Below are 72089 nucleotides of genomic sequence, written 5' to 3'. Positions count from 1 at the left end.
GGTCATAACCTTTATTATCTCACACATTATCGTATGCGTCAGCGCACAAGATCACCGAATTGGCGGCTGGGAAATATGTAATTTTTGAATATTGATTGTTTATTGCTAGTTTTTCCCAGCGCCTCAACCGCACGCAAAGTATGTACAAAGTATTTTGTACATTCTCCCGGGCGGCTTAAATATGTATGTTAATAGTGGACTGTATTTTATAAAATTTAAAAATGAATAGTAAGAGTAATCAATGTATAACTAACTAAATATGGAAATATTATAATATTAATTTAGGAAACGTCTTCCAGGATACAACTCCACTGCTTTGTCCAGTCTCTTTTTCCGATACCACCACCTTTATCTGCCGGCTTCATTTTCCATGCAGCCGAGTTAGTACTCCATCGCTGCAGACCGTCATCACCAGCGTAGCAAATGATTGCCATTGACCTTATGTTTAGCTCCGGCTTGTCGTCTTCCATTTTGACGGCCGTTGTTGGATTGCTCTTGATGCCTCTCTGGTAATACCCTTTCATAACCAAAGAAATTTTTTCGGCTTTTCTTACTTCTTCGATGAATTCATTTGCATGTCCAGTCACAAAACAGGTGTTTGATATGTATATCAGTTGTTTGTAAAATTGTGTTATGCATCAACGTCTTCGGAAATCGTTTTGAGGCTTCAGGAAAACCGCATACATCCGACCTCTGCTGTAAATCCTGCTGAAAAAGAAAAAAAAATAATTATTTGCTTTACTGATTTATTTATATTATAAGTTCCCATAGCTCCTTTATTGTCAATTATTGTTAAGTAGACCAAACACTGAATCTACTGGTTTTAGTGGTATGAGCTGTGAAACTCGTTCCAGGGCAAAAAGTCGCAAAAGGGATAGGCCTATAATATTTGATGCAAATCGATCAGTTGTTATAGTTAATAACAAGAAAAGGGATAATAGTGACGAAACCATGGCAGAAGGTAATCCCGGTGGGGATGGCCAAATTCGGGATCTTTCCCAAACCATAAATGTTAGCTCCCCAGTGTCCAATTCAATAGGACCCGTTTTTCTTCAAGGTGGAACCGGCGAAATAAGACAAAATCAGGAATCGGCAGGATTTTCATTTAGAACTAACGAGTTAGGGCAATGATTGATCGAGAATAAGATACAAACCCTACAGAATGAAATGCTTGAAATAAAGGAATCATTATTGGTGTTAACAAATACATTGAAAGAGAGTCATAATGGGGTTGAAAACCCAGAGGATACCTTAAGTTCAATAGGACTGCCGAGAGTCGCCCATCTATGGTCCCCCCAAATTCGGAGATACCTCAGGGTCCGAGTCAGGTAAACCAGGCAGTGCTCCCAATGGGAATTTCCGGAACAGAACAGACCAGGATGAGAGTTCCTCCTTTACGAAATAGTTTGGACTCCGTTAACAACGTGATTGTTTCAGGATTAGTAAATTAGGATTACATTTCGATAGCAGTTCTTCAGTATTGGGGGTGGTTCGGTTAGAATATTATCAATGGCAATACAACATACCATGGTCAGAGATTATCAGAGACTTTCCGCTGCTACTCGCAGGAAGGGCCGAATTGGTATTGGCTGTTTCTAAAAACTAACCGATTTCATGACTGGGAAGGCCTTAAGAGTAGTCTATTAAGCCAATATCAATCTTCAAAATCAAACTTCGAAATTATAACTGAGCTTGCACAAAGGAAGCAGCAACAAAATGAATCGATTGATAACTTTTTCCATGCCATGGGCCAGATTAGGTCAAAACTTGTACAACCCATATCTGAATATGACATGATAAAAATCATGAAGAAAAATGTCAGAGATAACATCGCGCGTATAGTATACCCAATACCAGTAAATTCTGTGGAGCAGTTCCGCATCAAAAGTAATGAGGGTGAAAGGAATTTCCTTAGACGTGAAACTTGACCAATCATGCAGCAATCGCGTCCGATTAGGCAAATTAGTGAAATAGAGGTGAAGGATGCTAACTTGGAATATGACCGAAGGCTAGGCAGGACAGAGTTGGAAGAGGTATCTGCCATCCGTTTTGAAAAACAACCCATATTGTAAAAGGGCGAGAAAAGAAAACCAACCGAATGGTTTGGCTGTAGATTCAATTCTGATTTTATTTAAAAACATATGTTTCTTAAGTGCTACTGAAACTAATCTAACTTAACCTAATCGCAGCCACATAATTATTCTTATCTATTCTAAAATTGAATGGAGAACATTGCAGGGATGCTTGTTATTTCATTCAAGTGGTCTTGTGCATCTACTGAGCGCATCGATATATGTGCGTGTGGGTCATAACCTTTATTATCTCACACATTATCGTATGCGTCAGCCACAAGATCACCGAATTCTTCACATGTGATATTTTATGGCGGGTGGGAAATATTTAATTTTAGAACATTTATTTTTTATTGCTACATTGTCCCAGCGCCTCAATCGCACTCAAAAGTATGTACAAAGTATTACATTCTCCCGGGCGGCTTAAATGTGTATGTTATTAGTGGACTGTATTTTTATAAAATTGAATAAATTTATACTATAAAATATTTAAATATAAAAATATGAAAAGGAAACTAACTATATATGTTCAAACAATATAAATATTCAATTAAGTAACTGCTTCCAGGAAACGACTCCATTTCTTTGTCCAGTCCTTCTTGCCAATGTCACCACCTTTATCTGCCGGCTTCCTTCTCCACACCGCATTAATATTCCATTGATGCAGACCGCCATCATTCACATCGGAAAGGATTACCATTGGCTCCGTGGTACGCTCTGCTTTGTCGTCTTCTGTTTTCACGGCCATTGATGATTTGCTATAGATTTCGCTAAGGCAATACCCTTCAGGAACTGGAAACAGAGAACTTTGTTTGTTTTCCCCACTTCTTCGATAAATACATTTCCATACTCGTTGGAACTGATGGGACCTTCTGTGCGTAACTCCTTTATTCCTTTTCCCTTTACTCCAATATAATTATTTTTTTTCGAGTTCTTCATTCGTCAGTGTGGAATTTTCTTCTTCTTTCCGTTCCTCAAAATGAGGACTTGCCGGCGGGAAACACTTCACAATATTTCCTTCTAAACATCAAATCTGTTTTAGATTAACAGCATTATGTCGCTTTCTTACACTTGCTAGTTGCTTGGACAGGTCATCTTTCTCAGCTTCCAAGACTTGCCGCGCTTTTTCCGAACCAGCCAATTTTTCATTGACTTTCTCTAACTTCGTTTTCAGATGTCGCACTTGATCTCTCTGAACTCGATGTTTTTCTTCGAACTGTTCTTCTTTGGCCCGCAGGTTTTCTTCAGATTTGGCGAGCAGATATTTTTCCTGGGTCTTCGCATTCCTCAATATCATTCCACTTTTTTCCACTTCGATTGTTAGTTGAGAACGGAGGTTTCATCGAATCTTCAATTTCTTCATCTATGTCCAAGTCTGTGTAATTGCTACTCTGGGTTGCTAAAAGCTTCATTGCCGATAACATACACATATCCACATCACAGGGTACTGTCTTCATATGGGTTGGAAGATATTTTTGGTGTACCCTCAAATACCGTCGTAACTGGTAATATGTATTTTCTACCAGTAACTTCCATGCCGCGACGTTTTCACCTTTTCAAAGGCTGACGTCGACGTTAATAACTGGAAATAGTCTGCCAAAGTGGTGACATCTTCTTCCATTTCTTTATTCATTTTTAATTTAAATGTTTTAGATGGGACTATTTGTCCTCTTTTCAAATTTTTATGTTTTTCTTTTATTTGGGACTTTGTTGTCCTCTTATCTATTTTTTTTTAAAGTTGTATTTTTTTTTTTTTTTGGTTTTGCCCCTATGGTGTGTTTTGTAATTTTTGCCCTTTGGTTTTTTTTTTTTTGAAATATGTATACATTTTTTTAAATTCTGCCATATGGCTTTTTTATTTTTGCTCTATGGCTTTTTATACCCTCCACCATACTATGGAGGGTATATTAACTTTGTCATTCCGTTTGTAACTCCTCGAAATACTCATATCAGACCCAACAAAGTATATATATTCTTGATCAGCGTAAAATTCTAAGTCGATTTATTTATTTTATATTTCGAATGAATTGAGATAGGTGGCTAAAATTTTGCACACATGTTTATTTTTCCAGTAGGCAGGTTAGGTTCGTAAATGGGCCATGTAGGTCCACGTTTTCATATAGCCCCCATATAACGGTACCTCCCTATATTCGGTATTTTGATGATTTTAGCGACATTATTCACGGGAATTGTTTCAAATTTGGTATTTGAAGTTCAAAATGGATACTACACCCTAAGACGGAAAATTATCCGTGCAGGTCCACGTCTTCGTATAGCCCCCATATAACGGTACCTCCCTATATTCGGTATTTTGATGATTTTAGCGACATTATTCAACGGAATTGTTTTAAAATTGGTATTTGAAGTTCGTTATGGGAACTACAGTCTGTGACAGAAAATTGTCTGTGCGGGTCCAGGTCTTCGGATAGCCCCCATATAACGGTACCTCCCTATATTCGGTATTTTGATGATTTTAGCTACATTATTCACAGTTTATTTCAAGTTTCGAATTTGAATATGGTAATGGCTTATGACAAACAATGCCTATGTATGTCCACGTCGTATAGACCCCAAAATAACGGCTATATTCGGTATTTTTAAAATTTTAACAGAATTTTTTAAGGATTTTATTTTTTGAAAATTTCCAAATTCGTTGCAAATGGTGGAGGGTATTAAAAGTTCGGCGCGGCCGAACTTACTGCTTTTTAACTTGTTTTTATTTATTTTGCCCCTGTGGTTTTTTTGTCCACTTTTCAAAATTTTATGTTTTTCTTTTATTTGGGACTTTGTTGTCCTCTTATCTATTTTTTTTTAAAGTTGTATTTTTTTTTTTGGTTTTGCCCCTATGGTGTGTTTTGTAATTTTTGCCCTTTGGGTTTTTTTTTTTTTTGAAATATGTATACATTTTTTTTAAATTCTGCCATATGGCTTTTTTATTTTTGCTCTATGGCTTTTTATGCCCTCCACCATACTATGGAGGGTATATTAACTTCGTCATTCCGTTTGTAACTCCTCGAAATACTCATATCAGACCCAACAAAGTATATATATTCTTGATCAGCGTAAAATTCTAAGTCGATTTAGCGATGTCCGTCTGTCTGTCTGTCTGTCTGTCCGTCTGTCTGTTGTAATCACGCTATATTTCGAATGAATTGAGATAGGTGGCTAAAATTTTGCACACATGTTTATTTTTCCAGTAGGCAGGTTAGGTTCGTAAATGGGCCATGTAGGTCCACGTTTTCATATAGCCCCCATATAACGGTACCTCCCTATATTCGGTATTTTGATGATTTTAGCGACATTATTCACGGGAATTGTTTCAAATTTGGTATTTGAAGTTCAAAATGGATATCCGTGCAGGTCCACGTCTTCGTATAGCCCCCATATAACGGTACCTCCCGATATTCGGTATTTTGATGATTTTAGCGACATTATTCACCGGAATTGTTTTAAAATTGGTATTTGAAGTTCGTTATGGGAACTACAGTCTGTGACAGAAAATTGTCTGTGCGGGTCCAGGTCTTCGGATAGCCCCCATATAACGGTACCTCCCTATATTCGGTATTTTGATGATTTTAGCTAAATTATTCACCGTTTATTTCAAGTTTCGAATTTGAATATGGTAATGGCTTATGACAAACAATGCCTATGTGTGTCCACGTCGTATAGACCCCAAAATAACGGCTATATTCGGTATTTTTAAAACTTTAACAGAATTTTTTAAGGATCTTATTTTTTGAAAATTTCCAAATTCGTTGCAAATGGTGGAGGGTATTAAAAGTTCGGCCCGGCCGAACTTACCGCTTTTTAACTTGTTTTTATTAATTTTGCCCCTGTGGTTTTTTTGCTTTGTTTTTGCCCCAATGGCTTTTTTATTTAGTTCATCCCTTCGGCTATTTTTAAAATGCCCCTATGGTCTTACATTTAAAATGCCTCAATGGACTTTCTTTTCTGTAGAAATTCTCCTCTTCTTCTGAAGAATAGCTACATTTACTTGTAGAGAGTCTCTTACCACTGGTGGTGGAAAACTCCTACAATTTTCTCTTTTGTGGTCGCTAGTTCTTTTCACTTTATAAAAAAGTGAAGGCTCGTTTGACCAAATGTAAAGTAGAATAGAGTCCAATTTCTCTCTCTTCGATTGTCAACTCTATTCTAGAAAAGAATACAACCGCTTCGCTTGGTTGTAGATTCAATTCTGTTCTTATTTAAAATATTTGTTCCTTACGTACTACTGAAACTAATCTAACTTAACTTAGTCGCAGCCACACAATTGTTTTTATCTATTCTAATATTGAATGGAGAACATTGCAGGGCTTCTTGTCATTTCATTCTAGTGGTCTTGTGCATCTACTAAGCGTATCGATATCTGTGCGTGTGGGTCATAACCTTTATTATCTGACACATTATCGTATGCGTCAGCGCACAAAATCACCGAATTGTTCACATGTGGTATTTTATGGCGGCTGGGAAATATGTAATTTTTGAATATTGATTGTTTATTGCTAGTTTTTCCCAGCGCCTCAACCGCACGCAAAGTATGTACAAAGTATTTTGTACATTCTCCCGGGCGGCTTAAATATGTATGTTAATAGTGAACTGTATTTTATAAAATTTAAAAATGAATAGTAAGAGTAATCAATGTATAACTAACTAAATATGGAAATATTATAATATTAATTTAGGAAACGGCTTCCAGGATACAACTCCACTGCTTTGTCCAGTCTCTTTTTCCGATACCACTACCTTTATCTGCCGGCTTCATTTTCCATGCAGCCGAGTTAGTACTCCATCGCTGCAGACCGTCATCACCAGCGTAGCAAATGATTGCCATTGACCTTATGTTTAGCTCCGGCTTGTCGTCTTCCATTCTGACGGCGATTGTTGGATTGCTCTTGATGCCTCTCTGGTAACACCCTTTCATAACCAAAGAAATTTTTTCGGCTTTTCTTACTTCTTCGATGAATTCATTTCCTCTAGAAACGTTGTCGTAATCAACATTCCCGTATCCGCCGAACATGTTGGGGCCTTCTGTACGCGAATCTATTCGTTTTTCATCGAGTGCTTCATTGGTCAGGACGGATTCAGAATCAGTTGATTGGGCAGGTCATCTTTCTCAGCTTCGACGACTGGCCTGTCCTCTTGTTCCTTGCTCAATTTTTTATTTTTGCTTCTGCTTTATTGTTTCCTCCAGTGATTTCAGCTCCTGCTGCCGCTGCAGCAACATCTCCTGGAGCACCCGAAACTGTTCCTGTGTTACTGCTGTGTTTTCAAACTAATATATATATATATATATATATATATATATATATATATATATATATATATATATATATATATATATATATATATATATATATATATATATATATATATATATATATATATATATATGTATATATATATATATATATATATATATATATTTTTTTTTTTTTTTTTTATTGGGACTTTTGTTGTCCTCTTTTCACTTTGTTTTGCCCCTGTTTAAATTTTGTCCCTGTGGCTTTTTTGCTTTGTTTTTGTCCAATGGCTTTTTTATTTAATTAATCCCTTCAACTATTTTTAAAATGCCCCTATGGTCTTACATCTTAAACGGACTTTTTTTCTGTAGAAATTCTCTTCTTCTGAAGAATATCTACATTTACTTGTAGAGAGTCTCTAACCACTGGTGGTAGAAAACTCCTACAATTTTCTCTTTTGTGGTCGCTAGTTCTTTTCACTTTATAAAAAAGTGAATGCTCGATTTACCAATGGAAAAGTAGAATAGAGTCCAATCTCCCTCTTCGATTGTCAACTCTATTCTTTATTCGGATCCTGCTCGGAGGATCAATGTAATAGCGCGAGAAAAGAAAACCAACCGAATGGTTTGGCTGTAGATTCAATTCTGATTTTATTTAACTACTGAAACTAATCTAACTTAACCTAATCACTGCCACACAATTATTTATATCTATTCTAAATTGAATGGAGAACATTGCAGGGCTGCTTGTTATCTCATTATATATATTTTCTTGGAGGACGGAGCCATCCAACAAGTGGTCACTTGATGAGGTTATTTAAAGCGGTTCGGAAGTTATAGTTAAATTATCGATTTTTAGACCCTTTCCAAAATGATAAAAATTGCGCTAATACCATTTCTGGGTCCAGATATATTCTCTTCTGGGTATGTTCAACTTGCTACGCGAACTAAAGTTTTCTAAATTTAGCAGTTGTTGTAAGTAGCCGGCCTTCGGTGTTGGATAAGTATAGGTAAGTTTTCAAACGATACCTATATTTCCTTTATTTGGTAAGTGGATCCGGGAAATCGGTTTCCCGGAATCAGGGTAAAAATAACTACCTCTGGAAACTACCTCTTGGCCACAGCATTGAGGTTTTTAGCGCTAGGATCTTAATATACCAGTGCCGAAATGACTTCAATATTCCCAAACAATTTGTTGTTGTTTCCAAACATGCTGTTGTTTTTTCATGGCAAAATGTCAAATACAAAATGCTTAAAATATCAACGTCGACTAAAAAATACAATCGGCCCAATTACGGTTGTCGTTTCTATAGTCGTCGTCGACTTTATGTGCAAGTCGCCCTCACCGTCGCTTCGATTTATAGATGGTATTACGGTATGGCATGGAAGCGACATCGAAAGTTTAAAATAAAAGTTGGCAACAATTAAAAAGCGTTGGCAACACTTCCTTGTTATTTACAAAATAAGATAAAAAAATTGTTTGTATTTTGAATTCTAATTTCGTCTCTTTCGGAAAAATAAAAAATATAGTGAAAAAATGGATATTATAAATGGGTTACATATCTTAAGTTCAAGTAAGGATGAAGTGGAGAATGTATTAGAAGTGCAGCGACGAGTGCCAAGACTGCAAACAAACATATTTGCATTGCCTGACTCTTGATTGTGTTGTTCCAAAAGTTTATACTGCTCTTTCAAGAGTTCAATAGTTTCTTCCTTCCTTGATGATTTTTTATCATTGTTTTTTCTGGGCGATCGAGAAGCTTGGATAGTAGTTACATCAGTCTCGTCATCAGCATTGCCCACTGGCTCATTTTCATGATCTATAACGTCTGTTACAATTATGTTTCCGTATTTTTTACTTCAAGTGCACGACCTGGTGGATTCAGTAACTTTTGAAACCGCATTACATTCGCGAAAGTCACCTCCAGTGCTTCTAGTTTTACCCTTATTGTGCACAATTGTTTTTTTAGTTTTAAATTTTAAATCTCTTCAAACCTAGAAGAACTTTAGAAAACTAACTAAAAAAACATACAAAAATATTTTCAATTTTAACATACTTTTTGCCAGTCTCGAATCGGTGACCCGTTTACATTTAATTTTGTGGCAATGTATTCCAATCTGATTAAAAATAAGCTGGAAAATGACCTTAGGTAAACCCTTTTGCCAAACATGTTTTTTTTTTTCGAATTCGACAACAACATTTCAAATTTTTTTGCTGTTGTTATTTTCATGGTCAAATATCAAATACGAAAAAGTTAAAATATCAACGTCGACTAAATAACACAATGTCGTCACATTTTTTTACGGCTACAGATTTTCTTTAAAATCGACTTAACGTTGACTGTTGTATCGAGTAGTCGTCGTCGACTTTATGTGCAAGTCGCCCTCACCGTCGCTTCGATTCATAAATGGTATTACGGTAAGGCATAGGTGCGACATAGAGAGTTCAAAATAAAAGTTAGCAACAATTAAAAAAACGTTGGTAACTTTCCCTTGTTATTGACAAAAAAGAAAAGATAATTTTTTTGTGTATTTTGAAATTTAATTTCGACTCTTTGGGAAAAAAATATAGTGAAAAAAATGAATGAAAAAATGAAATGCATTAAATATCTTAAGTTCAAGTGCACTCTTATTACCCTTATTCTGTGCATTTTTTTTTTTTTTTTTGGTTTTAAATTTTAAGTCTTTCCAAACCTAGAAGAATTTTAAAAAACTAACTAATGAAAACATACAAAAGTAATTTTATATTTAAATTATTTAAATTTTAGCAAACTATTTTCCAGCCAACGGTGTCTCTAATCGGAGGCCCGTTTACATTTAATTTTGTAGCAATGGATTCCTAATCTGGTACCTTTACCCTTGGTAAACCCTTTTGCCAAACATTGTTTTGTTTTAATTCGGAAACAAGTATTTCAAATTGTTTTGCTATTGTTTTTTTTTTTTTTCAAATATCAAATACAAAATGGTTACAATATCAACGTCGACCCAAAAATACAATGTCGTCACAATTTTTTACGGCGATAGCTATTCTCAAAATTCGACTTCATGTCGACTGTTGTATCGACAATGATAATTGCAATCATTTGTCCTCGACTTCATTTTGCGACGACGACGATAACCGTAATAGGGCCGAATAGCAATCATTCGTCGCTATCGACAAAAAACAATAACCCTAATATCATTATTGTCGCCCTGACTTAATTTTCCGACGACAACCATAATAGGGCCGAATGTCGTCACAATTTTTTACGGCGACAGATATTCTCTTAAAGCGACTTCACGCCGACTGTTGTTTCGACGATGATAATGGCAATCATTCATCGCTATCGACAAAAACGACAAACTTAATATCGTTATTGTCGCATCGACTTCATTTTGTGACGACGACGACAACGGTAATAGGGCCGATTATAAAATATGACGTGGATGGTGATTGTTCAATGAATTACACGTTCCAAACAAACTGCGAACAATGCCGAGTGTATCAATGAGATAATTTTATTGCAAATGTAGTAATTTCCAATTACAAATGTATAACATCAAGTGTTTAATATCAAAATCATATTATTGAAATAATAATTTTCTATATATATCTTTACAGATTGTGTGATCAAGGCAATTTTAAAATTAACGCTCAAAAGTTTACTGATTATGAGTTAATGATTGCTTCACACATCGTAGTTCCAGCCGATATTCCAGTAAGATGGAGTGATATAGCTGGATTAGATTCAGTTATACAAGAGCTGAGGGAATCGGTAGTGCTTCCTATAAAGCACCGGCACCTCTTTAGTTGTGTGAAGAAATAGAAATAAACCTTTGCAGCTCCGCAACTGGCAATGTATAATAAAACTTCAACGAAAACAGTTGACTTTTTTCTTAGTTTGGATGTTTAATGTTTCTTATGCAACAAATATGTAATTTCTTTGCACATAAGCACAACAAGGACCAGTTTGCGATTCTGAAAGAAAAAGTCAACTTATGGGTTCAAAAGGTCTAGTCATCATTATTAAGTGGACGGCTTTCATTTTATAATTGCTAATATCATCTGCCACTCAGACCTGCCTGATAGACTTTTTGATCTAGAAGTTCTTGTAGCGTTGGACCTCCCTCCCTAGATCATGTATGTCCTTCTTGACACGCCTGGGTGGGGAGATTTATCCACTATCGAGACAACAGTCGGCGTGAAGTCGCCGTAAAATTTGGACGACATTGTATTGACCATGAAAATAACAGCAAAACAATTTGGAAATATTGAAGTAATTTCCGACACTGGTCTAATAAGATCCTAGCGCTAAAATCCTTTATGCTGTGGTCAATTGGAACAACTGTAGTTTAGTAAAAACTCTTCGTTTTTTTTTTTGAAATCCTTTCTAGAGGTAGTTATTCATACCCTGATTCCGGAAAACTAATTTTTTTCTTGGGAGATTATTTTCTTGGGAGATCGATATTTTCATAAGCGATACTTATATTGTCTATATTGGTAAGCGACTTATACATAACGTAGACGACTATAGAAACGACAACCATAATTGGACCGAACATAGGTACCGTTTGCTTATGAAAATACCTATCCAACAAGTGGTCACATGAAGGGGCCGCATCACTAGAAAACTAGTTCGCGTAGACGGTTAATCATACCCAGAAGAGAATATCTCTGGACACAGAAAAGGTTTTAGCACAAATTGTAGCATTTTGGAAAGGTAAGAGTGTCAGCTATAATTTTTGGGTATTTTATAAAAAATCCGGATCGATAATTTGACTATAACTTCCGAACCACTTTAAATAACCCCATCAAGTACATACAAAAGTGATTTTATTTCCGAATTTAGCTTCTTCAGAAAACGAAATTTGTTTTCGATTTGAAACTACTTTGGATTTTACATTTTGTATCTTAAGTGTTTCTCAATTGATAAAGCCAATTGTTAACAAAGTGTTGCCACATCATTTTTTTCTTGAAAACCACTTTTTTCTTTCAACAAAAATTATTCATTTGTGAAAACTAAACAATCCGGCCTTATGAATGATAAATTGATGCAAAGATGCAGGCATGTCACAGAATTGAATCGGAAAAGTTTGAGTTCTGAAATTCAAAATCGATCGCTTTTGTCTTATCTTATTCAGATTCCGTACAATTGGGTGAACTACGAATATCTTGGTCTTGGTCGTCGGACGTTACTAGATCCTTATTGCTAGGAACACAATAAAAACAAATATGATAAGTTACATAACTAATGTAAATTAATATTTCAAAATGATTTTCAAAATGTATGCAAGATTTGAATACGTGGCCGAAAACTCATTGCAAGCACTGCAGAAAACAAGCTGTCGGATTCTATAATAGAAATGAAATTAGAATCAATGGATGAAGATTGGCACAATGCACGCAGAGCATTTGAAAGTGTCTGTTTTAATGAGGGAGATCAAGACTTCTATGGAAGTTATGAAGAATGGTTTACGGACATGTATATGAGCAATCCTAAGAAGAATTAGGTGTGGAAAAGTAAGTCTAATTTCAATATTAGCAGAATATATGGTTCAGTAGTTGCATATACAAATAAAATAAGCAACATTACTTTTTGTGGAAATGCAAACAATGCAAAAGAAGCGAACACTTTAGTTATTTCGAATATAACAAAGAATCCAACTGAATCAATTCCATTGTTCAATCTATGTGAAATCCTTGATCTAAAACATGCAGATCCATTTTTCTTACAATCAATTACAATCAATCTTATAATCATTCATCATATTGAACGGAACTAAAATAAATGTGTTTGAGAGTATGATAGCTCAAAATTCCATATTTGGATGAAAATATTGGCAACAATAAAATGTTCAAGAATAAATATAAAAGAGTAGTGTCACACCATCAATAAAGTATTCCATCCATTTAAAGCAATTAAGAGATGTGAAGTTCAAGTCCATTGACCTGAATTGTACTTGTAAATTTTGTTTTTCATATTAAAAGAAAATAATAGTGTGTTTTGGTGTATGTGTAAAATTGTGACATTAAGATAATGTTAATATGTGAGTTTTGAGTATCTATGTATAAATCCATAAAGCGGAGAAGACATATCATGTTTAGAAGGCACATTAACTGGTGGTCAGGGAATTACAAATCAAGCGCTGAAGAATCTTATGCATTTTAGGTAAAAAGTCACCGGAGGTGTAAACAAAAAAAAAAAAAAAAAAAAAAAGGAGGTGGATGATTTATAACAAATTACATTAAATGATTTGTTACGGCATATGAATTGGTCACCAGAGATGACTGAAGACAAAATGTCTCTATACACTAAAATAATATTCACGGAATTCTTTAATTAATTCAAAGAAAAATTTAACACTTACTGATGTCAAATATGAATTAAAGAAATGATAATAATGTCACTAGAGGTGATAATATGTCACATGAGGTGACTCAAAAAATTATTACCAAATGAATTTAGAAATAATAGTCAAGATTAATAATTTATCTAATTCTATATTGAGTATGGGCCAATTTCTTGCTTTAAAGTATTTCTTTACAGAAGCATGTGATGAAAATAAAATAGGTTGGTATTGTCAATATCCATCCAAAAAAATTGGGCTAAACACATATTTAACTCGCTGGAGAAGATTACCATGGAAATAATTTGAGTATACACTTCAAGATGTTGCCTCAGTACAAGAGCCGCGGAATGTTGAGGTTCCTGGTTCACAGCACCGATAAGCCAACAATCGATGCCTCAATAATTAAAAACAATCGCTAAGCAAGAAGTAGCAAGAAGCTATCAAATCTATATAGTAGAGTAATTGTTTTTTAATAAGAAAAAACATAAAACAAGACCGCCAGAGTCTTTTGATTAAAACAAGTGTTTTATTTAAACCTAAAACACTGGTGTCTTAATAGTAACACGTAAGTATCGCCTATATACTTGTTGTGTTGTCTAATATTCATATTTATTGTTGTTCGTCCTTGGGCAACATATACTTTCGGCTCTAAAGCTGCAGAATATTTAGAACCCCTACAAGTCCATACGAAAAAAACATCACTCTCACTTCGCTGCATCATTCTTGTTACGTTCGTTTAGCTTACATTCATGAGTTACAACAAATAAAACAAGCTTTTGTCATCTGTTTTATTGTTATGTGTGTGAGATGTCATTGTTCGAGTTGTGTAGTTAGTGTGACGAGTAAGGTAACGTGCCATATACAGCAATTATAAACATACAATTGAATAACAACAAGTAAAAAAGCTGTAAGTTGGCCCGGGCCGAACTTTTAATACCCTCCACCATTTGGTACAAATTTGGCAATTTCCAAAAAATAAAATCCGTTAAAAATTCTGTTAAAATCGTAAAAATACCGAATGCTTATACGACGACGTGGGCCTCCATAGGCAACTTTTGTCATAAGTTATTACAATATTTAAATGCGAAACTTGAAGAAAAATCTGTTTATAATGTAGCTAAAATCATCACAATACCGAATATGGGGGGTACCGTTATATGGGGGCTATACGAAGACGTGGACCTGCACAGACAATTTTCTGGCAAGTTTAAAAGATAAACGTTTATTGAGAAAATAAGAATATACACTACAAACACATTTGAAAATTTTATTCAAGTTCATTTATTTCTAAATTTAAAAATAAATTGATAGTTGAAGTGATTGTATATTCCAAATTAATAAAATTCAAAAATAATTGTTAAAATATCAATATTATGTAAAGGTTAATATAATAAATTTGTTGCGGGCCCCTGAAACCAACAAAGTCCGGCCCTGCAGACAGAAAAAACGGCGTGGAAAGGCCTTAAGGCGAGACCTTTTTACTTTTTTTACGGCTGTGGCGGTCTCCAGAACCACATTTAGGATAATATATTTAGCTCCTAAATGTTGTGCGTACTAGGAGGAGCTCAATTATTAATGAAATAGGGCATTGAGTTTGGGTGACCATAGAATGGTGGTATGGTCAGCCGGCCCAGAGAATATTGTTGGTCGGTGGTTAATTTTATTATGGTGAAGTGCCTGTTGTTTAATGAGCAAATGAGCGTGGCCACTGCAAATTTCCTTAGACGGAAAAAGCATTTCCTGAAAATAAAAGAAAAAAATAATTAATTAATATATGAAAAAACTAACAAACCAGAACGATACAATTGTTACTGACACGAACTGAGAATCAGCTGTTGGGAAATAGTCGTACATTCACTGCGGATTGATAGCAAGAGAAATAAAGAGTAGATAAGTATAAAGTAGGGATACGTTATTACCAACAGGGTAGCCATAGTCTCTTAGAGAGCAATTTGGTAAGAACCTGTCTCTTACCAATTTGAGCAAATGTAAAATGGTATTCGCATTAGAAAGGGACAATTTAAATAAATTTAGAGAAGATGAAGGCATATAGCCTTACAAAATGTCTATTCGTGGAAAGCGGCGGCTGCGTACTCCAAAAGGTATAAATGGGGTGGAACATGAGAGAGGTTAAGAGTCAAAAAATGGTGGTAACCTTTCATTACAAAAAAAAGTAATAGTGAAGTTTTAACCTAATAAAAAAGTGATAATAATTTATAGAGGCTTTAAATATTATATTTTAACATCATTAAAAGGTATTTAATTATTTTTTTGTGGAAGAAGAGAAAAGTGAAAGAAACTGAATAGACTTCTTGTTAACTAGATGAAAGTGGAGATCAGGAATTATAAAGAGCTTCGTTATCCAGTGAATTTAAACAAAAATTATATAAAGAGCAGAAGTTATAAAGGTAATGTTTGAAGATGTAGATTTACTCAGAAAGAAACGATATTGAATCAACTTTTTTGGAATAGGCGAGCTTTCCGTATTTCATCTGGTAAGCCGACCAAAAAATAAACTGTGACTACAGCGGTATCTGTGGGGGAAATGGTAACATTCTTACCCCAGATATCATCCAGATATCCAGAAATAAAAAGGTAGGAAATAAAAATTCCCAGTATATGCTAAAGATAATCTGCCCGATTGCCAGCTATGGGCCCGAATCATTGTCTATACTGAACCTACAAACTCCCTGTTCAACACCAGCTAGGGTTACTACAGCCAAGACTCGAATTAGCAGAACAAGGCGAATTCGCCGCATTGGTTAATACCACAGTGTCTAGAAAAACGCAAAAAAGGCTAAGTTTTATGAGAGCCATAATAAAAGTGGGATTTGTATCCGACGAGATTTAAATAAATAGGGGAAGAAATACAACCCTTATCAAATACGTATTAAAACAAAGAAAAATAATTACCCACAACATCCTTTAGACGAATTTTAACAATTTTTTATGACTTACCTCATTATATATATATATATATATATATATATATATATATATATATATATATATATATATATATATATATGTTTTGACATTTCAGCAATCTCAAAGCCCTATAGGTAAATATTTCTTTAGTTTATACAACTAATTCCCCGCTTATAGTACCCCAAAGAAAGAGCTCTTCTTTTTAGGAGGACGTTAGGGTGGGTGTGATAAAGTTTTTTTTTCAGTGATTTATTGAGACCGTTTTTATTCCGTAGTGTTTGCTTTGTGACTGTCGAAGTCGAATGTTCCGATTTACAAAAAAATAATATTCTATTTTTTTATTGTTGGTTAAAAGACCGTTCCATTGAATATCCCACAAAAATAATAACACTACAAATAATTTTTTTATATATTTTTATTAGTTTTTATTTCTGTTTCCTTTTTTTTTATCAAATTTTGAAATTTTTGTAATAGTTAGGACATATATATATATATATATATATATATATATATATATATATATATATATATATATATATATATATATATATATATATATAGATTAATTTTTATGTAATAGTTTAAATCTTCTATAAGTAAACATGTTTTGACTTACGAATAAGATTAACAAAGGAATGATGTGTTTGAATATATATCAGAGAGGACTAAAGGTAAGAGGTAAGTGGTGCATGTGGCGGTATATGGGGTCACAATTGATAAAGGAAGGGTATTGTGATCATGGTTGGGAGGGCATTCTTAAAGCCATCGGGTAAATGGTCTCCGAAGCGTTGATGTGTTTAGTGCTTTCCATGTTGTTTCGTTTAAGTCTGAGGGTTGAGAATACCCCCTTGGGAAACAAGGCTGAGTTGGCCGGAGTCAATTACTATATCCCCATGCTGCAAATAGCCGCACGTAATAAATTACATAATTAATACAAATTAAAATTAAACAAGTAAAAAAACATTTAGTTCGGCCGGGCCCAATTTTTAATACCCTCCACCTTAGGGTAATGGAAACACTCGAACCAGTTATGACCCACAAATACCAACTTTTAGACATATTCGTGGGAAAATGTGCAAAAATCATCAAAATATCGAATATCGGGAGGTACCGCTATATAGGGCTATACAAAAACGTGGACCTATACATACAATATTTCGCCAAATGAGCTAGAACTCATTATGACAAACATATACCAATTTTTAAACAAATCCATGAAAAAATGTGGCAAAAATCATCAAAATACCGAATATCGGGAGGTACCGTCATATGGGGGCTATACCAAAGCGTGAACCTATACATGCAAAGTTTCGCCACCGGAGCAGACAGACAGACAGACGGACATCGTTAAATCGTTTTAGAATTGTATGCTGATTATGAATATATATACATTATAGGGCTACGACGAATATTTAGGGATGTTACAAACGGAATGACAAAGTTAATATACCCTCCTTTCCAAGGTGGAGGGTATAAACATGTTTTCTAAAATGTATGCTAGTTTTGAATACGAGACCGAAAACCTCATGCAAACTTCCATTGAAATAGGAAGCACAGCTGAGAACGAACGAGCTGTCTGATTCTTTAATAGAAACGAGATTAGAATCAATGGATGAAGATTGGCACAATGTACGCAGTGCATTTGAAAGTGTATATTTCAATAAGGGAGATCAAGATTACAAATTTAGAGCTAGAGATATGTTTGCACTGTTTAATAGTTCAAATACCACACTTGATATATTTTATTAATGTTAAATTCTACCTTGTGATACTCAAGACTTCCATGGTAGTTATGAAGAATGGTCTACATTCCGAGATATGTTTACAGACATTAATGGGAACCATGCTAGACTTACACCACTACAAAAACTTTATTATTTGCGTAATAAAACAAAGGATGAGGCTGGTAGAATAGTAGATCGGTACCCATTATCTGATCAGAATTTATCGTTAGCATGGAAAGTTTTATCAGTGCGGTACGAAAACATAATCCATTGACAATCCATTAAAGATTTTATTCAATCTTTCGACAGATAAGATTGAAACCTGTAATGAGATCAAGGGAATTCAATCTACAGTTAGCAACTTCTAGGTATATTAATAACTCATAAGCCAGAAGTTAACCAATGGGATCCTACTTAAATAAATTTGTGTTCAACAAAGTTTCCTGTTGAAACTCTGACCATTTGGGAACAACCGCTCGAATCACATTCAAAGCTACCCAAGTGGTCTCAAATGGAAGATTTTCTAAAAATCAGAATATATTGTCTTAGACTTGTAGCAGCTTCACCTGCTTTTAATCATAAATGGGCAATGTGCAATAAAAATTATATACTCACAAATTGTACGAGATTTAATAGCATGAGTGTTAGTGAGAGTATTGAATTCGTAAGGGAACAAAGTTTATGTTTAGCTGTTTAAAGAGTGGACATAATACAAGGGAATGTTTCAATGTGCACTGTTGTTTATATTGTAAGTAAATACATCACAGAAAGTTGCACAAAGGAAACTATGAAACCCTACAAAGGAGTCCAACATCACCAACTACATCACATAGAACTTCAGACGTAAATATTCAAAGAATAAATCATGTTACGACAGATAACATGCCCTGTACTTCGAATTGTACCCCGCAAAGCTCTAAAATACAAACGAATTTATCAATTAGTGATGATAATGTTTTGTTACCAACTGCGCTTTTAAAAATAAAATGCAATGGGAAACACTTCGCAGTTAGAGCTTTACTAGATACTGGATCTAAACGATTATTTATAACAAGTAAAGTGGCAATTTAATATCAATATTAGCGGAATAAATGGTCTAGTAGTTGGATATATGAATAAAATGTGCTACATTACTTAGTGTGGAAATGCAAGGAATATGATTCGAGTGAACGCTATAGTTATTGAGAATATAACAAGAAAGAATCCCACTGAATCCATTCCAATGTCTAAACTAAATGAAATCAGTGATTTGAAACTTGCAGATCCTTTTTTCTTTCAATCAAGTGATGTTTATATGTTAATAGGTAGTGACATATTACCATCTTTCATTTTAAATGGAACTAAAACAAATGTGTTTGAGAGTATGATAGCTCCAAATTTGATCTTTGGATGGTCCTATAATTAACAAAAATGAAAATATTGGCGACAATAAAATGTTTAAGAAAGAATATGAAAGAGTAGATCCACAAAGAGATCTGAAGTACAAGTATATTCCCCTGAATTTGGGCTTGAAAATGTATTTATATTATAAAATGTTAATAGAAACCTAAAATGATGTTATTTACCTATTGCACAAGCTTGTGTAAATTTGTGACATTGAGAACATTTACCAAAAACTGTAAAAAAGTACCTTGTTGTAGAATTTTTAATAATATATTTATTGATCGAATTTTTCAAACATAAATTCACCTATAAATTTGAAAAAACTTATTGCGATTTTGCGAAGATTACCATGGAAATAATTTGAGTATACGCTTCAAGATGTTGCGTCAATACAAGAGCCCCGGAATGTTGAGGTTCCTGGTTCATAACACCGATAAGTCAACAATCGATACCTCATCAATTAACTACCGGAACCAGAGAACTTTGTTCGGTTTTTCCTACTTCTTCGCTGTATTCTTTTCAATATTGGAAATGAAGGGGCCTTCCTTCTTTTTCCTCTTCTGCAATGAGTGTTTTTTATTTCCTTTCCTACCAAATGTATATTAAGGTAGTCCTCATTGCCATTGCTAAATAGCTAAGTTCCTCTCGGAGTGGATCATTGGTCAGGGCGAAATCGAAATTTCGTTCTTGAAAATGAGGACTTGCCGGCGAGAAACACTTTATAATACTTTCTTCTAAGCAGGCAATCTGTTTTAGATTAACCGCATTATGTCCCTTTCTTTCATTTTCCAGTTGTTTGGGCCGGTCGTCTCTCTCAGCTTCGATGACTTGTCTTTCCTCTTGTTCTGTGTCTTTCTTTTTGTTGGTTTGTTGCAATCAGCGTTCTAAAATAAACAGTACACAAACATAGTGTACTGTACCGGTACAGTATAACTGAAAAAAAAAAATTAGCGGTAGTGTACTGATACACTACTACAAAAATATTTTAGTGATACTGTACCGGAACATAACGATGATCGTAGTGTACCGCAGTTGGAACGCTAAAAAATCGTAATGTACCACATTAAAAAAATCGAAATCATAAAACTGATTTTAAACACTCAGCCATACTCTGTAAAAATATTTAGTTTTTTACACCTACATTCATTGATTTTTTGGTACCACAAAATAACAGGTAAATTATTTGCATAATAACTCATTTCAATGCAACCACTAAAATACCATTTTTCGCGGAAAAATGAAAATTTCCATTTTCAATTGTTAAATACAAATCATTATCACTTCAGATTTGGTCCACTTTTATTCCTTCTACATATTCCCATATTTTTCTACATTCTTCAATTTCGCAACCAATTAAGCATATATAAAATAAATTCAGCTTTTATTTTCATAATTGTGACAGCCACCCTTGGCTGTAATGTTTGCTCTTTTATTTATTTTTTTTAGTAAGCAAAACTTTTGTTTATCTTTCACTGCTATAGAATAAATATTGTTGTTTTGACATTTGGCCAAGTAGTAGTGTTGGAAAACACCACTTTATAACTTGTGTGATCATTTCACAGTAGGTTTCAGAATAGATCACCTACCCTACATGCTGACAGAAATGACTGACACCACTCAGCGTACACATTTTCATGCCCAAATTTATTTAATTAATTAATATATAAATATATTAATTTATTTGTTTTCCCCTGTTCGAACTTTTTTTGGTTGTCTTAATACAAAGAGATATAAGAAAATTATATATTATTAATAGAATTATGAACATTTCCTTCATTGTTTTTAATGTGGCAATGCTATACGCTTTCGCCATCTATACACATTAAAAGGCAACTGCATCACGAATTCAATTCCCACCATAGTTGCAAAGAGATCAATATTTTAACTCTGTAACTTCAACTCCATGTGGGAACTGACCTTCAAAAAAGTCACCTTGAAGTTACCTAAATTGATATCCGAGAAAATTTTGGCATAAGGTTTCAGAGTGTCAAGGTGACAAATATAATTTCACCATAAAAGTTCAAAATAAAATTGTAACGAAAAATCCAAACTTAATGTGTGTATAAAAACAGTTTTTTTATTGATTTCCTTCTTACATTAATTTCTGTTTCATTAAATAGAATCTAAAAGCAGCACTCACAATTTTTTTATACATTTGTGGTGATTTATTTTTTTTTTGAGTTTTGTGTAAAATTTCTGCTCGGGTAAGCATACGTTTTAAAACATAAGACAAAAAATAGTATCTCGTTGTTCAATAAAATCACTAATGTTACATTTAATACAGGATATTGTGTTAAAATTATCATTAACTTCAAGGATTACCTTGGTAAAGCGCCAAATAATATAACGAACGACATCTACAATATACCGAGCGAGTTCGAGGTAAGATAACCTCACCTCTGACACAACCAAATTTTCACCACATGGTTTGGGTAAGCATACGTTTTAAAACATAAGACAAAAAATAGTATCTCGTTGTTCAATAAAATCACTAATGTTACATTTAGTACAGGATATTGTGTTAAAATTATCATTAACTTCAAGGATTACCTTGGTAAAGCGCCAAATAATATAACGAACGACATCTACAATATACCGAGCGAGTTCGAGGTAAGACAACCTCACCTCTGACACAACCAAATTTTCACCACATGGTTTGCAAAACTGTTGTATTTAAAAACTGTTGCAGTAAGTACACAAACCTATAAATAATAGACCCTGAAAAAAATTTATAAACAAATGGAAAATCGAAGCAAATTGCTAAAAAGCTGAGAAAGGAAATTTTATAAATTTAAAACAAATATATTGTTATCCACCATTCATAGTGTACACCAATTCTATTCAATATTAGTTTTTTCTACACGTGGTGTAAACCTAATGAATTAAACATAACTTAACGCACAAACTTTTTCTAAGCCTAAGAGGAATATTAGGGTGGAACATATATAATTGTAATTTAATTTTGCATGACAAAAGAAATACAAAAAGTTGAACAAAGATTATAAAAAAAACATCGCAAAATGCGGATGTATATGCATAACATAACCTTTAAAACAATTATTACATATATTTAAAAATGTGAAAAATATTTAAAAAAAAAATCAAAAATGAAATGATATTAAAATAAATAAAAAAAGTAAGAAACAAATTTAAAAAAAAAAAATAAAATTTTATAATTAAAGAATATATTTAAAAAAAATTCATGCTTAAATCGTAAATATACAATTAATTATTATTTTTATATATATGATATTTAACGTAAAGAAATAAACATTGTATTATTGTTTAAAATGTATAAAAATTAAATAACAAATGTGTTAAGGACTCTAAATAATAAAATGTTTATTCGATTACATGAAGTAAAAATGCGTTAAAATATTAAAACTAAGGGCTGAACGGTTGCCAGATAGCCGGGGTATTTTCAAATAAATTGGCAAGAAAATACCAAAAAGGATGACTGAAATACGCATGACTTAGAATTCTGATAGTAATTGATTTGAATTGAATGAAAACAAGGTTATGTTAAGAGTTCATCCGTCTACAATGTTGTTTATTTTTCTTGTCTACTTAAAATATTAAATTTCCGTTTTAAAATCAAAGCATATGGTACACAAATTCTAAATGTATAGATCTGCGGAAAAAGAACCTCCCCATCCGGCGAGCTAAGTCGTAGCTGAACCACCTTAGTACCATTTCAGCATAAAAAGATCCATCACATAATATTGAATTGTATTAGTAATTTTTCATTATCAAAAACATCAAAAAGCTAATTTTCTCACAAATCGTAAACAACACGTATTTGGTACACTACGATTTCGTAGTACTCCGTCTGCGGAACACTACGTTTTTTAGTGGTCCGACTGCGGTACAGTACGATTCTCGATGTACTCCGGTACAGTATCACTAAAATATTTTTTAAGGGTTGTGCTCCGGTACGGTACATTATCTTAGTGTACCACTCCGCCTCGGAACGGTACAGAACACTACGGTACAGTCCCATACTGTTTATTTTCGAACGCTGGTTGCAATGGGAACATCAACATCTGCTTAATTTCTTCCATAACCAATTTAATTTGCTCCCGCTGCACCATCATCTTTTGGAACTCCCGAAACTGTTGCTGCATTGTTACTATATTGTTTTCTTCGGGTGTACTTACTGCCCCAGAATTTTCTAGTTGAATGCGTCCTGACGCTGTTGTATCCCCTGCTTTGTGACGCTCAACCTCCACTTTTTGTAGTTGCTGTTTTTGAACTCCTTTTCCATTTTTTGTATCAGCTTTTTTATATTTCTTTCCTTGTTTCTTTTTTTCTCACGTTGGTTGCCTTCTTGGCTTTTTCCTTTTATTTTTTTTTTTAATTAGTTTTTTTAGGTTGGGACTTTTGTTGTCCTCTTTTCAAAATTATATGTTTTTTCTTTTTTGTCCTTTTTAGCTATTTTTTTAATTTGCCCCGTGGGTCTTTTTTTTTTTTGGTTTTGCTCCTATGGCGTATTTTGTAATTTTTCTGCCTTTGGGTCTTTTTTTTAATTTTGCCTTTATGGATTTTTCATATAATTTATTCACTTCGACTATTTTTTTAAAATGCCCTATGGTCTTACATATAAAATGTCTCGGAGGACTTTTTGTGTAGCAGTTGTTTAGTTTTGTAGAAACTGTACATGGTGTAATAATAGTTTGTGTGTTGAATGTTCTTCTTTAAATTCTTATCTCATTTTTATTTGTCTTTTCCGAAATCACAAATTAGGTACGTTTCGTTTTCTCCCGCAACGTTATGTGTGCGTCAATGCACAGCGTCCATTAGTAAATAAAATGCATGTGTTAATGTATTAGATGTAAGCTTTGGTGTTAAGAATATGTTGTAAATAAATTGAGTTCCCTTCCAGCCACGGAACGAGAAACATCATTTTGCGGCGTTTTCTTTTTCTTTCGTTAGTTACACCGCTTTGTGATTAGGTTAGGAGTCGACCTCATCATTTGGTGACCCCGACGTGATAGTATCGCGTGTAGTTAGTGAAGGAAGTGATTCCATGGGCTATATTTTCAGTGTTCGAGAAAATATTAGTTTATGCGAAATAAAAAACGTGATAAGCGTGCATTTTCGTACTAGTGAAGTGTGTTAGGTTTATTTGTTGTAGCGACGTAAAAGATGCGCTGTTGAAGCAAATATATTGTTAGATCCTTTCGTTGTGTAAAAGGAGATATGATAGATAAATAATTAAAATTTTATAATTAAAGAATATATTAAAAAAAATGCATGCTTAAATCATAAACATACAATTAATTATTATTTTTATAGGTAGGTATTAAAAATTATTATTATTGATACGTATATTTAACGTAAAGAAATATAAATTGTATTATTGTTCAAAATGTATAAAAATTAAACAACAAATGTGTTTAGGGCTCTAAATAATAAAATGTGTATTCGATTACATGAAGTAAACATGCGTTAAAATATTAAAACTATGGGCTGAACGGTTGCCAGATAGCCGTGTAAACTTTCATGGGGTATTTTCAAATAAATTGGCAAGAAAATACCAAAAAGGATGACTGAAATACGTCATAAGGGGTGGGTAGCCAATGAGGAGTAAAATCTAGAAAAGTAAAATCGGAAAAAGAACCTCCCCACCCGGCGAGCTAAGTCGTAGCTGAACCACCTTAGTACCATTTCAGCATAAAAAGATCCATCACATTTATGGCGCCCAACATTCGAGCTCTATTTTTTATTTATTTTTACAATAGCCCTCACTCTTTTGTAGCTTATGTACCACGAATCGGTATCCCGAAAGGAACTTTTAGTATCCATGTCGCGTTGTACAGGTACGTGGGCATATTCCACTTTAGAGTTACCTTTTGAGCAAAATAATGATTACTACTATTCGAATGGAAGCATATTTCAATGGCTAAAGAGCTGAATATATATTAGTTCCAAACCAGTGGTTATATTCATTGAACTTAAATAGGTACAATACAATAAATTTTGTCTCTAAAAAATTTTATTCTTAAACATACCTTCAAACCCAACAATCTATCAAAATAAAAATAACATTCAATTCCAGTTAATGATATATTTCTATGTTTATTAAAACCATAAGCAAAGAAAATATATATAAAACAACAATTTATTTCTTTTTGCTATATACTTTTCTAATTAAAGTAAATTAGAGCCTTAAAAATAAGAAAAAGTACTAAAAATAGTTTACAGAATTCTATACATCATAACTATATGAACAGGTGTCTGGTTAACAAAGTTCAGTCCAAATTAAATTAAAAAACGTATATGAAAAAGAAAGAAACATAAAGTTTATAAGATTTATAACAAGTTCAAACAAATTATTTTTGCAAACAAAAAACAAAAAAAAAACTAATTTATATTTTTATACATCAACAAAGTTCAAACATATTTATATATATGTAAATTATAAAAAAAATAAAATATTTTAATATTGCTATAATAAAATGTATATAAATATATATTTAAAACAAGGTAAAAAGCAGTAAGTTCGGCCGGGCCGAACTTTTAATACCCTCCACCATTTGCAACGAATTTGGAAATTTTCAAAAAATAAAATCCTTAAAAAATTCTGTTAAAATTTTAAAAATACCGAATATAGCCGTTATTTTGGGGTCTATACGACGTGGACATACATAGGCATTGTTTGTCATAGACCATTACCATATTCAAATTCGAAACTTGAAATAAACGGTGAATAATGTAGCTAAAATCATCAAAATACCGAATATAGGGAGGTACCGTTATATGGGGGCTATCCGAAGACCTGCACCCGCACAGACAATTTTCTGTCACAGACTGTAGTTCCCATAACGAACTTCAAATACCAATTTTAAAACAATTCCGGTGAATAATGTCGCTAAAATCATCAAAATACCGAATATAGGGAGGTACCGTTATATGGGGGCTATATGAAGACGTGGACCTGCACAGACAATTTTCTGTCTTAGGGTGTAGTATCCATTTTGAATTTCAAATACCAAATTTGAAACAATTCCCGTGAATAATGTCGCTAAAATCATCAAAATACCGAATATAGGGAGGTACCGTTATATGGGGGCTATATGAAAACGTGGACCTACATGGCCCATTTGGCCCGAACTTAACCTGCCTACTGGAAAAATAAACATGTGTGCAAAATTTTAGCCACCTATCTCAATTCATTCGAAATATAGCGTGATTACAACAGACAGACAGACAGACGGACATCGCTAAATCGACTTAGAATTTTACGCTGATCAAGAATATATATACTTTGTTGGGTCTGATATGAGTATTTCGAGGAGTTACAAACAGAATGACAAAGTTAATATACCCTCCATAGTATGGTGGAGTGTATAAAAAAGAAGTATTCACACATCTGAAAAGAAAAGAAAGTAAAACAATTATTAATAGAATATTAATGTAAATTTAATCAAAAATATATGATAAATAAATTAAAATTAGCAATATTAAAAATATTATATTTTTTCATTATATTCAATACCAAATTATATTCAATACCAAATTTTAAGACTACATTATAAATTAAATATTGAATTCAAAAGAAACTTTAAGCTCAAAATCTAATCACCCATTTAAATCTACTCAATTCACATTTTGCATACATTTTGTCATAAATACATTTCTAATTAACTATTACAATGTCTAGTAAAAACTCTAACCCTGGAACTAGGTCTTCAAGCAGAATTGCGGGTAAAAGTAATTCAACTGCAAGTGCCCCAAACGTTGCTAATCCCAGCACTTCCAACTCAGCTCCAGCAAATAATAACAATCCTCCAAATAGCCTTTTGTTAGAAAACTATACCATGTAAAATCAAACTATTAATCCAACAGTGAATACATCAACACAGACTACAAATAGAACTCTTATTCAATCTGGTATTCCTCCCCTAATGTCACTACCAACGGGTTTACAAACAACTTCATCACCTGAATCAGTTTCTTCTATAATGGGACCCGAATACAGCAGCATTACAGCCGATCAAGTTAGACGAGAATTTGAAAGAATGAACCAACATGATTCACAATTTCCAACAGCTTCAAATCAACAGGATCCAATATTGCCAATTTCAAACCCGAATATCAATTTAGAAGCTCCTATAAATCATTCCAATGGACCAAGCTCACGAGAAATTATCTCAGCCTCAGTTAGACTTGCACAATCCGATGCGATGAAAACTTTGGAAGACAGACTTGCTGTCATGATTCCACAGGTCGTTAGGCATTCGATTGATTCCATAAGAAATCTGTCTTTAGACCACAATCAAATGACAATCAAGAGCAAAGGCCCAATGCCCCAAATTCAAATACTAATTACCGACAGCAACAACAACCTAACCAATACCACAATCCATATCAACAGTATTCTCAAAATATTAATCAAAATTTTGCTATGGGTGTCAAACCCATTACACCTTTACAACTGCAGAGATGGGGTCTAAGATATGACGGTTCATTGAAGCTAATAAGTGTAGAAGAGTTCGTCTTCAGAGCCGAATCTCTAAGACTTGATTATAATTGCCCATGGGACATTTTTATTAAAGGTTTCCACCATATGCTGACAGGCAGAGCGCATGACTGGATCTGGCAATTTCGTTAGAAGAATCCTCATTGCGAATGGGCAATATTAAAGTATCATTTCATAAAAAAGTTTTGAAATTACGAGAGTGATTTCGAAATACAAAGGAAAATTATTGAGCGTAGACAGTTACTCTCAGAATCTGCCGACATTTACATATCTGAAATTGTCAAGCTTCAAAATCAAATGAGAACTCCCATCCCTGATTTTGAAATTGTACAAATAATTAAAGACAATTTGAAAGATGGATTAGTGCAACTTATCTATGCAAAAAGTATTAACTCTATTGACGACTTGATAGAAGAATGTAAACGAGCAGAGGTAACCCTATCTAAGAGACTCGCATATCGTCAACTACACCAAAACAACGTCAGAAGAGTTCATGAAATCAATTTTAATCAGGATGAAAATCTCCATGAAACCACTGAAGTTGAAGCTCTACATAACTCAAATTTAAATACAAAAACTTTAACATGTTGGAACTGTAAGACAGTGGGTCATAGTTATATCGAATGTGACTTGGAGCAAAGAAATATTTTCTGTTTCAAATGTGGGTTCGATGGTGTGACTTCACCAAAATGTCCCAAATGTGTGGGAAACCAACAAAAGAGCATGAGGCCGACCTCATGTTCACAAAAATACATATCCCAGAATACCCAATAAATACTCAAAATATCCAACCAACCGTTTTACATACCCTAAAGCAAAATATACCGGCTACAACAACCAAGTTAAAAACTATTATTCCATACGAACAGAGGTTAGAGGAATATAAGAAAAAAAGAGATGAGATTTTTAAAGATTTTCAGCCGGAAGTTACCAAAAAGATTGTGTATATGTTAGATACGTTGTCCTGCAACTTCAGCTTAAGCAATTACCGAAGCTGATTGACATCACTGACAACTCCTCTACAAACTATCTCCGAGGAGGTAGTGGTATTTGAATTGTCTAAGTTGTTGTTTTTGTTGCTCACCTCGATACACTCAAATAGTTGTAAATGTACTAAAAATGAGACAAGGGATCCTCAGCGATCACTTAGAACCTCTGCGTTCACTTGTCTGCATTTGCATATGTATTAGAAATAGACAAGGGATCCCCTGCGATCACTTAGAACCTCTGCGTTCACTTGTCTTTGAGTATCGAAAGCTTAAGCATCAAGGCCTCTGTCGCCACTTCACATACCAAAAGGTAATTATTTGGAGAAAAGAAAATAAAATCTGAATTCAATAAACCAGCAAACTTATTTGGATTAAAAACTAATCATTTGTGTTTTTATTTTGCTTTTTTATACCTTTCATATCAACATTTGGTCGCATCGAGCCGGATTTTTGGAAAGCGAAAAGTTTGCCTGGATATTAATTGACGTTTTTTTTCTTTTCTTTTCCAAAGGAATCATCCACAGCACTTCCCCCCTCACAATTTGCATCAACCATCCTCCACCAATCTCATCAAAACATCATAAAACAGGTACGTAAGTTCAAATGTGTATTCGATTACATGAAGTAAACATGCGTTAAAATATTAAAACTATGGGCTGAACGGTTGCCAGATAGCCGTGTAAACTTTCATGGGGTATTTTCAAATAAATTGGCAAGAAAATACCAAAAAGGATGACTGAAATACGTCATAAGGGGTGGGTAGCCAATGAGGAGTAAAATCTAGAAAAGTAAAATCGGAAAAAGAACCTCCCCATCCGGCGAGCTAAGTCGTAGCTGAACCACCTTAGTACCATTTCAGCATAAAAAGATCCATCACATTTATGGCGCCCAACATTCGAGCTCTATTTTTTTTATTTATTTTTACAATAGCCCTCACTCTTTTGTAGCTTATGTACCACGAATCGGTATCCCGAAAGGAACTTTTAGTATCCATGTCGCGTTGTACAGGTACGTGGGCATATTCCACTTTAGAGTTACCTTTTGAGCAAAATAATGATTACTACTATTCGAATGGAAGCATATTTCAATGGCTAAAGAGCTGAATATATATTAGTTCCAAACCAGTGGTTATATTCATTGAACTTAAATAGGTACAATACAATAAATTTTGTCTCTAAAAAATTTTATTCTTAAACATACCTTCAAACCCAACAATCTATCAAAATAAAAATAACATTCAATTCCAGTTAATGATATATTTCTATGTTTATTAAAACCATAAGCAAATAAAATATATATAAAACAACAATTTATTTCGTTTTGCTATATACTTTTCTAATTAAAATAAATTAGAGCCTTAAAAATAAGAAAAAGTACTAAAAATAGTTTACAGAATTCTATACATCATAACTATATGAACAGGTGTCTGGTTAACAAAGTTCAGTCCAAATTAAATTAAAAAACGTATATGAAAAAGAAAGAAACATAAAGTTTATAAGATTTATAACAAGTTCAAACAAATTATTTTTGCAAACAAAAAACAAAAAAAAACTAATTTATATTTTTATACATCAACAAAGTTCAAACATATTTATATATATGTAAATTATAAAAAAATAAAATATTTTAATATTGCTATAATAAAATGTATATAAATATATATTTAAAACAAGGTAAAAAGCAGTAAGTTCGGCCGGGCCGAACTTTTAATACCCTCCACCATTTGCAACGAATTTGGAAATTTTCAAAAAATAAAATCCTTAAAAAATTCTGTTAAAATTTTAAAAATACCGAATATAGCCGTTATTTTGGGGTCTATACGACGTGGACATACATAGGCATTGTTTGTCATAGACCATTACCATATTCAAATTCGAAACTTGAAATAAACGGTGAATAATGTAGCTAAAATCACCAAAATACCGAATATAGGGAGGTACCGTTATATGGGGGCTATCCGAAGACCTGCACCCGCACAGACAATTTTCTGTCACAGACTGTAGTTCCCATAACGAACTTCAAATACCAATTTTAAAACAATTCCGGTGAATAATGTCGCTAAAATCATCAAAATACCGAATATAGGGAGGTACCGTTATATGGGGGCTATATATGGAGACGTGGACCTGCACAGACAATTTTATGTCTTAGGGTGTAGTATCCATTTTGAATTTCAAATACCAAATTTGAAACAATTCCCGTGAATAATGTCGCTAAAATCATCAAAATACCGAATATAGGGAGGTACCGTTATATGGGGGCTATATGAAAACGTGGACCAACATGGCCCATTTGGCCCGAACTTAACCTGCCTACTGGATAAATAAACATGTGTTAGTACCATTTCAGCATAAAAAGATCCATCACATTTATGGCGCCCAACATTCGAGCTCTATTTTTTTATTTATTTTTACAATAGCCCTCACTCTTTTGTAGCTTATGTACCACGAATCGGTATCCCGAAAGGAACTTTTAGTATCCATGTCGCGTTGTACAGGTACGTGGGCATATTCCACTTTAGAGTTACCTTTTGAGCAAAATAATGATTACTACTATTCGAATGGAAGCATATTTCAATGGCTAAAGAGCTGAATATATATTAGTTCCAAACCAGTGGTTATATTCATTGAACTTAAATAGGTACAATACAATAAATTTTGTCTCTAAAAAATTTTATTCTTAAACATACCTTCAAACCCAACAATCTATCAAAATAAAAATAACATTCAATTCCAGTTAATGATATATTTCTATGTTTATTAAAACCATAAGCAAATAAAATATATATAAAACAACAATTTATTTCGTTTTGCTATATACTTTTCTAATTAAAATAAATTAGAGCCTTAAAAATAAGAAAAAGTACTAAAAATAGTTTACAGAATTCTATACATCATAACTATATGAACAGGTGTCTGGTTAACAAAGTTCAGTCCAAATTAAATTAAAAAACGTATATGAAAAAGAAAGAAACATAAAGTTTATAAGATTTATAACAAGTTCAAACAAATTATTTTTGCAAACAAAAAACAAAAAAAAACTAATTTATATTTTTATACATCAACAAAGTTCAAACATATTTATATATATGTAAATTATAAAAAAAATAAAATATTTTAATATTGCTATAATAAAATGTATATAAATATATATTTAAAACAAGGTAAAAAGCAGTAAGTTCGGCCGGGCCGAACTTTTAATACCCTCCACCATTTGCAACGAATTTGGAAATTTTCAAAAAATAAAATCTTTAAAAAATTCTGTTAAAATTTTAAAAATACCGAATATAGCCGTTATTTTGGGGTCTATACGACGTGGACATACATAGGCATTGTTTGTCATAGACCATTACCATATTCAAATTCGAAACTTGAAATAAACGGTGAATAATGTAGCTAAAATCATCAAAATACCGAATATAGGGAGGTACCGTTATATGGGGGCTATCCGAAGACCTGCACCCGCACAGACAATTTTCTGTCACAGACTGTAGTTCCCATAACGAACTTCAAATACCAATTTTAAAACAATTCCGGTGAATAATGTCGCTAAAATCATCAAAATACCGAATATAGGGAGGTACCGTTATATGGGGGCTATATGAAGACGTGGACCTGCACAGACAATTTTCTGTCTTAGGGTGTAGTATCCATTTTGAATTTCAAATACCAAATTTGAAACAATTCCCGTGAATAATGTCGCTAAAATCATCAAAATACCGAATATAGGGAGGTACCGTTATATGGGGGCTATATGAAAACGTGGACCTACATGGCCCATTTGGCCCGAACTTAACCTGCCTACTGGAAAAATAAACATGTGTGCACAATTTTAGCCACCTATCTCAATTCATTCGAAATATAGCGTGATTACAACAGACAGACAGACAGACGGACATCGCTAAATCGACTTAGAATTTTACGCTGATCAAGAATATATATACTTTGTTGGATCTGATATGAGTATTTCGAGGAGTTACAAACAGAATGACAAAGTTAATATACCCTCCATAGTATGGTGGAGTGTATAAAAAAGAAGTATTCACACATCTGAAAAGAAAAGAAAGTAAAACAATTATTAATAGAATATTAATGTAAATTTAATCAAAAATATATGATAAATAAATTAAAATTAGCAATATTAAAAATATTATATTTTTTCATTATATTCAATACCAAATTATATTCAATACCAAATTTTAAGACTACATTATAAATTAAATATTGAATTCAAAAGAAACTTTAAGCTCAAAATCTAATCACCCATTTAAATCTACTCAATTCACATTTTGCATACATTTTGTCATAAATACATTTCTAATTAACTATTACAATGTCTAGTAAAAACTCTAACCCTGGAACTAGGTCTTCAAGCAGAATTGCGGGTAAAAGTAATTCAACTGCAAGTGTCCCAAACGTTGCTAATCCCAGCACTTCCAACTCAGCTCCAGCAAATAATAACAATCCTCCAAATAGCCTTTTGTTAGAAAACTATACCATGTAAAATCAAACTATTAATCCAACAGTGAATACATCAACACAGACTACAAATAGAACTCTTATTCAATCTGGTATTCCTCCCCTAATGTCACTACCAACGGGTTTACAAACAACTTCATCACCTGAATCAGTTTCTTCTATAATGGGACCCGAATACAGCAGCATTACAGCCGATCAAGTTAGACGAGAATTTGAAAGAATGAACCAACATGATTCACAATTTCCAACAGCTTCAAATCAACAGGATCCAATATTGCCAATTTCAAACCCGAATATCAATTTAGAAGCTCCTATAAATCATTCCAATGGACCAAGCTCACGAGAAATTATCTCAGCCTCAGTTAGACTTGCACAATCCGATGCGATGAAAACTTTGGAAGACAGACTTGCTGTCATGATTCCACAGGTCGTTAGGCATTCGATTGATTCCATAAGAAATCTGTCTTTAGACCACAATCAAATGACAATCAAGAGCAAAGGCCCAATGCCCCAAATTCAAATACTAATTACCGACAGCAACAACAACCTAACCAATACCACAATCCATATCAACAGTATTCTCAAAATATTAATCAAAATTTTGCTATGGGTGTCAAACCCATTACACCTTTACAACTGCAGAGATGGGGTCTAAGATATGACGGTTCATTGAAGCTAATAAGTGTAGAAGAGTTCGTCTTCAGAGCCGAATCTCTAAGACTTGATTATAATTGCCCATGGGACATTTTTATTAAAGGTTTCCACCATATGCTGACAGGCAGAGCGCATGACTGGATCTGGCAATTTCGTTAGAAGAATCCTCATTGCGAATGGGCAATATTAAAGTATCATTTCATAAAAAAGTTTTGAAATTACGAGAGTGATTTCGAAATACAAAGGAAAATTATTGAGCGTAGACAGTTACTCTCAGAATCTGCCGACATTTACATATCTGAAATTGTCAAGCTTCAAAATCAAATGAGAACTCCCATCCCTGATTTTGAAATTGTACAAATAATTAAAGACAATTTGAAAGATGGATTAGTGCAACTTATCTATGCAAAAAGTATTAACTCTATTGACGACTTGATAGAAGAATGTAAACGAGCAGAGGTAACCCTATCTAAGAGACTCGCATATCGTCAACTACACCAAAACAACGTCAGAAGAGTTCATGAAATCAATTTTAATCAGGATGAAAATCTCCATGAAACCACTGAAGTTGAAGCTCTACATAACTCAAATTTAAATACAAAAACTTTAACATGTTGGAACTGTAAGACAGTGGGTCATAGTTATATCGAATGTGACTTGGAGCAAAGAAATATTTTCTGTTTCAAATGTGGGTTCGATGGTGTGACTTCACCAAAATGTCCCAAATGTGTGGGAAACCAACAAAAGAGCATGAGGCCGACCTCATGTTCACAAAAATACATATCCCAGAATACCCAATAAATACTCAAAATATCCAACCAACCGTTTTACATACCCTAAAGCAAAATATACCGGCTACAACAACCAAGTTAAAAACTATTATTCCATACGAACAGAGGTTAGAGGAATATAAGAAAAAAAGAGATGAGATTTTTAAAGATTTTCAGCCGGAAGTTACCAAAAAGATTGTGTATATGTTAGATACGTTGTCCTGCAACTTCAGCTTAAGCAATTACCGAAGCTGATTGACATCACTGACAACTCCTCTACAAACTATCTCCGAGGAGGTAGTGGTATTTGAATTGTCTAAGTTGTTGTTTTTGTTGCTCACCTCGATACACTCAAATAGTTGTAAATGTACTAAAAATGAGACAAGGGATCCTCAGCGATCACTTAGAACCTCTGCGTTCACTTGTCTGCATTTGCATATGTATTAGAAATAGACAAGGGATCCCCTGCGATCACTTAGAACCTCTGCGTTCACTTGTCTTTGAGTATCGAAAGCTTAAGCATCAAGGCCTCTGTCGCCACTTCACATACCAAAAGGTAATTATTTGGAGAAAAGAAAATAAAATCTGAATTCAATAAACCAGCAAACTTATTTGGATTAAAAACTAATCATTTGTGTTTTTATTTTGCTTTTTTATACCTTTCATATCAACATTTGGTCGCATCGAGCCGGATTTTTGGAAAGCGAAAAGTTTGCCTGGATATTAATTGACGTTTTTTTTTCTTTTCTTTTCCAAAGGAATCATCCACAGCACTTCCCCCCTCACAATTTGCATCAACCATCCTCCACCAATCTCATCAAAACATCATAAAACAGGTACGTAAGTTCAGTGCATTTTATTATTGTGAGCATTGCAAAAAAGAAAAAGTGAAAAAGTGCTGTTTTTCTAATTTGTTTGTCGGTACTGGTCGCCTTTGGTACACCCTATCTCGCGGTATTTTGCTATACAGTCCACTAAAATTTAATCCTGTCTTTTTTTTGGAAGTGCCTAACCCCCTTTTTAAGTTCTGTTAAAATCACTTTTATTTTAATTTTGGTTTTCAAAATAATTGGTTAATTATTTCAATACAATAAAGAGTTATCTACTCGCAAATTCATTTGCTTAATTTAACTAAATTGCCGTCATACAGTGCTTTAGTTTCTGTTTGTTTATTTCAATCCACCACCACCAAGTCAGTGCTTTGTTGAGAGATCATTTGTTGGTTTTTTCATTTCTCATCGCTCTCAACAATATTAACGCCAATATTTCAAGCGGTTTTTTTCCAAGCGTCGGTTCAACTACACACTAACACACTCTCGATTTATTTTTCTCCCCAACTCTCACTGTTGGTTCGTTGTAATCGGTCGACTTATAATGTGGTAGCTAACTATCCCCGTCACCGTCCGACCATCAAACACTGCTTGTGTTTTATTTTCTTTTGTGCGATATCCGTTGCGACCATTGTCGTCGGTCAGTTCATAGTGTGGTAGTTAACCCACCCCCGTCACCGTCTGACCATCAAACACTGCTTGTGTTTTATTTTCTTTTGTGCGATATCCGTTGCGACCATTGTCGTCGGTCAGTTCATAGTGTGGTAGTTAACCCACCCCCGTCACCGTCTGACTAACAAACACTGCTTGTGTTTTATTTTCTTTTGTGCGATATCCGTTGCGACCATTGTCGTCGGTCAGTTCATAGTGCGGTAGTTAACCCACCCCCGTCACCGTCTGACTAACAAACACTGCTTGTGTTTTATTTTCTTTTGTGCGGCATTCGTAATTCACCATTGCACAGTGGGTCCGTATGGAAAAAATTGTGAATTTCAATAGTAAAGTTCTTAAATAATTTTTTTTTCAAAATTTTCAAATATTTAATTTTCAAAGTGATTTTAGAAGATTAACAAAAATACCCTAGTAAATTGTGTTGCAGATTAATATATATTTTTAAACATTTATCAATACAATTTATTTATTTTCGTAAATAATAATAATAATAATAATAATAATAATAATAATAATAATAATAATAAAAATAATAATAAAAATAATAATAATAATAATAATAATAATAATAATAATAATAATAATAATAATAAAAATAAAAATAAAAATAGTGGCGATTGTAACTCGTACATTCTACAATTGGTACGAACAGAAATATTAATTATTGTTATTATTTGGTGTTTTTTATTTAATTTTTTGCATTTGGAATATTTATACAAATATTATACTGTTTTTGGAGTATTTCTCGAAATTTATTGCTTTTCTGACTCTACTTTTCTACCATTGATAGAGATTTCAGCAGAAAATCCGTGTGTTTGCCTACTTTTAGTTGGTTTCCTTGAATTGTGGTTAGCCTCTTCAGGATCTTAGTATTTCCACCCTCTTCGATCTGCGCTTTAATTTGAGTATATCATTGGAGTTAAGATACTTTGGACCTTTTCCGTAACTCAGTTTAGACTTCTATAAACGAATTTCGAAATTGTTTTTCTTTCTGGGAAAAGTAAACAGAATCTTGTAAAAAATGTCGGTTACCCCCTTAACTCAGTTTATCCGTGCTTCTGATAATGTGGTAAAGTTTATTGCCTCTTTTCACTTGTTAAATCCAGATAACCATACGGTTTTCAACCTCGAAATTCGGAGCACGGAACTTCAAGATTTATGGGGTAAAGTCAAAGACACTTATGATAAGTGTATTGATTATTTTATGACTTTAGATGGTACGACTACCGATCAAATTTCTTCTGCAGATTCCAAATTCCAATCGACGTGTCAAAACTATATCGATTGCTTTTCAGAAATTAATGAAAAGTTGCTAAATTTGAAGTCGGTGAAATCTCCTCCAACAACTCCCACAGTTTTAAGCATTAGCACACCACAAAGTAATGTAGCTTCGAATCTTCGACAAACTGGTTGTACATCTATTCGGCCTAATATGGCTCAGACTGGCTCATCTAATACTGGCAATATGTCGAGTCACAGCTTAAGTTTGTCTGCTTTGTCTAACTCTGGTCACCAAGATATTCAGAACCCTGTTGATATATCCATTTCTAATTGGAGTTTGCCGCCAAACGTTTCCAATACAATGCACAGTCTCAATCTACCTCCCTGTGATATAGAGGATTTCCGTGGAGACTTTTTATCATGGCCCACCTTCCGGGACCTTTTTTCCGCGATGTATATCAATAATTCTAGGTTAAGCGATATTGAGAGGTTATTACATTTAGTACAAAAAACGAAAGGCGAAGCTAAGGAAATTGTATCTAAATTTCCACTAACGCACAAAAGTTTTTCTCTGGTTTGGAAATCGCTTCAAGATACGTACGACAACAAAAGAATTCTTGTAAATAGCCATTTGAAAGTCCTTTTTGAACTTCCATCTCTATCAAGTGAAACGAGTTCTGGGTTGAAAACTTTACAAAGGGGAATAAACGGTTGTTTGTCTGCCATGTCAGTTTATGACATTGTTACGGATCATTGGGATCCCATTCTTGTTTTTATTTGTCTTCAGCGTCTGCCTAAACTTACCGTGACACTCTGGGAACAGAGTCTCAAAGATAAGTCGTCCTTATCGTTATGGTCCGAGCTCGATTCTTTCCTAACAGAGAGAATTCAGACGCTGGCCTGTTTACGTGATATTCGAGGTATTGAGGATTCTAGACCAACTTCACGCAACGTTAAGGCCCACTTGGCAAAAACTTCGACTGATACTATAAAATCATTTCCTAAACCACGTTGTGTATGCTGCCCCAATGAAAATCATGCTCCTTATTCATGTCCTCGTTTCAAGACATTGTCGTTCGATCAGAAACTAGTCATTGTAAAAAAGAACAATTTATGTTTTAACTGTTTATCTAGAGGTCATTCGTCAAATAGGTGTCCTAGTACACATGCGTGTAATATATGCCGTGCAAGGCATCATACCCTGTTACATAAGCCAACTAGAACAGCGCCCACAACTAGTATCGTGCCCAACACAACTCCTTCGGCTCCCAGTACTCAATTGAGCTCAAATCTAGATAATATTGCGTCTACGTCCTCCGGTGCAAACCCTACAACAGTCAATCGTCAAGTTTTCCATACTTCGCACAGTGCCAAAGTTCTTCTAGGTACTGCTATAGTAAATCTTCTTCACGAGGGTACGTCTTATCCTGTGCGAGCTCTCATTGACCCTGCGTCAGAGGCTACTTTTATAACTGAGCACCTTCAAAATAGAATCAAATTGTCTTGTCGCTCCACCCTCGCTAACATTTCTGGGGTAAATGGTTCTACTTCAGTCACCTCTAAGAAAAATTGTCTTATTTGTGTTAGTTCCCGATTTGACTCTTCAATCTTGTTGAATACTGAAGCTTTTGTTCTCCCTAAGATATCTGGTAATTTTCCCTCCTTTTCGGTAGATCCTTCTTGGTCACGAGCATTGCCTAATCTTTAACTGGCTGATCCACATATATTTGAACAAAACTCTTCTGCAGTTTTGGGAACTAGAGGAGGTTCCTAAACGCAAAATTCTTTCAAGATCTGCGAGGAGAATTATCAGTCCACCACCTTGAGGAACTCGGAAGGTCGTTATGTTGTCACCCTTCCTTTTCGTAGCGAATTTCCTCAGTCATTGTAACTAGGTGATTCTCGTCAGAATGTCTTAAAACAGTTTGCTCGAAATGAAAAGTCGCTCTTATGCAAACCTTCCCTTAAGGAAATGTACGACGCAGTAGTGCGCGAATATCCTGATTTAGGTCACATGCGACCTGTTTCCCCCTCACCAGCGCCAAATGTTTGCTATTTACCCCACCACCCAGTAGTTAATCTAGAAAAACGAACTTCTAAAGTACGAGTAGTATTTAATGCGTCAAATAAAACGTCTACAGGCGTAAGTCTAAACGACATTCTGCATGTTGGACCAACTCTCCAAGCCGACTTAGTCCTCTTAGTTCTACGATGGCGTCTATTTCGTTTTGTGTTTAATTGTGACATTACTCAGATGTACCGTCAAATCCGCCTTCACCCAAGCCATACATCTTTCCAAAGAATTTTATTTAGAGAATCCCCTAATGACTCCATTAGCGACTATGAATTACAAACAGTTACATTTGGGGTAAATTGTGCGCCGTATCTTGCCATTCGAACTTTGCTTCAGCTCGCCGACGATTGCGAATTAGAATATCCATTGGCTTCTAAGATCTTACGTAAAAGTATATATGTCGATGACGTTCTTGCTGGTGCTCATGATATAGAAACCGCATTACTTGTTCGCAACCAGCTCATTGCTTCTCTAGCCACAGCTAAATTTGAGTTGAGGAAATGGACTTCTAATGAGAAGTATATTCTTACTGGTTTACCCCCTAGTCATTTAGTTGACGCACAAGTATTATCCTTTGTAGAAGCAAGTAGCTCTAAACCATTGGGCATAAGGTGGAATGCCAGTTTAGACTCTTTCTATTTTTGTGTGAATCCAATTCCTATTAAATCTGATTATTCCAAGCGGGAAGTTCTTTCACACATAGCGAAATTGTTTGATCCCGTGGGATGGTTAGCCCCTGTTATTGTCGTTGCGAAAATAATTATGCAAAGGGTGTGGTTAGACAACATCGGTTGGGACGATTCACTTCTGGTTGCAACGAAAACCTCTTGGCTCGCCTTTGTTGAAAAGTTCTCGCAAGTAAATTCCATAAATATTCCGCGTTGGGTTTATTATAAACAAGCTTCTTTAGTTGAATTGCATGTTTTTTTCGATGCCTCAGAGAAAGCATACGCGGGGGTAATTTATATTCGTATAAAAGATTCAAATGGCGAAATTAAAGTTAATTTGCTGTCCTCAAAAACACGAGTAGCACCCATTAAATGTGTTTCACTTCCGCGATTGGAGTTGTGTGGGGCCGTGTTGGCGTCAGACCTTTTAAAGCCTATTGTGAGCGAGATAGACATTCCAATTCATAAAATCTACTGTTGGACAGATTCAACTATTGTGTTAGCGTGGCTGCGTAAAACCCCCACTGCATGGACTACATTCGTGGCAAATAGAGTCTGTCGAATTCAACAAAATGTAGGAAGTGCCCATTGGTTGCATGTTAGGTCTGGGGACAACCCGGCTGATTTGGGAAGTCGTGGTATTTCCCCTTTAGAGCTTGCTAATTCCTCCCTTTGGTGGAAGGGTCCTAGTTGGTTGAGTTTAGATAATTCTGATTGGAATATTTCGGATCCTGATCACATTGAAACAGAACTTGAAGCTCGTAGCGTCAAAACTCATTTTTCGTTCTTCTCGAATCATGAAGATCTCCTCGAATTGTTTTCATCTCTTTATAGGGCGTTGCGAGTATTATCGTATGTCCTCAGATTTTATCATAGAACTCGCCCAAAATTTCGTAGCCAATTTGTTTTCAATAGTAAAGTCATTGAATCTGCTGAAATTTGTAGGGTAAAAACTCGTTTAGTTATATTAGCGCAAAAAGTTCACTATGACAATGAGTACAAATGCCTTCTGGAAAAGCGATCCTTACCCTCTAATAGTCCCCTGCTATCTTTAAATCCAGTTTTAGACGAATTTGGTGTTATGCGATTGAATGGACGTTTAGTAAAGTCTGCTACTTTGTCCTACGCAGAAAAATATCCAATTATTTTGCCGTATTCGTGTCGTTTTACACGCCTCTTCATTGATTTCACTCACTCTAAATCAGTCCATGGAGGAAACCAACTTATGCTACGCCTCATACGGATGGAGTATTGGATACCTCGGGTAAAAATTCTAATTCGAACAGTGATCAGTCATTGTAAGGTTTGTTTGCTTGAAAAAAATCGGGCAAGTCCTCCACTCATGGCTGCACTTCCACCGGAAAGAACTTCAGTTAATCGACCTTTCACTACCACTGGTGTGGACTTTGCGGGTTCGTTTGATATTAAGTCGTTTTCTGGCCGTGCCTGCCGCATTTCCAAAGGGTACGTTTGCGTCTTTGTTTGTTTTGCAACCGAAGCGGTCCATTTAGAAGCAGCATCTGATTTATCAACTGCCACTTTTCTGGCTACATTTCACCGATTTATAGGCCGCCGTGGCTGTCCAAAATCACTATTTTCTGATAACGGAACCAATTTTGTTGGGGCTTCTCGTGAAATTGAAAAGAACTTTAGAATCTTTATTCGTGAATGTCGAGACACAGTTTGTTCAGCTTTAGGGTATCAAGAACTTACTTGGCAGTTCATACCTGCTGGGGCTCCCCACATGGGTGGTCTTTGGGAAGCGGCTGTCAAAAGCTTTAAGTTGCATTTTTATCGTCACGCAAGAGCACTGTCGTATACCTTCGAAGAGTTTTCAACAGTTTTGACCCGAATCGAAGCTTGCTTGAATTTTCGGCCTCTGTGTCCAATGTCTGATAACCCTGATGAGTTAGTTGCGCTTACTCCTGGCCATTTTCTTATAGGCGCTCCTCTTCTCTCACCACCCGAACCCCTAATTGAAGAATCGACATTGAGTTTAGTCAATCGCTTTCGAAAACTAAAAGCTTTAGTATTTAATGCGTCAAATAAAACGTCTACAGGCGTAAGTCTAAACGACATTCTGCATGTTGGACCAACTCTCCAAGCCGACTTAGTCCTCTTAGTTCTACGATGGCGTCTATTTCGTTTTGTGTTTAATTGTGACATTACTCAGATGTACCGTCAAATCCGCCTTCACCCAAGCCATACATCTTTCCAAAGAATTTTATTTAGAGAATCCCCTAATGACTCCATTAGCGACTATGAATTACAAATAGTTACATTTGGGGTAAATTGTGCGCCGTATCTTGCCATTCGAACTTTGCTTCAGCTCGCCGACGATTGCGAATTAGAATATCCATTGGCTTCTAAGATCTTACGTAAAAGTATATATGTCGATGACGTTCTTGCTGGTGCTCATGATATAGAAACCGCATTACTTGTTCGCAACCAGCTCATTGCTTCTCTAGCCACAGCTAAATTTGAGTTGAGGAAATGGACTTCTAATGAGAAGTCTATTCTTGCTGGTTTACCCCCTAGTCATTTAGTTGACGCACAAGTATTATCCTTTGTAGAAGCAAGTAGCTCTAAACCATTGGGCATAAGGTGGAATGCCAGTTTAGACTCTTTCTATTTTTGTGTGAATCCAATTCCTATTAAATCTGATTATTCCAAGCGGGAAGTTCTTTCACACATAGCGAAATTGTTTGATCCCGTGGGATGGTTAGCCCCTGTTATTGTCGTGGCGAAAATAATTATGCAAAGGGTGTGGTTAGACAACATCGGTTGGGACGATTCACTTCTGGTTGCAACGAAAACCTCTTGGCTCGCCTTTGTTGAAAAGTTCTCGCAAGTAAATTCCATAAATATTCCGCGTTGGGTTTATTATAAACAAACTTCTTTAGTTGAATTGCATGTTTTTTTCGATGCCTCAGAGAAAGCATACGCGGGGGTAATTTATATTCGTATAAAAGATTCAAATGGCGAAATTAAAGTTAATTTGCTGTCCTCAAAAACACGAGTAGCACCCATTAAATGTGTTTCACTTCCGCGTTTGGAGTTGTGTGGGGCCGTGTTGGCGTCAGACCTTTTAAAGCCTATTGTGAGCGAGATAGACATTCCAATTCATAAAATCTACTGTTGGACAGATTCAACTATTGTGTTAGCGTGGCTGCGTAAAACCCCCACTTCATGGACTACATTCGTGGCAAATAGAGTCTGTCGAATTCAAAAAAAAAGGGGGAAGTGCCCATTGGTTGCATGTTAGGTCTGGGGACAACACGGCTGATTTGGGAAGTCGTGGTATTTCCCCTTTAGAGCTTGCTAATTCCTCCCTTTGGTGGAAGGGTCCTAGTTGGTTGAGTTTAGATAATTCTGATTGGAATATTTCGGATCCTGATCACATTGAAACAGAACTTGAAGCTCGTAGCGTCAAAACTCATTTTTCGTTCTTCTCGAATTGTTCTCTTTATAGGGCGTTGCGAGTATTATCGTATGTCCTCAGATTTTATCATAGAACTCGCCCAAAATTTCGTAGCCAATTTGTTTTCAATAGTAAAGTCATTGAATCTGCTGAAATTTGTAGGGTAAAAACTCGTTTAGTTATATTAGCGCAAAAAGTTCACTATGACAATGAGTACAAATGCCTTCTGGAAAAGCGATCCTTACCCTCTAATAGTCCCCTGCTATCTTTAAATCCAGTTTTAGACGAATTTGGTGTTATGCGATTGAATGGACGTTTAGTAAAGTCTGCTACTTTGTCCTACGCAGAAAAATATCCAATTATTTTGCCGTATTCGTGTCGTTTTACACGCCTCTTAATTGATTTCACTCACTCTAAATCAGTCCATGGAGGAAACCAACTTATGCTACGCCTCATACGGATGGAGTATTGGATACCTCGGGTAAAAATTCTAATTCAAACAGTGATCAGTCATTGTAAGGTTTGTTTGCTTGAAAAAAATCGGGCAAGTCCTCCACTCATGGCTGCACTTCCACCGGAAAGAACTTCAGTTAATCGACCTTTCACTACCACTGGTGTGGACTTTGCGGGTCCGTTTGATATTAAGTCGTTTTCTGGCCGTGCCTGCCGCATTTCCAAAGGGTACGTTTGCGTCTTTGTTTGTTTTGCAACCGAAGCGGTCCATTTAGAAGCAGCGTCTGATTTATCAACTGCCACTTTTCTGGCTACATTTCACCGATTTATAGGCCGCCGTGGCTGTCCAAAATCACTATTTTCTGATAACGGAACCAATTTTGTTGGGGCTTCTCGTGAAATTGAAAAGAACTTTAGAATCTTTATTCGTGAATGTCGAGACACAGTTTGTTCAGCTTTAGGGTATCAAGAACTTACTTGGCAGTTCATACCTGCTGGGGCTCCCCACATGGGTGGTCTTTGGGAAGCGGCTGTCAAAAGCTTTAAGTTGCATTTTTATCGTCACGCAAGAGCACTGTCGTATACCTTCGAAGAGTTTTCAACAGTTTTGACCCGAATCGAAGCTTGCTTGAATTTTCGGCCTCTGTGTCCAATGTCTGATAACCCTGATGAGTTAGTTGCGCTTACTCCTGGCCATTTTCTTATAGGCGCTCCTCTCCTCTCACCACCCGAACCCCTAATTGAAGAATCGACATTGAGTTTAGTCAATCGCTTTCGAAAACTAAAAGCTTTAACTCATCAGTTTTGTGTAAGGTGGAAAGAAGAATACTTATTTAGTTTAAATAAGCGCTACAAGTGGAAATACCCTCAAAGAAACGTTGAGATCAATGATTTAGTTGTAATTCGGCATGAAAAATTGCCAGCCACTTCTTGGAAACTAGGTCGTGTTGTTGGTATTCATCCCGGTGATGATGGTCATGTTCGTGTAGTGGATGTACGAACGGACCAGGGTATTGTCAGGCGACCAGTCGTTAAGTTAGTCGTCTTACCACACTAAGCATCCCAAATTAACTTTCATCCTTTGTGTGTTGTTGTGTTTATTTGTAATAGTTTTGGCATCGCAGGAACTTTTCCCAGAAGTTGTCTTGTCCGACTATGATGATGCGGTGATGTCCGACCGCGAGCTAGAAGCGGAATTGAGGGCAACCAATCCAAATAGTTCCGGTCCAGATGGTGATCCTGTGGTGGAACTTGTTCCAACCACCTCCGCTGCTGACGTCCGTGCGTCCATTTCTGAGCCCTCCCAAACAGTGGCTACAGCAGCGCTTTCACGCGTCAGACGCGCGCCGATAAATTCCATGGTCCTATGTCTGCTGTGCACCCAACCTCACGCGTTGAAGAAATGTTCGGTATTCCGAAGGATGGCGCTTGAAAAACGTATTCGGACTGTGACATACCACCGTTGCTGCTATAACTGTCTACGTCCGGACCATGTATCAAAATTCTGCCAAATTAGTCAAAGGTGCAAATTTTGTACGAAGAAGCACCACACATTATTGCATGAAGCTCCGCGTACGAAGAACTTGGACACGGCACAACGCACCAACAAATCCATTGTTCCGCGAGGTACGTTTCCAGTACCACCGAGACACGTTTTACCCACATTGATGTTACCGATAGGTCGCATAATGTCCCTGTTCCCCACTGTTGTTGTTCGTCTCTGTTTGCCTAAGTCAACCGTTGCGGTACGGGCATTATTAGATCCTTGTTGTCCCGTAAGTCAAGTCTGTGTGTCACTTGTTAATGTTCTTCGTTGGCCTACCACGTCAGTTAAACATATGACTTACGCGGATTTTATGATTATGTCACGTTTTGATCCGTCGCAGAGACAATTTGTAACCGCTAGCGTCGCAAACATAACACGTGGCGTGATACCTTCCTTTTCGGCTCCTCCTAACATACGCGATTCGTTTGTAGGTCTCGAATTAGCAGATCCTAATTTTGATCGCGCTGGCCCAATCGCTATGGTACTTGGGCCAGAAATTTATCATAAAATCGTAGAACCGCGCGTCATTTCCAACCCTGGTCTTCCTACAGCAATATACACTAAATTTGGTTGGACAATATCGGGTCCTGTGCCATTATAATTATAGTTTTCTTAAACTGGCACTTTTTGAAAAACAAAAAAAAAAAATGTTAAAATATGAATTAAAATTAATAAAATGCTCAAAATGAACTGAACTTACGTCAAACATGTTTATATAAATGTATTTATCTAAATTTATGAATATCTCTAGGTATATGTTGTTGATTCATATGGATATATGTATCAAGTTGGGCGGCAATGTATATGTTAGATACGTTGTCCTGCAACTTCAGCTTAAGCAATTACCGAAGCTGATTGACATCACTGACAACTCCTCTACAAACTATCTCCGAGGAGGTAGTGGTATTTGAATTGTCTAAGTTGTTGTTTTTGTTCCTCACCTCGATACACTCAAATAGTTGTAAATGTACTAAAAATGAGACAAGGGATCCTCAGCGATCACTTAGAACCTCTGCGTTCACTTGTCTGCATTTGCATATGTATTAGAAATAGACAAGGGATCCTCTGCGATGACTTAGAACCTCTGCGTTCACTTGTCTTTGAGTATCGAAAGCTTAAGCATCAAGGCCTCTGTTGCCACTTCACATACCAAAAGGTAATTATTTGTAGAAAAGAAAATAAAATCTGAATTCAATAAACCAGCAAACTTATTTGGATTAAAAACTAATCATTTGTGTTTTTATTTTGCTTTTTTATACCTTTCATATCAACAGATTGCAAAAACAAGAAGACTTTATAGAAATAGAAAAATTGAAAGAAAGGAAATTGCTTCAGCTTGTCTAGAAATTGATGGTGACATAAGACCATATATGAATGCCAAACTAAATGGTTTTAACTTTACTGGTCTAATGGGCAGCGGTGCTTCTATTAGCTGCATTGGTAACAAGTGCTTAGAAAATGCCCAAATACTAAATTTTTAATCCAATATTAGGACAGCTGATGGCAAACAACAAATCATTGGCAAAATAAAGGCTAGTGTTCAATGTGGAAATAAAATAAAGGAAATGATTTTTTCCTGGTTCCAAGTCTAAAACAAGCCCTAATCTTGGGATATGATTTTTGGAAAGCACTAAATCTGAAAATTTCATTTGAACCAGATATAAATGAAATTACTAGCGATTTATCAAATGGTGAAAATGACAAAAAGATCCATGTGTTAACACATGAACAGAATATAGTCTTGGAGAAAACTAAACTTGCTTTTCGTTGCTACACAAAATATGGTTTAGGTAAGACACATTTAGAACAGCACAGTATCGACATAGGAAATGCAGAACCTAAAAAGATAAGGTATTATCCCGTCAGTCCTGCCGTACAGAAGTTAATGTATGATGAGTTAGACCGAATGATAAAACTAAATGTTATTGAAGTAGCGAAAAATTCAGACTGGAATAATAGAGTAACTTTAGTGATAAAACCCAACAAAAATCGCCTTTGTTTAGATGCAAGGGAACTAAATAAAGTTACACGCAAAGATGCTTATCCCCTACCTAACATAGACTTCTGGCAAGATTAGGTGACACATACTATATTTCGGCTATAGATCTAAAAGACGCATTCTGGCGAATTCCGCTGCAGAAATCAAGTCGCCCCTTGACAGCATTTACAGTCCAAGGTAGACCTCACTACCAATTCAAGGTTATGCCTTTTGGACTGTGCAATGCGGCTCAAAGGATGTGCAGACTAATGGACAAAGTGATCCCTCCAGTGTTGAAAGACCGTGTATTTGAGTACCTGGACGATCTCTTGGTTGTGTCACAAAACTTTGAAGTCCATATGGAAATGTTGAAAATCGTAGTTGAAAAATTAACACAAGCTGGACTGACAATTAACATGGAAAAATCCAAATTCTGCTACAAAGAGCTTAAATATCCAGGATATATTGCTGGTACTGGTAAACTGAAGCCTGATCCAAGCAAAGTAGAAGCAATCATGAATATAAAACCGCCTAAATCGCAAAAAGATGTAAGGAAATTTCTTGGTACTGTCGGCTGGTATTGCCGCTTCATTCATGATTTTTCAACATTAACTGCTGCATTAACCGATATGCTAAAGAAAACACCTAAGTTCAATATGGCGCCTCAAGCTATAGAATCTTTTGAAAAGCTAAAGCATAGTTTGGTATCAAGTCCAGTACTTTCGAGTCCAGACTTTTCGAGACCGTTTTTTAACCAATGCGATGCGTCTAATGTAGGAGTTGGCGCAGTTCTGTTTCAAAAAGATGACGATGACGGTGAACACCCAATCGATTATTTCTCAAAGAAACTAAACAGCGCTCAACGAAATTACTCTATAACAAAAAAGAGTGTTTAGCCGTTTTGCTTGCCATTGAAAGATTTAGACAATATATTGAAATGATGGATTTTACTGTGATTACGGACCATTCTAGTCTCCAATGGTTCATGAAGCAAAAAGACTTAAACGGTAGATTAGCATGATGGAGTTTGAAAGGGAAAGGATTTAAAAATGTAGTCCCAGATATGTTATCTCATTTGGATATGGAGGAAATTTCTACTGATAATTGATCTTTTATCAATCTAGACTCTGACGATTTTAAAAGTCCAAAATACTTAACTCTAATCGAAACAATCGAACAAAATGAAAATCGTTTGCCTGACTTAAAGGTTAAAGAAGGCATAATTTATAAAAGAGTAAAATTTAATCGTTCAAATGTGGAAAACGATGATGAATGTTGGAGAATATGACTTCCAGATACACTCACCAACCATATAATAAAAGAAATAAATTCCTTGTGGAGGAAATATTTTATAAATTCGGCGTACCTGAGTGTATACACTCGGATAATGGCAAACAATTCACATCAGAAGCGTTCAAAGAATTGCTATCAGCATTCGGTATTAAACATAAGCGCACTACCATACATTCGCCACAGACAAATGCAAGTGAGCGTGTTAATCAAACAATATTAAATAGTATTCGCAGCTACCTGCAAACAGACCATTCCAAGTGGGATGAACATCTACCCAAAATAGAGTGTGCCTTACGATCGACAATTCATGCCTCAACAGGTACATCTGCCTACTTTGCCCTTACAGGTTACCATATGATTACACATGCTGATGCATACAAAATACTCCGAAAACTAAACGCTTTTGAAGATGGAGAAATAAACATTTTACCTATGTCTGACCGAATGCAAATTTTGCATAAAAAGGTCGACAAAAGAATGCATGACGCATATGAGTGAAATAAATCTACATACAATAAACGATGTAAAACTGTATCTTTCAAACCTGGACAAGAAGTATACAGAAACAATTTTGTGCAAAGTGATTTTGCAAAAAGTATCAATGCCAAACTATGTAAACCGTGGCTAAAATGTCGCATTAGAAAACATTTAGGGAAGTGTCAATACGAAATTGAAAATTTAAAGGGACAACTAATTGCATAATTCACGCCCAACACTTAAAGCAGTAAAAAATTACATATCTATAACTATAAACTAATGTTGTTAACTAGTTTTACCAATTTCCGTTTGCAACTCCACAACATTCCTTCTGAAATCCATACAAAGCAATTCTCCACGCAGTCAATTTATTCAGCAATCCAATTCACCTGAAATGGAAAAGAACATTAATATAGTCCCACGTTAAAAAATGCTGCAAAGATAAAGAAAAACATTAGTATAAAGAAACTTGGCAGAAGTATAAAAAACTCATCTGTTCAACAAAATTACCTCATCATATCACAAATTTCCCAATGATTTCAACTGTTAATTATGGCCTCATTGTCCAAACATCTTATGTTTGTATCACAGCCTAATTTTTTCCTACCTATTTTGGACAGGTAGCTAACTAGCGCAGACAAACTGTTGCTTTTTCGTCACCCTAGTTGGTCATCTTCTACTCCGGGACAAACAGCAACAACAGGCAAAAAAAGAGAATGCAACATGTTAAATGACAAACTGGTAAATTATCTTGTTTTATACTTACATCCAAACATTACGAATTCCCAACTCTTTTTGCTACACTGGCTACACAAAAAGAATTGGCTTTGTGACAGCCACCCTTGGCTGTAATGTTTGCTCTTTTATTTATTTTTTTAGTAAGCAAAACTTTTGTTTATCTTTCACTGCTATAGAATAAATATTGTTCTTTTGACATTTGGCCAAGTAGTAGTGTTGGAAAACACCACTTTATAACTTGTGTGATCATTTCACAGTAGGTTTCAGAATAGATCACCTACCCTACATGCTGACAGAAATGACTGACACCACTCAGCGTACACATTTTCATGCCCAAATTTATTTAATTAATTAATATATAAATATATTAATTTATTTGTTTTCCCCTGTTCGAACTTTTTTTGGTTGTCTTAATACAAAGAGATATAAGAAAATTATATATTATTAATAGAATTATGAACATTTCCTTCATTGTTTTTAATGTGGCAATGCTATACGCTTTCGTCATCTATACACATTAAAAGGCAACTGCATCACGAATTCAAGTCCCACCATAGTTGCAAAGAGATCAATATTTTAACTCTGTAACTTCAACTCCATGTGGGAACTGACCTTCAAAAAAGTCACCTTGAAGTTACCTAAATTGATATCCGAGAAAATTTTGGCATAAGGTTTCAGAGTGTCAAGGTGACAAATATAATTTCACCATAAAAGTTCAAAATAAAATTGTAACGAAAAATCCAAACTTAATGTGTGTATAAAAACAGTTTTTTTTATTGATTTCCTTCTTACATTAATTTCTGTTTCATTAAATAGAATCTAAAAGCAGCACTCACATTTTTTTTTTATACATTTGTGGTGATTTATTTTTTTTTTTTTGAGTTTTGTGTAAAATTTCTGCTCGGGTAAGCATACGTTTTAAAACATAAGACAAAAAATAGTATCTCGTTGTTCAATAAAATCACTAATGTTACATTTAATACAGGATATTGTGTTAAAATTATCATTAACTTCAAGGATTACCTTGGTAAAGCGCCAAATAATATAACGAACGACATCTACAATATACCGAGCGAGTTCGAGGTAAGATAACCTCACCTCTGACACAACCAAATTTTCACCACATGGTTTGGGTAAGCATACGTTTTAAAACATAAGACAAAAAATAGTATCTCGTTGTTCAATAAAATCACTAATGTTACATTTAGTACAGGATATTGTGTTAAAATTATCATTAACTTCAAGGATTACCTTGGTAAAGCGCCAAATAATATAACGAACGACATCTACAATATACCGAGCGAGTTCGAGGTAAGACAACCTCACCTCTGACACAACCAAATTTTCACCACATGGTTTGCAAAACTGATGTATTTAAAAACTGTTGCAGTAAGTACACAAAACTATAAATAATAGACCCTGAAAAAAATTTATAAACAAAATTTAATTTTGCATGACAAAAGAAATACAAAAAGTTGAACAAAGATTATAAAAAAAAACATCGCAAAATGCGGATATATATGCATAACATAACCTTTAAAACAATTATTACATATATTTAAAAATGTGAAAAATATTTAAAAAAAAAATCAAAAATGAAATGATATTAAAATAAATAAAAAAAAGTAAGAAACAAATTTAAAAAAAAATTAAAATTTTATAATTAAAGAATATATTTAAAAAAAATGCATGCTTAAATCGTAAATATACCATTAATTATTATTTTTATATATATGATATTTAACGTAAAGAAATAAAAATTGTATTATTGTTTAAAATGTATAAAAATTAAATAACAAATGTGTTAAGGACTCTAAATAATAAAATGTTTATTCGATTACATGAAGTAAAAATGCGTTAAAATATTAAAACTAAGGGCTGAACGGTTGCCAGATAGCCGGGGTATTTTCAAATAAATTGGCAAGAAAATACCAAAAAGGATGACTGAAATACGCATGACTTAGAATTCTGATAGTAATTGATTTGAATTGAATGAAAACAAGGTAATGTTAAGAGTTCATCCGTCTACAATGTTGTTTATTTTTCTTGTCTACTTAAAATATTAAATTTCCATTTTAAAATCAAAGCATATGGTACACAAATTTTAAATGTATAGATCTGCGGAAAAAGAACCTCCCCATCCGGCGAGCTAAGTCGTAGCTGAACCACCTTAGTACCATTTCAGCATAAAAAGATCCATCACATAATATTGAATTGTATTAGTAATTTTTCATTATCAAAAACATCAAAAAGCTAATTTTCTCACAAATCGTAAACAACACGTATTTGGTACACTACGATTTCGTAGTACTCCGTCTGCGGAACACTACGTTTTTTAGTGGTCCGACTGCGGTACAGTACGATTCTCGATGTACTCCGGTACAGTATCACTAAAATATTTTTTAAGGGTTGTGCTCCGGTACGGTACATTATCTTAGTGTACCACTCCGCCTCGGAACGGTACAGAACACTACGGTACAGTCCCATACTGTTTATTTTCGAACGCTGGTTGCAATGGGAACATCAACATCTGCTTAATTTCTTCCATAACCAATTTAATTTGCTCCCGCTGCACCATCATCTTTTGGAACTCCCGAAACTGTTGCTGCATTGTTACTATATTGTTTTCTTCGGGTGTACTTACTGCCCCAGAATTTTCTAGTTGAATGCGTCCTGACGCTGTTGTATCCCCTGCTTTGTGACGCTCAACCTCCACTTTTTGTAGTTGCTGTTTTTGGAACTCCTTTTCCATTTTTTGTATCAGCTTTTTTATATTTCTTTCCTTGTTTCTTTTTTTCTCACGTTGGTTGCCTTCTTGGCTTTTTCCTTTTATTTTTTTTTTAATTAATTTTTTTAGGTTGGGACTTTTGTTGTCCTCTTTTCAAAATTATATGTTTTTTTCTATTTTGGACTTTGTTGTCCTTTTTAGCTATTTTTTTAATTTGCCCCGTGGGTCTTTTTTTTTGGTTTTGCTCCTATGGCGTATTTTGTAATTTTTCTGCCTTTGGGTCTTTTTTTTTAATTTTGCCTTTATGGATTTTTCATATAATTTATTCACTTCGACTATTTTTTTAAAATGCCCTATGGTCTTACATATAAAATGTCTCGGAGGACTTTTTGTGTAGCAGTTGTTTAGTTTTGTAGAAACTGTACATGGTGTAATAATAGTTTGTGTGTTGAATGTTCTTCTTTAAATTCTTATCTCATTTTTATTTGTCTTTTCCGAAATCACAAATTAGGTACGTTTCGTTTTCTCCCGCAACGTTATGTGTGCGTCAATGCACAGCGTGCATTAGTAAATAAAATGCATGTGTTAATGTATTAGATGTAAGCTTTAGTGTTAAGAATATGTTGTAAATAAATTGAGTTCCCTTCCAGCCACGGAACGAGAAACATCATTTTGCGGCGTTTTCTTTTTCTTTCGTTAGTTACACCGCTTTGTGATTAGGTTAGGAGTCGACCTCATCATTTGGTGACCCCGACGTGATAGTATCGCGTGTAGTTAGTGAAGGAAGTGATTCCATGGGCTATATTTTCAGTGTTCGAGAAAATATTAGTTTATGCGAAATAAAAAACGTGAATAGCGCGCATTTTCGTACTAGTGAAGTGTGTTAGGTTTATTTGTTGTAGCGACGTAAAAGATGCGCTGTTGAAGCAAAGATATTGTTAGATCCTTTCGTTGTGTAAAAGGAGATATGATAGATAGTAGTGAAATATTCTGTCGATCTATCTCTCCATATACTAACGCAATAGACGTGTAGTTAAAAGTGACTAGTTTTAGTCGTTTATTTTTGAGTGCACATATATTTCGTTAATATGAATTATGTAGAACTCATTCAACATCAAAGGATGTTGGGCGAGTATATTGTGTCACTTTATTTAGAAATGGAAAAAATTGCTCTGTGTGGTGTAACTAAGGAAGCTAGGGAAAAGTGTACCAAATTAGGTAGTTCCTTTACAGAATTAGGAAAGGAATACTTAGATAACGAGACATACTCGGATTGCATAGACGCCTTGGGAGTACGGTATGCGATTAAAGATATCGAGAGAGTTCTAAACGGCGTAGGTGTTTTTGTGCCCATAGAAATTCCAAGTTTGGATATCGATTATTTAGCTGAGATGAACGACTTACTGTTCCATTTACAGCCGCCAGATATTGGAATGAAGGTTAAACTTATCGATGCAGCATTTGATTTTTGGGAGGAGATTAGAAGAGGTATTTTCTGAATAGAAAACATCGATAGGAATTTTCAAACATTATCGTCACAATACGTGCGGTATCTGGATATAGTTGGAAAACAGGATGACTTCACAAGCCATTACCATTTTCTTAGAATTTGTTACGGCATAGTGAGAAGTGTGAACATTTCAAGAATACAACCTAAAAAGGTGAACATGAAGAATCATAGTATAATGTTTCAGGTAGTTTAGGGACTCAGCAAAAAATATTTGAGGACTTAGAAGCTATCAAAAGAAAAAATGAAAACGTTCGCTTTGATGCCCCACGAGTCGAAGGAACGCGTAAAATTAAAATTGAAGAAGGGCTGCCAACAAGGAATATGCTGGTACACAAAAATCTTGTATTTGCTGCTCCTGACAAAGAAGAAAGTGAAATCCGGGCCAAGGATTTTATTGGCGATGGACATAAAGAGAATATTGATAATTTCCGTCTGGAACGAAATGGTTCAGAAGGCGTGGTGAACATAACAACATGTCTATAAGAAAACGACGTATCCATGCAGAAGATATGCCATTGAATTATGGCAAGGATTTAAAAATATCCCCGGTATCTGGTCATCGCTGGCGGAGAGATCCAGACTTCAAGTGGTTGGTTGTTGTTGTAGCAGCTCATACATCTGTGTTCGTTCGGTTGCCATTTTCTTCAGTTCAGTTCAGTTCAATCAGGTTCTGCCTATAAGTCCAGTCTCAAAAAGGATGCAACCTGTATGGGTTGTGTCCATAACGAGACTGGAGTTAGGTGGGTAGGCGTGTCATGTGGGCCTGTGCCACATGCTGGGCAGATGTTCTGCACGTCGTCGTTAATTCGGGCCCAGTAGGAATTTAGGCGGCTGCATCATCCGGATCGTAATTGAGCCCAAACTACTCGGGTTTGTCGGGGCAGCTCTAGTTCTTCAGCTGCGACGGAAGGGGGATGGTCTCCTAGCACAGTATTCACACTGTATCCTTCAATGGCTTCTGAGACCGCATTAGAGTGAATACTATTTAGTCCCGCTTGATAGGCCTGTTGATCTAGAGGCTCTCTCTTATACCTCTGTACCTCTCTCTCTAGATCATGAAGGTCTTTCCTAACGTGCCTGGGCGGAGGTTGCCTATCCACAAGATGGTGATTTGTATGTATTTGTACTTGATTGTATCAGGTATTGCATTGACAGCAATTTGTTATGCTGTCGCACCGGTAAGGTGATCGACAGGTGTCATGAGAAGGCACCCTATTGCGGTTCTAAGGACGGCATTCTGGCAGGACTGAATATTTTTCCACTGCGTAGCACTGACATTGGCGGACCACACCGGAGCCACATAGTTTACCTCAGACCGGTCTATCGCGTTGTAAGAGGTCAACAAGGTTTCCTTATCAGCTCCCCAAGTACTGCCGGCCAGAGACTTGAGGACCTTGTTCCTACTTCTAATCTTGTCGTAGATAGCTGTGGTATGCGCGGACGACTTAAAGAGGCTATCGAATGTGACCCCTAATACCTTGGGGTAGTTGGTGGTCGGAATAGCACCATCGACCTGCACATTCAAGGATAGCCCCATCTCTGCAGTCCATGTGGTGAAAAGTGTGGCCGTCGACTTAGTGGCGGATATCTTCATATTCCTCGTAGTGAAAAAGGCGGTAAAATCAACAAGGTAAGCGTTTAACCGATGACATTTGCCATCAATAATGGTTCCGGAGCAACGAACATACAATCATCTGCGTGCGTTATAATCTCTTTGCCGTCTGGAGGGCGTGGAATGTCAGAAAGGTAGAGGTTAAACAGTTCCGGAGATATCACCCCACCTTGGGGAACTCCCTGTTTAACTCTATGGATGCTCGACTTCTTATTTCTGAATTTCACGTACGACTGGCGTCGACACATGTAGTTTACTATCCAACTTTTCAAACTTGGCCGGAGGGTGGTGCGCTCAATGTTCTCGAACAGTGTGGCATGATTGACTGTATCAAAGGCTTTTGATAAATCAAGTGCCACCATAACTGTTCTATCGCACGGCCTGTTCTGGTTGAGACCTCTGCTGAAATGTGTGGAAATGGCGTGTAAAGCTGTTGTTGTGCTATGCAATTTTCGGAATCCGCGTTGATGATCGGCTACTGGGAAACACTCTCTTATGCTGGGGAGGAGTAAAGCCTCAAACGTCTTTGCTACTGGTGACAAAGTGATATCGGGCTGTATGAATCACTTTTGCTGGCATCCTTGCCTGGCTTCAGTAGCGGGACCACTCTGCCCATTTTCCAGGCATCGGGAACTACTAGGGTGGCTAACGACAGATTGAGAAGCTTTGTAAGATACTCAACTCCTAGTTCATCCAGTTGCTTCAACATCACCATTGAGATTCCGTCAGGACCAAGCGCTTTGGATGACTTTGCGCTTCTGATGACCTGTGCAACATCTGCCAACGTAAATTGTGGTGGTACCTCCTCGGCTGGAAGGGATCGTACACGGCGTAGGATCCTTCTCTTCGCCCTATCACTGTCGGGGTGCTCTACAAACTGCCGGTTAAAATAACACGCGCACCTCTTCGGGTCTGTCACTTCCACGCCGTTGAATGAGACAGATGTCCGATCGTCCTTTTTCCCAGGGTTCGAGAGCGACTTAACCGTTGCCCACAATTTACTCGTTCGGGTACCGATGTTGCAATGCTTCAGATGTTCTAACCACTTTTTCCGCTTATGCTCACCTACTAACCTGTTTACCTCTAGAGTAAGTTCCCTGACTCTGGGGTTATTAGGGTTAGTACGACGAAGCTCGTCTCGCTCGTTTCCTAATCCCGCTGCCTCTGCTGGGAAATTTGGTCTTATTTCAGGTATTCGACCAGCAGGTATATAGCGAGCGGCTGCAGCTTTGATGATGTCCCGGAAACACCTATCTGTTGATGGCGATAATAATGGGGAGGTGGTCTGAGCATTACGTCATTCGTCAGACCTGGGGACACGATGGCTATGTCCGGAGAACTGTGGCAGTCTCCCCTTATTCTGGTGGGCGCGTCCTCATTCACTGTGCAAAACGGGGAGCTATCAATTTGCTCAGCCAGCGCCATGCCTCTCTCGTCATTACCTAGGACGGAATGCCATAATTCATGGGCATTGAAATCCCCTAGCACCAGACGGTATAACATATAACGTGGGGCACAGCTATTTAACGGTGGAATGTACACGTTGAGCACCTCTACCACGGCGGTTCCGCACTTGACCGCTACCCCCATACATTCCATGTACGGGTCACTAGAGTCAAGCTCAGGCGAGATAGGTCTATACTGGACAGAGTGGTGCAATAGGAACGCTAATCCTCCACCTCTGGAGCGATCCTTCCTCAGTACGTTGTATCCATCACAACTTTGAAGCCTGCATGTGGTACTCAGCTTCGTTTCCTGGATCACTGCGACCTTGGTGTTCTTCCGACTCATAAAGCTTACAATTTCGTTGATCTGACCTCTGAGACCATCACAATTAAATTGGAGAAATGATGCATTATCCGGAACCTGAACAGCAATGTGTGGCGTTAACTGCTGCGTAGATTGCTGTTGAGGAGATTGCGGGGGAGTCTCATATTGCGACGACGATGAGGACGCCGAAGATGAAGACTCACTGGAGTCTACATTGACGCAGCAGGAAGCAATCTAGTCCCTATCGCTATACTCCTGTATCCGGTTTAGGCCGGAACAATTCCGGAAATGCACCCACTCCATGCATCCGTTGAATCTCACCGAGACCGATCTGTGGTGGATGCGATTACGACAAACGGAGCAGAACCATGGTCCGGGGTTGGTCTCGATCCCGGCTCGGACCAAGAGAATACGGAGCAAACATTCCGGGTAATGTTGCTCCCACATCAGAAAAATGGACGAACACGAACATGTATTTGCTGGGTTGGGGGCCCTGGTCGGAGAAATATGCCTCCGAGTCAATCCGGTACATAGAACCGGCCGCCGTGGGATTGTTCAAGTGGTTGGTGGATGTCATGGGTGCAATTACCTAGTTTCAAGTAGCATACTTCCGAGATTATTATTACGTTAGAAATTAATTATAAAATAAGATATAACTTTAGCACATTTTTATCCAATTCTTAATATTAAGAAAATGATGTATATTTTATATAATTTAAAAAAAATAGAATCGATCGATCTAAGTTTGTTAAAAGATTAGGATCTTTTAAGGCTGGGAGTATGTTTGGTTTTGTAGAAACTGTACATGTTGTAAAAATAGCTTGTGTGTTGAATGTTCTTCTTTAAATTCTTATCTCATTTTTATTTGTCTTTTCCGAAGAATGTAAATTAGTGAAATATGCTATGTTTATGGTCGGTAATAAATAGTGTAATGAATGTCACGGCCATAAATAGAAGATAAGAAAAGGTCGATCACAAATTAGGTACGTTTCGTTTTCTCCCGCAACGTAATGTGTGCGTTAATGCACAGCGTGCATTAGTAAATAAAATGCATGTGTTAATGTATTAGATGTAAGCTTTAGTGTTAAGAATATGTTGTAAATAAATTGAGTTCCCTTCCAGCCACGGAACGAGAAACATAATTTCGCGGCGTTTTCTTTTTCTTTCGTTAGTTACACCGCTTTGTGATGAGGTTAGGAGCCGACCTCATCAGCAGTTCTCCTCCTTTTTGAAGAACAGCTACTTCTTTTTGGTTCTTTTGAGTTTGTTACCACTGGTGGGAAATAAGTCATACCAATTTTATTTTAGGTCGTCGATTCTTTATTTTTCGAAGGACCAGTGTTTAAATTAGAATAGAATCCAGACACCCTCTTCGATTGTCAATTCTATTCTGGATCTGGCTTGAAGGACCAATGTTGTGAGAATAGAATACAATTTCCCTCTTCGATTGTCAATTCATTGGCGGACCACACCGGAGCCGCATAGTTTACCTCAGACCGGCCTATCGCCTTGTAAGAGGTCAACAAGGTTTCCTTATCAGCTCCCCAAGTACTGCCGGCCAGAGACTTGAGGACCTTGTTCCTACTTCTAATCTTGTCGCAGATAGCTGTGGTATGCGCGGACGACTTAAAGAGGCTATCGAATGTGACCCCTAATACCTTGGGGTAGTTGGTGGTCGGAATAGCACCATCGACTTGCACATTCAAGGATAGCCCCATCTCCGCAGTCCATGTGGTGAAAAGTGTGGCCGTCGACTTAGTGGCGGATATCTTCATATTCCTCGTAGTGAAAAAGGCGGTAAGATCAACAAGGTAAGCGTTTAACCGATTGCAAATGTCATCAATAATGGGTCCGGAGCAACGAACGTACAATCATCTGCGTGCGTTATAATCTCTATGCCGTCTGGAGGGCGTGGAATGTCTGAAAGGTAGAGGTTAAACAGTTCCGGAGATATCACCCCACCTTGGGGAACTCACTGTTTAACTCTACGGATGTTCGACTTCTTATTTCTGAATTTCACGTACGACTGGCGTCGACACATGTAGTTTACTATCCAACTTTTCAAACTTGGCCGGAGGGTGGTGCGCTCAATGTTCTCGAACAGTGTGGCATGATTGACTGTATCAAAGGCTTTTGATAAATCAAGTGCCACCATAACTGTTCTATCGCACGGCCTGTTCTGGTTGAGACATCTGCTGAAATGTGTGGAAATGGCGTGTAAAGCTGTTGTTGTGCTATGCAATTTTCGGAATCCGCGTTGATGATCGGCTACTGGGAAACACTCTCTTATGCTGGGGAGGAGTAAAGCCTCAAACGTCTTTGCTACTGGTGACAAAAGTGATATCGGCCTGTATGAATCACTTTTGCTGGCATCCTTGCCTGGCTTCAGTAGCGGGACCACTCTGCCCATTTTCCAGGCATCGGAAACTACTAGGGTGGCTAACGACAGATTGAGAAGCTTTGTAAGATACTCAACTCCTAGTTCATCCAGTTGCTTCAACATCACCATTGAGATTCCGTCAGGACCAAGCGCTTTGGATGACTTTGCGCTTCTGATGACCTGTGCAACATCTGCCAACGTAAATTGTGGTGGTACCTCCTCGGCTGGAAGGGATCGTACACGGCGTAGGATCCTTCTCTTCGCCCTATCACTGTCGGGGTGCTCTACAAACTGCCGGTTAAAATAACACGCGCACCTCTTCGGGTCTGTCACTTCCACGCCGTTGAATGAGACAGATGTCCGATCGTCCTTTTTCCCAGAGTTCGAGAGCGACTTAACCGTTGCGCACAATTTACTCGTTCGGGTACCGATGTTGCAATGCTTCAGATGTTCTAACCAATTTTCCCGCTTATGCTCACCTACTAACCTGTTTACCTCTAGAGTAAGTTCCCTGACTCTGGGGTTATTAGGGTTAGTACGGCGAAGCTCGTCTCGCTCGTTTCCTAATCCCGCTGCCTCTGCTGGGAAATTTGGTCTTATTTCAGGTATTCGACCAGCAGGTATATAGCGAGCGGCTGCAGCTTTGATGATGTCCCGGAAACACCTATCTGCTACCTGAACATGGGTTGGACAGTTCTCTGAAGCGGCGATTGGTATACTCTCTGAATTCTTGCCAACTGGCTTTCCCGTGGTTAAGGAAAGTGCGGCATTCAGAGTCAATGAAGTCGGGCGGTCTGTTGATGGCGATAATAATGGGGAGGTGGTCTGAGCATTACGTCATTCGTCAGACCTGGGGACACGATGGCTATGTCCGGAGAACTGTGGCAGTCTCCCCTTATTCTGGTGGGCGCGTCCTCATTCACTGTGCAAAACGGGGAGCTATCAATTTGCTCAGCCAGCGCCATGCCTCTCTGGTCATTACCTAGGACGGAATGCCATAATTCATGGGCATTGAAATCCCCTAGCACCAGACGGTATAACATATAACGTGGGGCACAGCTATTTAACGGTGGAATGTACACGTTGAGCACCTCTACCACGGCGGTTCCGCACTTGACCGCTACCCCCATACATTCCATGTACGGGTCACTAGAGTCAAGCTCAGGCGAGATAGGTCTATACTGGACAGAGTGGTGCAATAGGAACGCTAATCCTCCACCTCTGGAGCGATCCTTCCTCAGTACGTTGTATCCATCACAACTTTGAAGCCTGCAGGTGGTACTCAGCTTCGTTTCCTGGATCGCTGCGACCTTGGTGTTCTTCCGACTCATAAAGCTTACAATTTCGTTGATCTGACCTCTGAGACCATCACAATTAAATTGGAGAAATGATGCATTATCCGGAACCTGAACAGCAATGTGTGGCGTTAACTGCTGCGTAGATTGCTGTTGAGGAGATTGCGGGGGAGTCTCATATTGCGACGACGATGAGGACGCCGAAGATGAAGACTCACTGGAGTCTACATTGACGCAGCAGGAAGCAATCTAGTCCCTATCGCTATACTCCTGTATCCGGTTTAGGCCGGAACAATTCCGGAAATGCACCCACTCCATGCATCCGTTGAATCTCACCGAGACCGATCTGTGGTGGATGCGATTACGACAAACGGAGCAGAACCATTGTCCGGGGTTGGTCTCGATCCCGGCTCGGACCAAGAGAATACGGAGCAAACATTCCGGGTAATGTTGCTCCCACATCAGAAAAATGGACGAACACGAACATGTATTTGCTGGGTTGGGGGCCCTGGTCGGAGAAATATGCCTCCGAGTCAATCCGGTACATAGAACCGGCCGCCGTGGGATTGTTCAAGTGGTTGGTGGATGTCATGGGTGCAATTACCTAGTTTCAAGTAGCATACTTCCGAGATTATTATTACGTTAGAAATTAATTATAAAATAAGATATAACTTTAGCACATTTTTATCCAATTCTTAATATTAAGAAAATGATGTATATTTTATATAATTTAAAAAAAAATAGAATCGATCGATCTAAGTTTGTTAAAAGATTAGGATCTTTTAAGGCCGGGAGTATGTTTGGTTTTGTAGAAACTGTACATGTTGTAAAAATAGCTTGTGTGTTGAATGTTCTTCTTTAAATTCTTATCTCATTATTATTTGTCTTTTCCGAAGAATGTAAATTAGTGAAATATGCTATGTTTATGGTCGGTAATAAATAGTGTAATGAATGTCACGGCCATAAATAGAAGATAAGAAAAGGTCGATCACAAATTAGGTACGTTTCGTTTTCTCCCGCAACGTAATGTGTGCGTTAATGCACAGCGTGCATTAGTAAATAAAATGCATGTGTTAATGTATTAGATGTAAGCTTTAGTGTTAAGAATATGTTGTAAATAAATTGAGTTCCCTTCCAGCCACGGAACGAGAAACATAATTTCGCGGCGTTTTCTTTTTCTTTCGTTAGTTACACCGCTTTGTGATGTGGTTAGGAGTCGACCTCATCAGCAGTTCTCCTCCTTTTTGAAGAACAGCTACTTCTTTTTGGTTCTTTTGAGTTTGTTACCACTGGTGGGAAATAAGTCATACCAATTTTATTTTAGGTCGTCGATTCTTTATTTTTCGAAGGACCAGTGTTTAAATTAGAATAGAATCCAGACTCCCTCATCGATTGTCAATTCTATTCTGGATCTGGCTTGAAGGACCAATGTTGTGAGAATAGAATACAATTTCCCTCTTCAATTGTCAATTCTCTGGATCATTGATGAGAAAAGAACGAACATCCTTATTCCTTGGATGTAGTTTCAATTTTGATTCTATTTCGAAAATATGTTTCTTAAGTGCTTCTGAAACTAATCTAACTTAACCTAGTCGAAGCCACACAATTATTCTTATCAATTCTAATATGGAATGGAGATAATTGCAGTGCTGCCTGATATATTTTATTCAAGTGGTCTTGTACATTTACTGAACGCGTGTGGGTCATAACCTTTATTATTTCCCACATTATCGTATGCGTCAGCGCACAAGATCACCGAATTGTTCACATGTGGTAATTTTTTTAAGGCAAATGAGAGATGTGAAGTACAAGTCTATTCGCCTGAATTAGGGCTTGGAAATGTATTAATATTTAAAATATTAATAGAAACCTAAAATAATGTTATTTACCTATTGCACAAGCTTGTGTAAATTGGTGACAATGAGAAAATTTACTCCAAAAAAAAAAAAAAAAAAAAAAAAAAAACTGTTAAAAGTTCCCTGTTGTAGAATCTTTATTGATCGAACTTTTCAAAAATACATTTACGTATAAATTCGAAATAACGTATTGCGATTTTGCGAAGATTACCGACAAGGAACACATTGTGTGGAATTTCAGACATTTCCATTGAAAAATGTGGGTAAAATCATTAAAATATCGAATATTTCAGACAACTCTGTTGAAAATTGTGGCTAAAATCATCAAAATACCGAATATCGGGGGTACCGTTATATTGGAGCTATGCGATATCGTGGACCTATATAGACAATTATATTGCAGGGGGTAAAATACCCACAAGGAACTCCTTGTGTAGAAATTCAGATAATTATGGTCTAAAATTATTATTTCGATGAGTTACAAACGGAATGACGAACTTAATATACCCTCCATACTATGTATGGTGGAGGGAATAAAAACGACGCTAGAGGCGACAATACAAACATTACACTGTTTAATAGTTCAAATACCACATTTGATATATTTTGTTTATATTAAATTCCATTTTGTGACACTCAAGACTTCTATGCTAGTTATGATAAATGGTCTTCATTCCGAGATATGTTTACAGACATTTATGGGAACCATCCTAGACTTACGCCAGCGCAAAAACTTTATCATTTTCGCAATAAAACAAAAGATGAAGCTCGTAGAAATGTAGATCGGTACCCATTATCTGATCAGAATTTATCGTTAGCATGGAAAGCTTTATCAGTGCGGTACGAAAACATAAGGATACTACTTGACAATCCATTGAAGATTTTATTCAATCTTTCGACAGCTAAGACTGAAACCTGTAATGAGATCAAGGGGATTCAACAGATCCTTTTTTCTTTCAATCAAGTGAAGTTTATATGTTAATAGGTAGTGATATATTACCATATATCATTTTAAGTGGAACTAAAACAGATGTGTTTGAGAGTATGATAGCTCAAAATTTGATCTATATATCAAATATATATATATATATATATATATATATATATATATATATATATATATATATATATATATATATATATATATATCAAATTTGTATATCTCTTGGTATATCTACGGTTCTATTATTACCAAAAATGAAAGTATTGGCAACAATAAAATGTTTAAGAAAAAATATGAAAGAGTAGAGCCACATCAGCAATAAAGTTATCCGACTATTTAAAGCAAATGAGAGATGTTAAGTACAAGTCTATTCGCCTGTATTGGGGCTTGGAAATGTATTTATATTTAAAATATTAATAGAAACCTAAAATAATATTATTTACCTATTGCACAAGCTTGTGTAAATTTGTGACATTGAGAAAATTAAAAAAAAGCTTAAAAAAAGTACCTTGTTGTAGAATTTTCAATAATATATTTATTGACCGAATTTTTCAAACCTAAATTCACCTATAAATTCGAAATAACTTATTGCGATTTTGCGAAGATTACCATGGAAATAATTTGAGTATACGCTTCAAGATGTTGCATCAATACAAGAGCCCCGGAATATTGAGGTTCCTGGTTCATAACAACGATTTGTGATGAGGTTAGGAGTCGACCTCATCAGCAGTTCTCCTCCTTTTTGAAGAACAGCTACTTCTTTTTGGTTCTTTTGAGTTTGTTACCACTGGTGGGAAATAAGTCATACCAATTTTATTTTAGGTCGTCGATTCTTTATTTTTCGAAGAACCAGTGTTTAAATTAGAATAGAATCCAGACTCCCTCTTCGATTGTCAATTCTATTCTGGATCTGGCTTGAAGGACCAATGTTGTGGGAATAGAATCCAATCTCCCTCTTCGATTGTCAATTCTCTGGATCATTGATGAGAAAAGAAAGAACATCCTTATTCCTTGGATGTAGTTTAAGTTTTGATTCTATTTCGAAAATATGTTTCTTAAGTGCTTCTGAAACTAATCTAACTTAACCTAGTCGAAGCCGCACAATTATTCTTATCAATTCTAATATGGAATGGAGAAAATTGCAGTGCTGTCTGATATATTTTATTCAAGTGGTCTTGTACATTTACTGAACGCGTGTGGGTCATAACCTTTATTATTTCCCACATTATCGTATGCGTCAGCGCACAAGATCACCGAATTGTTCACATGTGGTAATTTTTTTAAGGCAAATGAGAGATGTGAAGTACAAGTCTATTCGCCTGTATTGGGGCTTGGAAATGTATTTATATTTAAAATATTAATAGAAACCTAAAATAATGTTATTTACCTATTGCACAAGCTTGTGTAAATTTGTGACATTGAGAAAATTAAAAAAAAAAGCTTAAAAAAAGTGCCTTGTTGTAGAATTTTCAATAATATATTTATTGACCGAATTTTTCAAACCTAAATTCACCTATAAATTCGAAATAACTTATTGCGATTTTGCGAAGATTACCATGGAAATAATTTGAGTATACGCTTCAAGATATTGCATCAATACAAGAGCCCCGGAATATTGAGGTTCCTGATTCATAACAACGATAAGCCAACAATCGATACCTCAACAAGCAAGAAGTAGCAAGAAGCTATCAAATCTAGAAGTTAACAACGGTGTGGCCTAAGCATTTTATTAACGACTGTGCAGCTTAAGCATTTTTTCCCAACACGCGCTTCCGATTCAATGACTAAATTACCTTCTTTACCTAAATTGATGGGAAATCAAATTTGCATGAGCAGCGACCGCATGTTGGTGCAACAAGATCGATGAAGCCAACGAGCCAACAAAGTTGGCTAAGAACAGGCAGTCTTGGTCGATTAATCAACGCGTTCGCTTTGAATTTGTTCTGGATTAAAAGTTATTAATAAGTTAAATAAAAATCCATTAAAAATTGTAGATAAGAAATAATCATTGTAATGTGGAGCATTAAATAGTGAAAAAGTAAAATTCTTTAATTTTGATTGACACCTTTAAAAATTATTTTTTTAGTGTTCTCAATTGGAAAGCTCTAACTGGCGCCCGATCAGAAAAATAAAAATTATTATATTCCTAAGGCACCCTCCAGAAGTATAATATAAAACAAAGTATAACTTGAAAAACGCCCCTCCTTTGCCAACCCGATACACCTGGTGACATAATCATTACAGAAGGATAACAGAGCGAAATTGGAGACACCCGTACCTTAGTAGGTATATACGATAACATTTTCCCATCAAAGCGTTTACTAAAAAGGAAGCCTACGAATCTTCCGTGAAAAAATGTATGTGTATAAAATATATTTAAAAAATTTGAAAAATACAGATATATGAAAAAAGGAAATATTACTTACTATTACCTTGAGAATATCCTTCGAAAAGGAAAAAGTTGAATAAAAAGAAGTTAAGTGAAAGTGTGTTCTTGTCAAAAGTCGCCTTCCGGACAGCGTAAAAGAATTACGAACCTTCGAAGATAGTCCCACTCAGTACGTTCCTGGGTTCATCGGTGGAAACTATATTAAAAAATTTCGAAATTGTTAAGGACAAACCCATAGCCTATATTCCTCGGTCGCTGAATAAAACAGTAGAATTATACCACAAATGAGAAAGAGATGTTGGCCATTGTCTGGGACTTGGATAATTTCAGAAATTACTTGTATGTGCAAAGAAAATCAACATCTATACCGACCATCAGCCTGCATTGCATTGCATTGGAAATATGAATTTAAAAGATGGAAGACACGTATAGAGGAATATAACCACGAGTTGATTTATAAACCTGGTAGATCAAACCACGTTGCTGGCCCCTCTCTAAATTTAAAACCATTTCAAATCATCTCTTTCATTCTTCTACGGATACAGCAAGTGAAGGAATGTGTTTAGATTGGGATGAAACCCTAACGGCTTTAGGGGTCGAGAAGACGGTAATCTTTCATCAGCGGCTACAGTTCACAGTGCAGAACAAGATGCTTCTGACTTAATATCCCACGTAGATGTTCCTATAAACCCCTTTAGAAATCAAATTATCCTAGGAGTCGGGATGGACATAACGGCAATTGAAGAACCACATCGCGGATATACCAGGTATATTATTTCCTCAAGAAATTGGTCTAAGAATAACCTTGTATCTTTGTTTAAGGAGAAACTTCGCCCAAATGTCATTAATGGAATAAAAACACCAAAAGGTCTTCTTGGTGCTATACAAGAAACTAATATTGATCACTTCTCTAGATATAAAATAAGAATTACGCAGAAATTAGTTATGGACATTACTTCTAATTTGAAATAATCGAAACTGAACACAGAAAAGCACACCGCAATCCCAGATATGCCACATATGCGCGCAAGTATAAGAAAATGTGTTGCCGGGTGCGATGTTTGTAATAGGTGTAAATATGATAGGAGACCCCCACAGGTACATTGTCAAGAAACACCAGAACCAAAATATCCATGTGAAATTTTTCAAAAGTTCATTGCCTGTATTGATAAGTTTACAAAATTGTGAGGTAAGGTAAATGTGAGGAAAAAATTAATTAAAGTTTTACAATATTTTGCAGTGCCAAAATTTCTCGTGACTGATAACGAGCGCCGCTTCATAAGCCCTTTAACAGAAACTTTTGTCAAATCATTAGGTATCAAATTATATGTTACGCCAGTGCAAAGAAGTGAGGTGAATGGCAAGTAGAGAGACTACATTCAACAATAATAGAAATCTATAGCTGTTTAAGAGTCGAATATCCGGATCTATCGGTAAAAGTACTTATTGAAATCTTTATCGATAGGTATAACAATACCACACACTTAACAACAAAGAACAGAAAAAGGTCAATTTAGATCTTAGGCATTCGCTTAAAAGAAGCATGAAAGCTCGAAATGCAAGAATGAGCCAAAGGAAACAAAGCCCTAAAAAATATAGAAAAGGTGACAGAATTTATGTAGATATTAAAAATATTCAGGGAAAAAATTAAGCGCTATATAGGAAAGAGATTGAGAGAAAGAGAATAAGGTAACGGTGGTGAAAAGGAGCGGAAGCGGGAAGCGGAAGCCCAAAGAAGAATATTGTTTTGTAGATAACTATAGATGACCATAGAACATTTTTCGTTCACTTGCTTCAACTTTTTCCTCACATAAAGGGTACTTTATAAAACAAATAAAATTGATAGTAAAATATATATAATAAAACTTAAAATATATATTATAAAACGGCGTTAATTTCAGTAGTAAAACAAGTAAAACTGATAATAAAATATTGTATAATATAAAACGTCTTGCTAAAAAACTGGTAAGTGCCTCTGACACTGGGGCTCAAATGCTCGGGCATTGCGGCGTTAATTTCTGTATAAAGTAAATATATAACGATAATATTAAAAAAATCTTGTATGATACAACAATTATAATAATAAGACCGAAATTTTTTTTACATAAAATAAATTACTAAAAATTAAGCATGAATAAAAAAAACAAATTTCATTAACATAAGCCTAAACAAAGTAAAAAAATTTAGCATTTGTCAAGACACCGCCTGATTCTTTATAATATAATTAGTTAAACGTAAACGTATCATCTCTTATTCAAAGGCGTATTCATCCAAGCAGAAACAAAGAGTTTATTTTGCACCACGTGCTGCAGATGCAGGAACGCCTAAGTGAATTATCAAATGTAAAAAAGAAGAATGCTTAGATCAATTGATTGGATCGGATCTGATCGGCCTTGAAGTGGGGTGCTGAAAACCCTGATTCAACAGATTGGAATAATATACTAAGAAGTCAAGAAGGTAACATTGTAAATAACAATGAAAGTATAAGATTAACAAAGAAACTCAACAGAGGACAAACCAAGTTGTAAAAAAGATCAACGAAGTTATCACCAGAATAAATAATATCGCGAGCGGTAAAGACTACATCAATGAAGTCATTGTCTTAAGGGACGAGATAAATGAAATTGTCCGGGCTTTTCGGTTTGCCAAGAATGGAACTGCTAACAAAATCTGCTAAATCAATCGGAGATAAATATAATAATTGATGAACTCGCAACTTTGCCTTACAGCAATGCTACAGAAGCAGAGGATTATGGAACGTCATCAATCTATACAAATGGGTCATTACTATTGTACATCCTTTCAATACCAAAACTTGAAAGAAGATCATACAACTTGCTTCTCACTAGAGCTACTATTCATGAAGGAAAGCAAATATACCTGCCGTTCGAGAGGATGCATGTTAGTGAAACTGAGACCTATGGTATCAGAGATAACTGCCTTGTTATAAGTAATATGACAGTCTGTAAAAGATTTGCCATAACTTAGTTGGAAACAGATGACTGTCTTAACCGCATTCTTAAAGGCGGATCGGCAAGGTGCAAATACAGGTGTACCCAAGAGGAAATTGTTGAATGATGTTGTTATATACATGACGAATTTCAAGGATTTAATGGAATCGAGTGGCAAAACTGAGTTCTTGAATGGCACCTATCTTTTGAAACTCTTCAACCACAAATGTTCAAGCCCTTCCACCAGTGTTAACAAATATAACACATGATGACCTGCTGCTGGATATCAAATACGTCCATGAAGTAAGCCTCAACAATATAAATCTGTTGAACCAGTTGGGAACAATATTCAACGGTGCCATTGGAATTAACGTCATTTATCTTTGCTTATCTTATATTTGCCTCCATGACCATATGCATTGGATGGCTTTGGTATCAACATATGAAAAAATTAAATCTACCACGTATTCAATTTCCAAACGTAGAATCCTAAATCTGCGGGACGCAGACATCTAAGGAGGGAGGAGTTAACAACGGTTCAGCTTAGCCATTTTAAGTTAACAACGGCGCAGTTTAAGCATATTATTAACAACTGTGCAGCTGATGCATTTTATTCCAAAACGCGCTTCCGATTCAATTACTAAATTTTCTTCTTTCCCTAAATCAATGGGGAAAAATTGCCTGATCAGCGTCTGCATACTGGCGCATGTTGGTGTAACATGATCGATGAAGCCAACGAGCTAATAAAGTTGGCTAAGAACAGGCAGTCTTGGTCGAATAATCAACGCGTTCGCTTTGGAATTGTTCTGAATAATTATTAATAAACTATGTAGATAAGAAATAATCCTTGTAATTTGGGGCATTAAATAGTGAAAAAGTAAAATTAAACTCTTTTATTTTCGGTGCATTTATTGGCACCTTTAAAAATTAATTTTTTTGGTGTTCTCAATTGGAAGGCTCTAACTAAGACAATAAAGTAATTATTTTTAATAAATAGCAACACGTAAGTATCGCCTATATACTTGTTGTGTTGTCTAATATTCATATTTCTTGTTGTTCGTCCTTGGGCAACCTATACTTTCGGCTCTAAAGTTACTCTGTATATTAAGAACCCATACAAGTCCATACACACGTATCGGAACTTGTGCATGGTCCTTCGAAACCTTTTTAAAAAGAATCCGCTGATTTGCAAGAAAAACAATTCATTTTTACATTTTAATTTAGCGCCTTTGCTTTTGTTTTTGTTGCCAAATTATCAACAGAGTCATTTTAAAAAGGAAAAGTCTTTTGTATAAACATATTTGTTTTTGTTTAACACAAATGAAATTAACGCATACACTAACACCATAAAAAACATCACTCTCACTTTGCTCCATCATTTTTGTTAGGTTTGTTTAGCTTACATTCATTAGTTACAACAAATAAAACAAGCTTTTGTCCTCTGTTTTATTGTTATGTGTGATCGATCTGTCATTGTTCGACTATAGAACTGCTGGTGTGATGAAAAAGAGATGTGTAGTTAGTGTGATGAGTAAGATAACGTGTCATATAACAAAATTATAAACAAACAATTGAATAATAACAAAAAATAAAACTAATAGGAACAAATGAATTAAAACAAGTAAAAAAGCTGTATGTTCGGCCGGGCCGAACTTTGAATACCCTCCACCATTTGGAACGAATTTGACAATTCTTAAAAACAATAAAATCCGTTAAAACTTCTGTTCAAATCTTAAAAATACCGAATGTAGCTATTATATTAAGGTCTATACGACGACATGAACCAGCGTAGGTAATATTTGTCATAAGCCATAACAATATTCAAATGCGAAACTTAAAAAAATATTATATATATAATGTCGATAAAATACCGAATATCGCGAGGTACCGTTATATGGGGGCTATACGAAGACGTGGACCTGCATAGACAATTTTCTGTCTTAGGCTGTAGTATCCATAACGAACTTTAAATACCAAATTTGAAACAATTCCGGTGAATAAATTCGCTAAAATCATCCAAAATACCGAATATCGAGAGGTACCGTTATATGGGGGCTATACCAAAACGTGGACCTACCTGGCCCATTTATACCAAAAGTCCTGTAGACATAACATACAGTTGAGCAATTTTATCAATCTACTTCAATTCGTTCGGAAGCGAGAGTGATTTACACAGACGGACGGAAATCGCTAAATCGATATAGAATTTTATGCTGATCAAGAATATATACACTT

General features: G+C 35.9%; 1 protein-coding gene and 1 long non-coding RNA gene across 3 annotated transcripts; one reads left to right on the top strand and one right to left on the bottom strand.

Annotated features, from left to right (window-relative positions):
* Positions 1–32396: 32396 nt before the first annotated feature.
* LOC131804984 (uncharacterized) lies at positions 32397–50778 on the bottom strand. The gene is made up of 4 exons (XR_009343447.1): positions 50449–50778; positions 50193–50358; positions 49982–50071; positions 32397–33196 (listed from the first exon to the last, which is right to left on the bottom strand). It is a non-coding gene; the product is annotated as an uncharacterized LOC131804984 (long non-coding RNA).
* Positions 35121–47280, top strand: LOC131804983 (uncharacterized). 2 transcript variants are annotated; one of them, XM_059128219.1, is made up of 3 exons: positions 35121–35605; positions 35808–35885; positions 45499–47280. In XM_059128219.1, exon 3 carries the CDS (start codon positions 45558–45560, stop codon positions 46533–46535), a length of 978 nt encoding a protein of 325 aa, XP_058984202.1. In that variant the 5' UTR covers positions 35121–35605; positions 35808–35885; positions 45499–45557; the 3' UTR covers positions 46536–47280. The 2 variants fall into 2 exon arrangements, with proteins under 2 accessions (XP_058984202.1, XP_058984203.1); XM_059128220.1 differs by having other exon boundaries at positions 35121–35885.
* Positions 50779–72089: the final 21311 nt, after the last annotated feature.

The sequence above is a fragment of the Musca domestica genome, unplaced genomic scaffold (assembly GCF_030504385.1).
Source record: "Musca domestica strain aabys unplaced genomic scaffold, Musca_domestica.polishedcontigs.V.1.1 5, whole genome shotgun sequence".
In the NCBI taxonomy this organism is placed as follows: domain Eukaryota; kingdom Metazoa; phylum Arthropoda; class Insecta; order Diptera; family Muscidae; genus Musca; species Musca domestica.
This window is presented reverse-complemented; position numbering and strand designations above follow the sequence as displayed.

Coding starts and splice junctions, on each gene's coding strand:
- LOC131804983 (XM_059128219.1), top strand. CDS start 45,558: ATGTCCGACCGCGAGCTAGAAGCGGAATTGAGGGCAACCAATCCAAAT.